Raw genomic sequence first — 72,089 nt, forward strand, 5'->3', positions numbered from 1 at the left:
AGGAGTGTGACCATTACCGAGTCTATCAGTGTAAGTAGTCAATTTTTACAGTAAATATAGCTAACTCAGAAAAACAAATCTGAAACAGATCTCTATAAATTTACTTAGAATTTTACAGTAAATCTTGGCTACAGACTCAAGAATTACAGATAGATTTCATCAAGCAAAAAAAAATAAATAAAAGTGTTACATACACAAATATGAAAGACATATATGTATACATATTATAGATAAATTGGATAGCAATATTATAATACACATTCACAAATACTCAAACCAACACAAAATAAAATAATGATACACATAGCTGTAAACACACTAGAAAAGATTCATTCAGAACATCCTGAATATATTGTAAATTTTCAAAAAGCGTCAAAAAGTGTGCCAAAAATTACTGATGCAATTAACAATTATAAAATGTGAAGGTGAATACATGACTTAAGTTATGTTGAAAAATGGAGTTAGCTCCCTTCTCTGAAAAATTGAATATTTAAGATATGATATGCCTGAATAACACAGTGTGCCTTTATGTCTACATCTAATAAAAGACTAACTAAATGATTTATAGTTACAAGAAAAAAGTTAAAATGTAATTCAAACATCGGCCATTTAATATTTAACAGACATCAAAAGAACTGATCTGTGAAAAAGAATAATAATAACAATAAAAAAATCAAACTACATGCATCTCATTATTCAAACTTTCACCAGATTTAGCATATGACACAATGATAACAACAACAGAGAGCAGTGTTTATAATATTCTGCTATACCTCTGGGGACCTGTTTACTGTCTCAGGTATGTAACTACTGTTTATAATATAATATTCTGCTATACTGAGTTTAGGGCACCTGTTTACTGCCCTAGATATGTAACTACTGTTTATAATACAATATTCTGCTACACTGAGTTTAGGGCACCTGTTTACTGTCCCAGATATGTAACTGCTGTTGATAATGTAATATTCTGCTATACTGAGTTTAGGGCACCTGTTTACTGCCCTAGATATGTAACTACTGTTTATAATACAATATTCTGCTACACTGAGTTTAGGGCACCTGTTTACTGTCCCAGATATGTAACTACTGTTGATAATATAATATTCTGCTACACTGAGTTTAGGGCACCTGTTTACTGTCCCAGATATGTAATTACTATCTTTATCATCCTATATATGTGTTTCTATAGAGATAAAAACATGGAAATATATCACCAAGACATCCCAACATTAGTATATATCATTATGGAATAAATGAAGTAAAATCTAAATTATTGTACATTTATGACAAGAAAATCCTTATTACTACCAGATCATTACTCCAATAATTATCTAGCAACTACAACAAAAACCGTTGTATTTATGACCCTCATTTTTTCACAATTATAAGAAATAAATATTTCACTTTACAAAGTTATAAATTTTTGTGATGTGCAAATAACATCAATCCCTATAACTCAACTTTAATGATAGAGATACCAGTGATCTGTTGATTTATGCGAACACAATATTTATCCCTACTTATAATGTATCGTTTTGGACATCAATTGGGACGGACCTACAGATATTAATTTATCAATTCAGGCATTGGAAAGCTTTGTCGTAGCTCATCAACAATCAAAATCCATCCAAAAGTCACAAATAAACAGTCCAATAAGTCGAATAAACACTTACACAAAAAATGGATTAACAAGTACAGAAAGACAATTAACAATAGACACTATGTAAATAACTTTCCTCAATAAATAAATGTCCTTGTAATAACTGCATTTAACTGTAAACTCACGTCTGTATGCGTGTTTTATTTCGAACAGTAGCAGCAATGGAATACTTGGGTCATTAGAATTAGCAGAAGTTGTTACTGGAAGTTCTATATTCAGCTATTTTTGAGAGTAAAATACGATTGTGAAAATACCTTGATACATTTTTAAAAAATTATTAGTGGAAATTATAGTCTGTTTCATTACTTTCAATGGTGATATATCCTTTTTCCTGAAAGTTTTTGATAAAACTATGAAAATTTGAAATACTATAGAATCACTTTTTTCGGGGGTTTCAATTTTCATGGTTTTACAAAAATGAAAAAAAAATTCCCCCGTATTTTGTGGACTTGACTTGTTACTTATACTGTACTTATTATATCAGTGTGGACAAAAATTTACTGATTGGAAATACCCAAGAAATCAACAAAAATATATCCCCCAGGAAAATGAATGTTTTTACAGTATTCAGCCTTCACAGCCAGAAATACTTGGTAATGAAGGAACTGGTATTTTATTGAATGTCAACTTTATGTTAATTTCTCATACAAAAGCCACCATGTAGCACACTAATTTAATGTTTCTGTAATCAATTCCACTTCAATAAAAAATTTGTTTTACAGAAAACTTTTGATAGTTAACATCACAGAAAAGGGAGGCAACTGTACAACTAACTAAATGTTTTCTGAAAATTGATATTTCACCTTTGTCAGATTGAAATGATTAAAGTTTCTGTGAATTAACATTATATTTAAACAAAGACTAACGTGGATTAATCTGACCATAGATAAGACATGCATGTACAAATTTTGTCACCTTACAATAATCTGTCAGTATAAGTGATAGAAACAAGATACATTTCAATGATATGGGTTACAAAGACATATGATACATTTCTATATGGGCTATAAGTAACATGTATACAGATATTAAAGCTTTGATAATCACATTTAAATACATTAGTCACTGCATCATATTTACATATATCTAAGATAAGTATTTTTACATTAAGAATTAGTGCAGAGTTATATAAAAAAAACCTTCCCATGTTTTACCGTGTCACTCTCATTAATCATCATTTTGATTCCGACAACATGACTGTCATTATAAGACTAATATATTATGATTTTCTGGTATTGATAATGGTTTAACGACAGAAACTTTCCAACCTAATATTAAGACATATAACCAACCTAAAACATGACTTTTTATAAATGAATTTTATCGCAAACTTCACACTAAAATTGCTTCTGAATACAGTTTGAAATTTAAAAGAAAAAGCAGCACAATCTTCATCATATGACAAAGAAAAGATCAACTTTATCATCGACTGTTAGAGAAAAAGTGAAAAATTTTGCTGGAACCCCAATGACAGTAAATGTTTGAGTTTTTTTGTTACATTTTGAGGATGGATTATTTGTTATTTGCTGGGTTAATCGCCCCATGAACAGCCAGAGTATTTTGATGTGGATTTTTCTTGAAGTAGATTGCGATAACTTAACTGAACAACATATGAGAGGCCCATCACATGACAATTACACTACAGAAAAGTGCCTTGTTTAAGCCAACCACACTAATGCATAGCAGTCCATTTCTCAGCTTTCAGCAAAACACAAACAGTCATGAGTAGGTAGCGTCAAACTACACAACTCGGATCTTCACCTGAGCATACGTATGGCTTTAAGTGGCTGAGATACTAAAGCCTCTTTCAGGATGGAATAAAATAGAAAAAACAGATTAATTATCAGAATCATATATTGATTCATGATTTTCATGAAAAAAATTATTTTCATAAAACTTAAAAAATTTGACCATAACAAGTCAATCAACCCCTCCTGATCATGTGTTTGTGGTCTGGGATTATACCTAGTATAACATAATATAATTGTGGATAACAGTGTCCCCACATTATCACAGCAGGCTAACCTAATATTAACCCTATCATTATTTGCTTAAACTGTCAAAATACTAGAATCACTTTAAGTTTTATTAGGACCTGTATTTAAAATTTCAAAATGAAATTTCTGATCTAATTCTAGTCAAAATAACGGTAAAATATAACATAGCACATCTAAATACATACCGACATGGTGACTATACAATAGAATTGACTATAATGTCTTTTCCTTGATAACCCTTTACTACACGTCTTTACCCTTGATTTGAAGGCTTATGACCAGATGTTAAATGACTATAGAAATTGGCGACACTGAGATCAGGTGTAGTCAAAGTACACATGGAATATAAGAATTTTTGTTGAAAATTTTTTAGAACAGAACTTCCAAAATTCCAAAAGTCCCAACACTAAGAAACATAGTGAGTTCTAAAAATTTGGGCCTTTCCCATAGGAAAAGGATTATTTCAACAGGACTTGAATATCTGAATTCCAAAAATTACAGACATTGCATATATAGATATGTTAATACATTGGACATGATTATACAACAATATAAGGTATGATATGTACAAGTTTTTCTAGTATAAGCACTACTATATAAACACATCAAGGCACATTCTATAATATTAGTCTACAGATATTGTCAGTCTACAACTTCTAAATACAGTGCAAAACAAGGTTAGAGTTAAAGTTTAAAATTCTGGTTTTCATATGACAAATTTTGAATGATTTAAATCAATGACAAAGTGAAATAGTTTTTAAGTCTTAATCATCAAATCTAATGAAATATATAAGAAAATCATTATATCTTAGCAACTAGAACAAGAAACAAATATTTTAAGTGCAAAAAGAATATATGTGACAATTTTGTTTTATAAATTTTCAGATAAAGTTCAGTATTTAATGTAAATTAGCACACAGGAGAAAGCATAAGATGCCGAGTGTAAGAATTGTACACTGCCTAAACATGTACATGTCTAGAGTATCATTACCGTTTTAAGTACTGGGGTTTTTCCACAAAAAAGTAAAACCTTACAATACTTTCTGAAAGTTTCAATAATTTCAAGAGAGAATCCCAGTCTGCTTTTGGGTTTTCACAAGGTAATCCTGTGTCTTCCCACAGTCAGACCTCTTGTATATTTCAAACTACACCAACATGTGATTAATATCTTCACATATTTCATATTAATCTTATATCTGGAAATCTTACAAGGGATTTGATAAATATCTTGTTTTAATTACATTTACAAGTGCATTTAACATACTGTACTAGAGTACAACTATCAGCAGTTTCTGAGAAACATTTCATACCCCTACCTTCGTACATTTAGTTGATAAAATCCAAATGGGCTTACTTAATAAAATGAAATTTTATGAATGATTAATTTGTCAAATAGATAGAACAGCATAAACCATCATACTTAAGTGTTAAGTAAATCAGAGACTTAAATCAGATCACTGGGCACATAGCGATCAGTGTAAAGTATGTCAGGCTCAGAATAAGTACAAGTACTTTTATTATATCACTATAGTAACACTGAGGGAAAATTATGACAGACATTAAAGAATTACACTGTTTTCATGAATATTAATTAGGAAATATCACAGAGAGATATGTATGGTTTATGTATCACAAACTTTGCCTAAGCCTTTAATTAACAAAGATACATTCCTTTAGTGAGGACAAAAATACAACAAAAAACCAATTTACAATGTAACTAAGTACGGCAGACAAGTGTCTGTAAATAGACACACAGTTTGTATTCAATTTTTTATAAAAAAACATCTCTTAATGAGGATCTGCTCATCTTCAGCTAGGCAAGATATATCATACTGAATAAATCTTCTTGTAAGGTCTTCATCATGATGTAAATCTTTCTGTTGAAATCAAAAGAATTTTGAATTCAAGGATTTTAATGTCTTTTTAAAATTTCAACTATTTTTTTCTTTTTCAATATTTTCAAATATTTAATCAATTACAATGATATTGCTATTTACCGTGAGACTGACGACACCGCCTGTTTCAAAGTGAACTTTGATATGTCCAACATCAACAAAGACACACAGCCGAAGATCTCTTTTGTATTGTATACTGATGTGTATGTTATTTCTAAAACACTAATAAACAACAAGGTTTGTATCCTCATTTACAAAGGCAAATCATCTGATTTCTAGATTTGTTGTTAATATAATTTGATTTCCTATTTACCCTTAATAGCTATTGGGTTATCTGAGGTCTTGCAGTTCACATTGACAATTTGTCTCATGACAGTTACAAAGTAGATATTGTACATTTGAATGGGACATTAGTTTTACAATAGGGGAGTAATTTATATCTCTACTCTATATGATATCATATGTTTATTGAAAGAAATTTTTTACTGTAGATTAAAAAATTTGTAATCCAATCTCTGACAGGAATACACTGTTGTGCCTTACCTTGTGTTGACTTTCATGAATTTGATGATAAAGAACACTTCTGTTGTTTTTAAAATTTCAGCTATTAAAATCAAAAGAAAATTTCACTGGTATTGATTTTCTCTCTTCACACTTTTATGCAAATCTTTCCTTCCTTCAGACATTGTTGTTACTTCTATATGTATTTGTGTTAAAATTACTGCTAGATGTACATGTTTTAAAAATGCTTCATATTTATGAAAACTCATCATTTGAATTAATCTGGATAAATATTAATTATTTTTTCAATAAATGAAGGTAAAGCACTTTATCTATTATTGTATAAACAGAATATATATACTGTTGATTCAGTATAGAAGTACTTTAAACAGAATAAGGGGACATAACTATATATCAAAGGAATATGTGGCAACATACTGCTATTTAAAAGTTAAATCTGTTCATCGAAAAAATTTTAAATTAATTTTGTTTTTGTTGAATTGAGAGGGAGTTAAGTTTTAATCACCAAAGTGTGCAAGTTTCACATGAATTGTATACAGGAAAATACATTAAGTATAGAGTTGTATATGTCTTGTTACATTGGAAAAGCATGTAGGCTCACAAATGTTTTCTGATCTATTCAAATTAAAGCATTAGTGATATCAAAATCAAATTTGTAAAATATAAATTCAACAATTTATGTCATGATGTGAAGTGATGAAAACAATACTCATTTCTTGAAATGGAAATTTTGTTAATGTAAATTTGTGTCAAATTTTTTGCCAAATAAACCTCACTATTTTCAGTTTCTTTCGCATATAACCAGGCATAAATAGAAGGCAGAATATTGGGAAGATGGCCAAAATTATTGAAAACATTTTATAAATGAATATATGATAACTGAATCGGCAAAATATGAAAATTTGACAATGGGAATGCTGTTAAGTCCAGAACTGGAACAGATAATGGAAAGACATATTGTTCAGGTATGGCAATATAAAATCTCTTTCATATTTATAGAAACAAAATGTTGATGAAATTGAAATTATTTCTGTGGGATATTCTATTCTAAAATTTTGAAGTGATTATCTTAAAAGATAGTGTTTGGTAATAGACAATTTGATTAATACGAAAAAAAATTTAAGGGTACATAAGTGAAAAAGAAAAGTTTGAAAAAAAAAATAGTGTAATATATACAGATTAAAGTAAGTGTTAAAGGCCAGTATGCTGTTCATAAAAAACAATACAAAAAAATCCAAAAAAAAAAGCCCAAAAGTCCTGTACATCAATGTATGATTCTCAACAAACTACTTTTTCGAAAAATTGTCCAGGAAAATTTGTTTTAGCAAAATAGATATATAGAAATCAAGCAAGATGTTAAAAATGTGAAATCTTACAACTAACACTTAAAATCAATTTAAATTTATTTCTAAATAAACCTAACAAGTGTTACAATAATTTCTCGGCTTCAGGTTGTGGAATGTTGCTTTCACTCAAAAGTCTCAATAGGAAAGGTCCAAATCCCTTGGGTATAAGCAGAAAAGATTGATGTGAGGTTTTTATCTTAATTTAATAGAGATGTCTTGCAACTGTAATAAAGCTTTTGAATGAGACTTATCATAGCTGAAACAATTCTATAACTTTCATGGATTCACTGATTGTGAAAAGAAGTACATTATGTTTGTCTGATACTATTTTTTCAATGGCCAAAGCAAACATGAAAAACAAAAACTGTAAAAATCATATCAAATGTGTACTGGGCAAACATTCCATTAAAATTTGTGGAGGAATAAAGGGAATTGAACTAAGATATTTAGATATATTGATGAATATTAAACAAAATAAAGATTAGTTTGAAAAACGTCAAAAATATGAAATTGAGTAGTCAGAAATTTTTACTATAATGTAATAGATAGTCAGAAACACTCTATAACAAACATATCTTACAATACAGGAGTCATTCCTTCACAAAACACTAACACATAGCATTCAAACATTATCACGATTCAGATTTAAACAAGCCTCACAATGAATTGTATATATTCACTGATTAAAATAGAGCTCAAGATTTGTCATGTAAAAGTATTTGAACAAGAAAAAGTGGAAATGTTAACATAAACAAGTTACCTGCCCTTGTCAACCACCCTGCTCATCCTCAAAATAAATTCTGAGAAAACTTTCTCTATACCAGATCAAATCAACAAACCTGTCTAGTGTTAGTGAGATACTATAAATTTTTTGTACTTATCTATGGATTTTACAAAGGTATTCAATCTAAACTAAACATCTGGGTTTTTACACTAGAGATTTGGAATAAAAACTGCAAGGAAACAAGTAAATACCTGATATAACTGAATGAAATAAATTTAAACTTTATTATTTTCCACCTTTAAAAATGTGTTTTATGACAAAATCATCATCTTTACATTTCCACATGTACCAAGATCTAATTTCCTGTCTTTAGATTCAAATAATCTATGTCATTTAAAAATCTTCACACTAAGACTCAATCTCAGTCACTCAAACTCTTTGCACCAACCATAAAATCAGCTTGACAAACATAACAAAAACACAGATCAACAGCCACACTGCTGCACACCATCTTCTTGCTGACTTGGATCCTCAGAGGAATTTGGAACAATTCTTGATGTGTTGTCAGCGGCTTTCGTATCCAAATTCTGATCTTCAACTTGTACTTTGAAAATATCTATAAAAGATAAAAATTCTGGTCAATTGTTAATTATATGGATTTATAAGGATCATTGAGTCTATTTTCTATTTCAATGATTGTGTATGTTTCAAATGACTTTTTAAAAAGTTATCTGAATGAACAATAAACAAGCAAATTTGACATCTTTCTTTGTTTGAAAAGCAGTAGCCATTTTATATCTGATCTGAGTTTTGTTCAATTATTCAGAAGCAAATCAGAATTATTTTCGAACAACTTCTAAATTTTTGACAGCTAAACATTGATATGGTGTACTGCAGTACAGTACTATAATGCCTAAATAATGATTATAAACATGCCACACTTACCCACTAATAGATTGTTAAAAGCTTCACCAACATTTGTTGAGTCCAGAGCAGAAGTTTCAATAAAAGAATATTTGTTTTCCTCTGTTAAAAACAAGACAATAAGGAAATTGAAACAAAAAGTGTAGCCCTAAGTTTTTCTTGTACAAGAAACTGAAACTAAACTGATGTGTTTTTTTGCAAGACAGACAGAATTTGTGACCTGAACCATAAAGTACAGTAGGTATCAATGTTTATTCAAAGAAGAGAATTTTTACAAAATATGGATGTCCCAGCTCCTCAGCAAACTAGATCAAATGTAAAACCTGATGTTAGGATTTTTGAGGAATATGAACCAAATCAATTGAGGTTCTAAAGACAGAATATAGATTCACAACAGGTCAAGATGTGATGTAAAGGGAGATACCACCATGCAGCAAACAGTACAGACATGGAGAAAACTTTACATCTGCCAGCCTCCCCTATAAAATGGCCGAGACAAATCAATTTTATGACTATAATTATATATATAAAATATAAATATGTTCCCTAACTTTATTTACATACCAGCCTTTAGACGTCCCTGTTCCTGTTGAATGGCTCGGGTTGACCTGAGGTCAGTTTTGTTGCCCACGATCATGATACAGACATACGGGTCAGCATGCTCCTTTAGCTCCTCTAGCCATTTGTGGAGATTCTCAAACGTCTGGGGCTTAGTGATATCATACACGACGAGGGCCCCTACAGCTCCTCTGTAATATCTGTGTATGAAATTTAAAAAATTTTATCAATCTTACGCAACAGTGTTATGATAAACTATCTAGACAGATTACTGGATTTCAAAATATAGCCACTTAAATCATCTTTTATTATCAACCTAAACATATGTATTCACCTTCAGGACTCACACAAATTAATCAGTCAGTGAATGACTCGGATCTGTTTCATCTAATTATAATCCATTTCTCAATTTAGATTTAGTAAAATATTGTGCCTTCTTGGGGTTTTAATTTGTAATTGGTGACAAATGAAAGAAATCTGCAGGTATTTGGCTTCATGAAAATGCATAGTTTTAACATATTTTACTATATGTGGGTGGATTAAGACGGGTGTAAAATGTCAGGGTTTTACCTTTTGTGGGTGGTTAGTTTCACTTGTAAACTTAAAGTTGTTGACTTCTGAAGCCAAAAACAGTCCTAGATGTCATTAAACTTACTAAATTATGTCATTTGTAGTCTTTGACAGGTATGTTTCTATAAATCTTGAAAATTGTTACTGTGTTGAACTTCAACACATTCCTGTCCGCCTGTGATGGCCTAGACACTGTATACAATTGTACTTACATATTGGTGATGGCCCTGACCCTGTACACTGACACACTTTTGACAGCCCTGATAGTGTATACTTGCACATTTGTAATGGCACTGTAATGCTCCTGTCCTGCAGTAATGGCCCTGACACTGTATACTGACACACTTGTCATGGCCCTGATACTGTATACTGACACACTTGATGGCCCGGATAATGTATACTTACACACTTGTCATGGCCCTGATACTGTATACTTACACACTTGTCATGGCCCTGATACTGTATACTTACACACTTGTAATGGTTCTGTAACGCTCCTGTCCTGCAGTGATGGCCTTGACACTGTATACTGACACACTTGGTGGCCCTGATACTGTATACTGACACAATTGATGGCCCGGATAATGTATACTTACACACTTGTCATGGCCCTGATACTGTATACTTACACACTTGTAATGGTTCTGTAACGCTCCTGTCCTGCAGTGATGGCCTTGACACTGTATACTGATTCACTTGGTGGCCCTGATACTGTATACTGACACACTTGATGGCCCAGATAATGTATACTTACACACTTGTAATGGCTCTGTAACGCTCCTGTCCTGCGGTATCCCAGATTTGTGCCCTCACTGTTTTTCCCTTTATTGTTAAGTTCCTACAAAACAGTTATTAACTTAAAATGAATCAATGCTTTGTAATATCTTTTAGGAATAACTTATATCTTGTGGTATGAATGAGCTGTAACCAGCATATATGATATAAATAAGCTCTCTTGATTGTTAATGTAGCAAGTTCTTATCAATAGAGGCAAGGTTCAGAACATACTGGCTTGTCATTCTTCTGAAATCATCAGATATAAGGAAATTATGAAATTAAGAAAATATTTAAATTATGAGCTATGGAACCACCTGCCCCTTCCCCTCCCACACACATCTAGTTGGTTGTAAAATTCAGGCTCTTAGCATCACTGACAAGTCCTAGAGGAACAAAACGGTTGTAAGATGCAGTTTACTTTATTATCTGGTCCTGCTGAAGCCAATTTATACTAAAAAGAATAATTCAATTAAGAGTCTTTTGTGCAATATATAAAATAAGAAATTGATCATTAATTATCTCCCTTGCTTAAACAGTGCATGTTTGATCAGTAAGTAGACCTTACTAATGATCAAATGAAAACGTCCGATAAGCTACAACATTTATACAAATAAATTTATTTAAATTTCTTTGCTACAAACAGAAATCTTAAGACAGAAACCAATCATTTCTCAACAGTGTTGTAATAGAAATAACTGTGATACAACATTCTAAAGCAGTAAAAATGGATTTAATTACTGATTCTTGTACATCATTACTAATACTGAGTGACGTTGTTCAACTCCGTACCCAGATATTGTGGAAGTGTTATACATTAATAAACAGAATAGCTCACCTCGTAGCAAACTCCACTCCTATTGTACTTTTACTTTCGGCGTTGAACTCATTCCGGGTAAACCTTGACAACAGGTTTGTTTTACCCACTCCTGAGTCTCCGACTAGTACAACTATGAAACAGATAAAAATACTATTTTAAACAAATTGAATACTAGTACAACTGTAAAACAGGCAAAACAAACAATATCTCTTAAAGGGACTAAACACTAGTACATCTGTGAAACTTCTGCAAGGAAAAACAATCTTAAAGGGACTAAGAAGAGATCCCTGTAGGGATATTGGTGCCCATTGTTTCATCTTTATTTTTTCTTTAAAATTTTGATCTTTTTCCCTGCTTTTATCTTTCTCCTGTTATTTGCTCTTAATTATATGACATTTAAAAATGACTCTAAGAGGCTGTGATAACAATCTTGAACTGCCAAATCAAAGATGATTACTTTTTTGTTTTTCTAATTAGTCACAAAGTCAAGCAGACACAACTAGGGACCAAGAGAAATCTATATATACATGCAAAATTTTGCACAGATCCATACTGTACATCTCAAGAAATAGTGAAATCTGATCAGGGCAAAAACAAATGGGCACAATTAGGGACCAAACAATTGGGGAAACCAACATGTGAAATTTGAAAAAGATCCATCATTTACTTCTTAAGAAACAGCAACAACCAAAAATTGTTTACAAAAGGACAGATAACAGACAGATCACAGACACAGGGTGATTTGAATAGCATATCATCATCAGATGTGTACTAAAAACACTATAGTACAACTGTGAAACGAGAAAAAAATGTGAAATAGGAAAAACTATTTTAAAAGAACTAAAACATGTTAAGATACAATATAGTGGATTTTACACAGGTGACAAGGTGTTTTAATGGGTCACCAGTAAAAGACTTTATAATAAATTCTATTGTATAGTTTTCACAACTCTTGGCATTGAGATGATGTTCTATAGTATGTTTAAGCATTATTTTGAATTAACAGATAAAAAAATGAATTTGAAACTTTTGAAACAGTGATCACGATAAAAAGAAAAAAAAAACATCAGGTGATTCTAATATTTTATTTACAAATTTAAGCAGGTCATGATATAGCCAATATCTGGTTCTGACAAAGTCAGGTGATTTGGTGACAATGTTTCTTATCACATATGCATATTAACATGGAAATACTTGTTCCATTAAACAAATCAATTCTCAGATTTAAAATAAATAGGCAATGCAGTAAATGAAAATAAAATGAAATAGATCAGAAGCTGAAAAAATAAGCCAACAACATTAATATGTAATGAAGAAAATGCCGATAAGGTTGTTTCATTTAATGACTAGCATCAGCAACTTGTAGGGGCGATAATCCAATTATTACAGTAATGTCCGGCAGATGGAGTAGGAGTAAACTTTCGATTCATGAACCAATGAAAACGAAGTACTGATACTCAGGGGCGACAGCAACATGCTGAAGAGCATTGAAAATGCTCTTAGCATAAAAAGTATAGCTCCAGTAATACACAAATATATGATTATAATATCTATGTATCTGATTATATAAAATAAAATACTGGAAAATATCTGAGCAATTAAAATTTGTTCAGTACCTGTACATTAAATCCCAAATCCCGGTTGTTGAATCAAAAGTAACGTTGGAGAGAATTTCAATGTTTAAGATGTAAAAGAAGTAATAAAAAAATGATACTTACTTTTCCAAATGAAATCATACTGTTCCTCTGTCATAGAATTAGCCATCTTCTTTTGTCTTATGATTGCATCAAAAATTCCTTACTGCTTCTGTAATATCAAAAAATAAAGATTTTCAGAAAACATCATAAAACTTTACATACAAGTATCATATTCCCTGTGAAACACTTTTGACATGTACAGTAAAAATTGTCTATATAAACATGATTAAATGACAAAATAATTTTCAAGTTCATACTCGAGGACTGGTGTAGTAAAAACTTAAGAGGAAGTTTGAAATAATCCAAAATTCTTCAATGCACCAGGTACGTTAAAAATAAACATTCCATGAAAATACGTTAAAACTTTACATACAGGAACAGTGTATCATGTTTCCTTTGAAACTTGTTTTACATGTGCAGTAAATGTTCTTTATATACATTGTTATATGACACGATAATTAAAATTTCACACTCTAGAACAGCTGAACAGAACAGAGGAAATAAACAAAAAAATGCAATTAAGTTTTAATCCTTGTCATTTGATAACAATTTTACTGTTGGTGTATTAATATATATAGACCGGGATGACTAATTCTGTCAAAATTCTAAGGTTATCCCCCATTATACACACAGGACTTCACAGAACGAAAATATTAAATAAATCACACAGCTCTTAGAATGGTTTATGATCCAATAAATTTACTAAGTATATATATACACAGTGTATATGTATCAAAATTTAAAAGACTTAAAGGGATGGCAGGACACTGTTATATTAGGTTATTTGATAAGATACCTGAGGATGGACAAAGGTAAACAGCTGGGTGGGTATTTATCTTACAGAGTAACGGGTCAGAGATAGAAAGTTTCCCATGAAAGTGTAAGTTACTGTTGATAAAACACTGAGATTAAGATAAACAGGTTGTATAAACAAGACATCCTTGTAAAGTAGAGGAAAACAAAACACTCCATTCACACAATACTGTAAACAGTTACAGTCCATTCTTGTCACAGTAGCCTTCTAATAACTACACAGAAAATATCTTCATCATATATTAAATGAAATTAAAAGTCATTTTAGTTTTGAAAACCAAAGTCTGATTATGACATGTTTGATCTTAATTATCAAAAGAAATCAACCCTGATTTACTAGACACTTGTTACAACACACAGGACCCTGATACAGAATTACTAGACACTTGTTACAACCACGGACTTATATACATGTATATAAGTCCGTGTTACAACACACAGGAACCTCATACAGAATTACTAGACACTTGTTACAACACACAGGACCCTGATACAGAATTACTAGACACTTGCTACAACACACAGGAACCTCATACAGAATTACTAGATACTTGTAACAACACACAGGACCTCATACAGAATTACTAGACACTTGTAACAACACACAGGACCCTCATACAGAATTACTAGACACTTGTTACAACACACAGGACCTTCATACAGAATTACTCAACACTTGTTACAACACACAGGACCCTGATACAGAATCACTAGACACTTGTAACAACACACAGGACCTTCATACAGAATTACTAGACACTTGTTACAACACACAGGACCCTCATATAACTATTTAACTCAGCAAAACTTAAAAATTCTTGAAGATGCTCACTCATCTGGTGATATCACTAATGAAACTACTAACTATTTTTGTTGTGACTGAATCTTTACTGTGGCATTACTCCTCAATCACCTTTCATACCTGGAGATGTCCAAGTATAACAAATATCTGACCTGACCTAAATACACAATGCTAGCTGTTAATTGTTAGCTGTGAACCTATATAAAGGACCTGTATACTCTGTGTTTATTTACTGACATCTGTGCTGACCTACATTATCAATCAATCAACACATCCATCTTCAGTTGACAACTCCAAAACATATACACACAAGCTCCATGATGAACAGCTGAAGTAATTGCCAGCTGCCTGCACAAGTATATACCTAACATCTCAGAACAGATATGCACAAATAAATCCTGGAGAGGGTCAAGGGGCCAAAAAGAAGTTGAACCTTCTTTCCATCTTACTTAATTCCAATATTGACTACACGCTTGTTGAAAATTAAATGACCAATTGCTCTCACAGATCGAATGATTTTACCATTTTAAGCTGTTTACAGACGAAAATGGTGTTATTGTCAGTACGGTCAAATGTAAACAACAGTTACATGTATATTGTTAGTAGATTAATAGGCCTATTGTGTGGTGATCACCTTGTTTACATCACATCCTGAAATAGATTCTAACTCGTTACTAAACGGATAAAATTAATTATCATGGACATGTTGAGTCATTCCTGATCCTCGGTCATAATACACGATTACACAAACATAAACTGATTTAAATAAGAATAAAATACATAACTTCAGGTAGATGTAGGCCATGTAATTTGTTTGTGATATGTGATAAATAAGTTTTGTTAGAGAACTGTCAATTTCCTTTTAACAACTTGATCAGTTTTTGAAACCGTACAAACCTCATGAATAGACCAGGAATAGGGTATTTTTTCCGAACACAGCTGAAAATGTCGAAGTTCTGTCAATATGTTGTACCTGAATTCCTTCACATTCCTCACTAATACGTTTTACGCAGACGACAACAGGACAACATTAACAGGTAAAGGATATACCTGAGGAGTCGTAAATTAAGAAATTACAGCCGCATTTTCGTATTACCCGTTTTTAACCTTGACCTTCAATTTAAGATGATAGAGTGGTCTCCCTTGCACTATGGAACACGAGTAATATAAGTCGCCGGTGCAGTGGGAAACTTCCAGGTAAACAGTATTATTTTAAACAGTATATACGTTTGTCATACAGAAATCTTATTGTACTGGATTTCAGGACTGACAGTGCTTTCTGAACCTGCACCTCGGGCACATGGACATAAGTCAAATGTTGAGTCAAAAGAGTAGTAGTGTCATATACCCCAATGCATTTTCATCTTTTTTTATTGACTTCATGTGTTTTTATAGTGTCACCCCGAGATGTTTTAATGACTTGTGATTCAGATAATCGTTCTCGTAAGGAAGCGAAAAAAGCCATAATTGGCAGTAATAGAAGTAGACACAGTGAATGAAGTTGAAACTTAATATAAATCACGTTAGGATTGTCCTTTTGTAACCTGATTTTAAAACTTTTATTTTACGTTAAATATGGTTTGTGTTTGCTGTGGGAGCTGTATGTCAGCAGGGATATTGCGTATTGTATGCTTGAAATGTGAAGTAATTTTATATTATTTTTTTGTTTGTTGTACAGGTTACCAGAGCTGGTACGATGTCTATTTCTTTGACAAACATGACCATCGTCAGATCTCTTTATCAATGTTTGAGAGGTCAAGAACTGAAACAAATTTCTCCAATTTTTCTATGCAGAAGACTCAACTGTGTATCTCTGTCTAACCATCCATATCAACCAAATGCTTTAACGAAAGTGCAACATTGCAATTACAACCAAACATTTAAATCATATTCAAATAATTTGCAACAAATTTCTGTCTTACAAAGACATAATTTAACATGGAAAGTGAGCTCCAGACAATCATCAGTGCTGACTTTAAGTAAACAGTGTTGTGGAAGAAGATCACAACTCAAGCGGTCATCGTTTTTATTTTCCTTATCTGCTGTTCGTACCTGTGCCAATGTGAAACTGTCAAGATTATCTCATAAAATGACTTTATTTCCGACCTGTTTAACACTAAGACAATCATTCCAACTCCGACCCCCATGGTGGATACTTCAGACTTCCTCTTTTTCTACATCTGTGTGTTGTGCTAATATAAAAGAATTCAGCAATGTAAGAATGCAGCCACCTTGGCGAGTGCTATTTTTTGGATCAGATCGATTTTCCTTGCCAGCCCTAAAGGCTTTACATGAAAACATGCTACAGACTGAGTCAGAGTTCAAGGTTGTTGAGAACTTAGAAGTTGTTTGTACAGCTTCAATGGTAAGTATTGTGATATTTTTGATACTGTATTTATCAATTGATTGTAAGAATTGTGATATTTTTATACTATATTTATCAACATGGTAATAAGCCTACACACACAGTTTTCCATACAAATGACAAACATTGTTATAAATCAGTGTCCTGTGATAAGCTTTTATCTCCCAGTTTTTAATCTGGGGTCAAGTTTTGACCCAGACTGGGTTTATTGCAATCTTAAACACATGGTACTGTAATTTCAACAAAGCTGTTCTGATGTAAAACAAAATTTTAGGTACTGAGACTGGGTTGGAATTTTATAAAATCATTCTCTAGCAATTTATCAAAATGTAATGATCGAGTAAACTGTTAGTATGGACAAATTTTTCTTCATATGTAGATGTTGTTTTTAGGGGTCAAATTATATGAATTCAATTTCTATTTGTGGAACTCTGTAAATGTTAAGATTCCTAGCCCCTCATATATGTTGTCATGGAGACCAATCCATCATATTTGTCATTTGTCTTCAATGAGACTAGCCCATCATATATGTTGTCAATGAGACTAGCCCATCATTTCTGTTGTCAATGAGACTAGCCCATCATTTCTGTTGTCAATGAGACTAGCCCATCATTTCTGTTGTCATTGAGACTAGCCCATCATTTCTGTTGTCAATGAGACTAGCTCATCATATATGTTGTCAAGGAGACTAGCCCATCATTTCTGTTGTCAATGAGACTTGGACACATTATACTTCTTTTTTTTTTTTTTTTTACAAATTTCACTTGAAAAAATGTTTAAATTTGAATCCATAATGATCAAATTTTAGGATTTTCACTTGGTTAAGTGTGAAATTTTGCCTTTCTGGTTTACATACAATATGGAACTTTCATGTCAATTTTCATCCCTTGACATCTGCAAAAACAATCTTCCTATTCAATGGTTTTTTTTTAAATTCCACACCCTGGAAATATTTTTTCCTTCTGTTCGTTATTGTGTTATATTTGATTGCTGTTGTTACTTGATTATTTCTACAATTTCAGACGCCTGTGAAGAAATATAGCAAGGAAATGGGACTTTGTATTCACGAGTGGCCAATCAAAGTTGAAAAGGGGATGTTTGATGTTAGTGTACTCTCATCCTTTGGAAAAATGATTCCAGGAAGAGTAATAAATGCCTTCCCATAGTGAGTATCTTGTTTTCTCATAGTGAGTATCTTGTTTCCCATAGTGAGTATCTTGTTTTCCCATAGTGAGTATCTTGTTTTCCCATAGTGAGTATCTTGTTTTCTCATAGTGAGTATCTTGTTTTCTCATAGTGAGTATCTTGTTTTCCCATAGTGAGTATCTTTTTTTTCTCATAGTATTTGTTTTCCCATAGTGAGTATCTTTAGCAGTGCGATTTCTTCAGTGTTCATTAGTGATGGGACAGTGATCAGGTACAGTCGATTATCTAATTGTTTAACCTCATCCAATGCGATGATCAATTGTAATTTTTTATAATCAATTATCGGTACCTTATTATTTTATTGTGTTTATGCATAACAGAGATGAGAATTGCCAAAAATATTCAGCTTCTAGGTAAATGAGTTATGTTAGATTAAAGTTACAAAACCTGGAAAACATTTCTCAATGAAAAATGCATGAACTTTTAATGAATATTGAACACACAGTCCACTGATTATGTAATCAATGGACTACACCAGAAAGCCTCTCCAATTATAAGGGATCATCTATTTTGGATTTGAGCTGATTTCCCATCGCTAATGTTGTTATGTAGATATTGAAGTAGGAATGTGGGTTGTCTACCTTCCGTAATCTATCATAAACTGGTTTTGTCTAGAGATCGTATCTCTTTGTTTTCTTTGTTAATAGACTTCAACTGCTTTTGTGTGACCTAACTGACATGGTATAAGTGGTGTGGAATTTATTTGACTGACCTGACAAATGAAAAACTAAAAATGCAGAGTTTCAGAATTTCCTGTCAAGCATAAATCAATTAACTAAAATTAGGAATAAAATAAAATAAAATTCACTCATATTTTATAGCATAATGCTCCTGGAGATATGTGCTGAACTTCTGAAAAATAATGATATTCAGCAAGTTAGTTTCAGACAGGTACGGCTGGACCTCTAAATCTGTATTGGCCAAATATTCTGCAGTCCAGCCTTAGTCCTGACCTGTACCTGACATTTTTCTTGCAGGTCCAACTCGTCCAACCAGTTCAAATGTTTCAACTGCTTATGCGAAAGCGATCTTTGTTAATCATGACGTGTTTCTTTGCCTTCTAGATTTATTTCACTTTTCCTGCATTTTAATTCTGCCAGAGATTCTGCTCACACAGATGTGTTGTAAAATTGTATGGCTATTGATTCATAATATGCTGTACCAACTTGGTATTGTGAATCAACCATTTTTGTAGAAGTTATTCATTTAACATTTTTAACATTTTTAACCAGGGTTTTCCATAATTTTGTTATTAGTAGGCTGTGTAGTGAAAGTAGGAGGCTGGCAAAGCCAGCTGTCCCGACCCGACCCGACCCGCAACGTGGCGAGGTGGGGGTGGCCTGCCGTGTACGTGTAGTCGTGTACGGAACATTATTACGGAACTGGATTGGTGTAGGCGGCCAAATGATCAAAGTAGCCAGTCAAATTGGTCGACGACTGGCTTTTATGGAAAACCCTGTTTAACTAATTCACAGTTGAAGTTGAGAAAGTCAAAATCAGTGCATATGAAACACTGTATACTATCACTCTACTTGAGAAAGATCTTCTGTTTAGTTAGATTAAATTTGAATATAATAGTGGTAACACAGAGGTCCAGGGTTCGAATCCTAGCAAAGGCATGAAAATGAATATTGAATAATGATGTTTGTTACACATATGATATATAAGTAACAGTATTTATATGTTTTGGTAGTTAAAGTCCATTTTTATTGAATTCAGTGGGATTATTAACATTCACCCAAGTTTATTACCTCGCTGGAGAGGAGCAACTCCGATCCCTCACACAATTCTCAGTGGCGACACTCTGACAGGAATTACGTTGATGAAGCTACGTGCAAAACAGTGAGTATTTCAATGTAATGATATTTATATACAGCTGTTTGTACTTAAGATGTCGGGGATCACTAAAAAAAGGTATCATACAATAGTCTTAGGCTTATCACCATGGAGACTGTGGCTTTATTTATAGCTGTTACGATAGAGACTTGGATTTGATTGTCTGAATAGACCTGACAAAGCATCAGGACCTTGTCCAAGCATGTGAGGTTTCTATGGGTACACAAGTTATTGGCTGTGGAATCAAGGTATCAATTGTACACAAACTACCTGAGTGTAGTTTTCATCAAGGAGATCACAGAAAGTTTTTTATATCACCTGATTGGTTGACTATTTACACAGCTTTCTATCATTCCTCTGCATTATCTCCTTGGCAGTTTTGACACTGGCCCTGTACTGCTACAGAAGTCACTTCCTGTCCCAGAGGGCAGCACTACCCTTCAACTTTGTGATTTGCTAGCTGTCCACGGAGTCAAATTGGTAAGCATCTGAGCTGGTTGGTTGTCCATCTATCGGGTGATCTTTTATGAATATAAGATATTAATGAAGAAATACAACTGTAGAATTTTTTTCTTACAATATTCATTAAAATATCAAGATACTGAATCTCCATAACTTTAATGATGCTATTTTTGATTCATGATTATTGTCTTCTGAAGATGTTAGCAGCACTTTGTGATTTACCTTCACTTGAAAGACAGGAAATAGAACAGCCTTCTGATGGTATAACATACGGTAAGTACCATACATTTATGCTACATATATGTACATCCTGTATCTTGATTTAATTGCTTCTCTTACGGTAAGTATCATTAGTTTATGCTATCTTGATCTAATTGACTCACTTACAGTACGTATCCTTAGTTATGATTAGTTTAAATGCCATCTGTTCATATCATATCTATCAACAATATTCAGGGTCTTTTGAATTTCCATCATATCAAAACAATTGAAGATATACAATCTTATTAGAATTTTTTTATGTAATTTCAGCTCCAAAGATAAGTAAAGGGATGGAAGTAGTGGACTGGGAAAATTCTACTATGTGTGAGATAGATCGTCAATACCGAGCCATCCATGAATTAGTGAGTTTAAACACATTATTAATCAGTCATATTCTGTACTGCTAACTGTACATGAGTGAGAAATAGTCTTCTACATTGGATCTTCCAGCAGATGTCCCTCCAGTAATTTTACCTCGACAGGTCTTAAGGAAAAAAAAATTGTACTTTGCAATATTTTATGAGTTAAAATCCCAGGTAGACTTATTTTGTTGAATAACATTTCAGTTTTAAGAAATTTTCACCATGAAAATGTTGCATACGGATTAAAAAGGGAGGTAACATTTCTAGAATATCAACAGGAGTTCACTATATTTACATTTTATATTTAAAATTTAATATTAAGATTTTGTGAGTTATGAGCTTAAAAAATCTTATCCCAAAGGTTGAGATTTTTATGTCTTCATAACACTGGAGTTATTAAAAAAATCTGTCACTTCACACCTGTTGATGATTGCTGCAACAGCGAACTCAAAACATCATATCATTGTCAATGTGGCATGAAACATGAGGCGAAGTATATATCAGATTTTGTCAGGGTTTTCATTTCTAATCTGATGTCACAACCTAATTGTGAGTGGCAAGGATTTTGGTTCAACTGGTCCTAATCCTCCTGTAGAAAGGAATGAATAATATTTGGTCTGAAGTGTTCTAGAGTGAAGAGGAATCAATCTTGTATAGACCTTATAGGTCTGTCCTGTTTGGGGGGGGCCCAATAGGGGAAATGTAATAAATTCTTTAAAATCTTACTAATGCTGTAGGAATGAATGGATATTGTCATAATTTGGCATTCTTGGGTGAAGAGGAATCAACATCTGTAGACATTAGGTCTTGGCCCCCGTGGGGCAGGAGGAGTGGTTCCTAACAGAGGAAATCAAGTAAAAATGAAAGAAAATTTTCTCTTCCTGTCACACTGATTGGATTTTGCCAAAATTTAATCAAAACTTTTCAATGTAGGGCCCAAGTTGGGATGTGTAAGTTCTTGAAAATCAAGATTGATCTGAAGCAATTTTTTATGAATAGTGACTCTGACTTCTGTTTGACCACAAGGCTGGGATCAAATAAGGAAATTATATCAGAAATTATTTTTTCAAATTTGAAATTCCTTATTAAATAGCTAAAATAGCCAGGTGAGCAATGCAGGCCCTTTAGACCTTGATCTTGTTCTCTAGATGATTTTAAAATATGTGGCATTCCAGTATTGCCAGGAGCAGGACATTCAGCCATTATCATTTCATGGTAAATTTTCATTGACATTAATATTTTTTTATTGGTGTTTTATGTCCTTGCTGTTTAATGGTCGGAGGTTTGGTTGGTTGTGTTCATATAGTGCTGCCCATATCAGTCTTATTCTGGTGTACTGTTTTGTTTGAAATTGATGTCACAGCCCTAGACCTTCAAAACAAAAGTCAGTGGGCTGGGTCATCAGAGAACTGTTATCAGCTTACCTGTCCTTGCCACCTGGGGCTGGGCTGCTGGAGACCTGTAATTTAGCTAAGATGTTCACAGAATCTCATTCTAACATAATTCAATGTGTGTTTCACGTGCCAGTTTTCAGGTACATTATTACATTGTATTAGTTTGTTACCTTCAATTTAAGTGCCTACTTACTTCATAAAATGAAACCATGCAGACTTGTGTTATAATCAAGATGATGTATTTTAAACATAAATGCCTCCCGAATCTGTCCTTGTAAAGTCTTCACACAGATCACATTCTTTATTTTAGATGCCCCTGACGAGCAGCTACAGTGGTTACAGAGTGAAGCTCTATGATATGGTTCCAGTTAATACTATACCAGGTAATTCATGTCATTCAAATCCATTGTATATACTGGCCCTGTACATGTGATGTAGTGTTAATCTGTTTACAGGACTCAAGTCCCTGTATATGTGATGTTGTGTTTATCTGTTTACAGGACTCAACTCCCTGTATATGTGATGTTGTGTTTATCTATTTACAGGACTCCACTCCCTGTCTATGTGATGTTGTGTTTATCTGTTTACAGGACTCAACTCCCTGTATATGTGATGTTGTGTTTATCTATTTACAGGACTCAAGTCCCTGTATATGTGATGTTGTGTTTCTCTATTTACAGGACTCCAGTCCCTGTATATATGATGTTGTGTTGATCTATTTACAGGACTCAAGTCCCTGTATATGTGATGTTGTGTTTATCTGTTTACAGGACTCAAGTCCCTGTATATGTGATGTTGTGTTTATCTATTTACAGGACTCAAGTCCCGGTCTATGTGATATTGTGTTTATCTGTTTACAGGACTCCAGTCCCTGTATATATGATGTTGTGTTGATCTATTTACAGGACTCAACTCCCTGTATATGTGATGTTGTGTTTATCTATTTACGGGACTCAAGTCCCTCTACATGTGATGTTGTGTTTATCTGTTTACAGGACTCCAGTCCCTGTATATATGATGTTGTGTTGATCTATTTACAGGACTCAAGTCCCTGTATATGTGATGTTGTGTTGATCTATTTACAGGACTCAACTCCCTGTATATGTGATGTTGTGTTTATCTATTTACGGGACTCAAGTCCCTCTACATGTGATGTTGTGTTTATCTGTTTACAGGACTCCAGTCCCTGTATATATGATGTTGTGTTGATCTATTTACAGGACTCAAGTCCCTGTATATGTGATGTTGTGTTTATCTATTTACAGGACTCAACTCCCTGTATATGTGATGTTGTGTTTATCTGTTTACAGAACTCAACTCCCTGTATATGTGATGTTGTGTTTATCTGTTTACAGGACTCAAGTCCCTGTCTATGTGATGTTGTGTTTATCTGTTTACAGAACTCAAGTCCCTGTCTATGTGATGTTGTGTTTAGCTGTTTACAGAACTCAAGTCCCTGTCTATGTGATGTTGTGTTGATCTATTTACAGGACTCAAGTCCCTGTATATGTGATGTTGTGTTTATCTATTTACAGGGTTTAGGTCCTTGTACATTTATTGATCAATGTGATGTTGACAGTGAACTTGAACCGATATCCGATCTTTTGATTTGATTTATGATAAAAAGTTACATCAATGATTCCATTATCCTCTGCTGCACACTTCACACTATATTTACAGATGAAGTGATCGAACCCCTGGTCCGGAGGCTGTACAATGTCTCCAGCTCTGCAGCAATACCCCCAGGGCGGACGTATCACCTGAAACAACAGCATTGTATACTTATCAAATGCAAGGTATTCCACAGAGTGATTCATTATTCAACAGTTAGATGAAGTCTATGATAAAATATTGATGGTTTCTTTTCAAACTTATAGACCAGGCCCCACTTGTATAAAACATCTCAACTTGAGATTTCCTCAAGTCGAGATTTTCCTCAGCTGATATCTCCTCGATAACGGCTTGTATAAAATTTCTCAAGGAACAGGAGGAAGTCATCGGCTAGGATGTCCTGAAATTCCTTGAGGAATTTTCATACAAGATATTTTCAAGGATATATCAGCTGAAGAAAATCTCGACTTGAGGAAATCTCAAGTTGAGATGTTTTATACAAGTGGGGCCTGGTAAAGTAGGTAGGACACAAAAAGTTCATTTTTATTTTGGGAATAATTTGCTCATATCTACATAATATTTACATAACCATTGATTAAAGTTTACAGTATGATGATTATCAACACAAAATTTTGTGGAATTGTTAAACCAAAACTAAAAAGAGATGATGCTTACTTTACAGAATGATGTATTTAAAATGTTAGAAGAATTTGTTATGATACAATCATTGAGAAATTGAGAAGATTTGAATTTGTGGCAATATGATGACTGGGAAAGTGAGAAGATTAGAATTTGTGGCAATATGATGACTGGGAGAGTGAGAAGGTTTGAATTTGTGGTGATATGATGACTGGGAGAGTGAGAAGGTTTGAATTTGTGGTGATATGATGACTGGGAGAGAGAGGTTTGAATTTGTGGCGATACGATGACTGGGAGAGAGAGAAGATTTGAGTTTGTGGTGATATGATGACTGGGAGAGAGAGAAGATTTGAATTTGTGGTGATATGATGACTGGGAGAGTGAGAAGGTTTGAATTTGTGGTGATATGATGACTGGGAGAGTGAGAAGGTTTGAATTTGTGGTGATATGATGACTGGGAGAGTGAGAAGGTTTGAATTTGTGGTGATATGATGACTGGGAGAGAGAGAAGATTTGAATTTGTGGTGATATGATGACTGGGAGAGTGAGAAGGTTTGAATTTGTGGTGATATGATGACTGGGAGAGTGAGAAGGTTTGAATTTGTGGTGATATGATGACTGGGAGAGTGAGAAGGTTTGAATTTGTGGTGATATGATGACTGGGAGAGTGAGAAGGTTTGAATTTGTGGTGATATGATGACTGGGAGAGTGAGAAGGTTTGAATTTGTGGTGATATGATGACTGGGAGAGTGAGAAGGTTTGAATTTGTGGTGATATGATGACTGGGAGAGTGAGAAGGTTTGAATTTGTGGCGATACGATGACTGGGAGAGTGAGAAGGTTTGAATTTGTGGTGATACGATGACTGGGAGAGTGAGAAGGTTTGAATTTGTGGCGATACGATGACTGGGAGAGAGAGAAGATTTGAGTTTGTGGTGATATGATGACTGGGAGAGTGAGAAGGTTTGAATTTGTGGCGATACGATGACTGGGAGAGAGAGAAGATTTGAGTTTGTGGTGATATGATGACTGGGAGAGTGAGAAGGTTTGAATTTGTGGTGGTTTGAATTTGTGGTGATACGATGACTGGGAGAGAGAGAAGGTTTGAATTTGTGGTGATACGATGACTGGGAGAGAGAGAAGATTTGAATTTGTGGTGATACGATGACTGGGAGAGTGAGAAGGTTTGAATTTGTGGTGATATTGATAACTGGGAAAGTTAGAAGGTTTGCGTTTGTGGTGATACAATAATTTGGGAAATTAGTAGCCTTGAAAGGAAGATGTTTAGGAAGTTGGTTTAGGGTAACCTTCTCATATCTGCATCTTATGTATAATTTGTTGCTGATGAATGTTCTCTTTGTCTTTAGGATGGATGGGTTGGATTCCACAGACTGTTTGTGAACACAATGTTAACAGCTGCAGCATTCTACAATGGATACTTGTCCAGACCAGGAAGTGTAAACAACTATTTTGAAAGTCACTCAAGTACATTGAAAATAGATACAGATAACAGTGTTCCAACAGCTGTCCATAATTAGTGTCAAAATCTTCTCCTAGAATTTAGAAAGCTATGAGATTTCGAATAAAAGTCGAATTATATCATGGGAGATCAGTAATTCAATTCTAACTTCAAGTTATAAAATGACATTTGATTGGTAAATGTGTGTAACTTGTGACAGTGTAACCATGATATGGAGCTGAAAATTTCTCATGCATATCTTGTCCAGATGTCATTTTTGTAAATGATGTCACTGACAGTAATTTTATCTGAAACGTCATAAGATGATATCAGAAACAGTAGTGTTACCCTGAAAATTCGCCTGATCTTTAATTTTACTGTTGTCATGAATCTTGAGCAAATAAACTTTTTTGAAAAAATGTGCACAAGAATGGCACTGAATTGTCATGTTTTTGCTTGTTTAAATCTGTATGAATTAGTAAAGGAGTATACTGCGGTGTTTTGGAATTTGGTGAGTGTATTATGATGAAACGGTCACAACTAAGTGTTTTATAGTCACTGATATCGGTCACTAGGTTAACTCAATTAGCAACAGTATTTATAATCATAATATACTGCCCCAGATGTTAAAAAATAATCCCCTTAACAGTCATTAGTTACATAGAGGAATATTAAAGCATTTTCCTCTCTTTTCAGATGGAATGAAATTGCAAAAAAATTACAAAATGTACATTAAAAATTAAATTGATAAAGTCTGCAATATGCTTTTAATGAAAAAAAGCTTTTTTGCTTCAAGGTTTTGATATGACGGTGAAAAATCAAACTATTAAAAAAAATAACCTTAATTGGAGAATGTTTCATATATGTATATATGTACATCGTCAACTTTCCTGAAAACGGTTTTGGTGTTATAAGATGATTTTATAAAACTGTTGTTGTTTGGTAATTTTCTTTGTTGTTGTAATCAGTGTTTGGCTATAGAGACCATCATTATGGCAGAGACATTTTGGTTACTAAGTCGGATATTAATGTAGTTGCAAAAATTTTGATTTTGTGAAAAAATAAAAGAAGTGTTAATATCATCTGTAATATAATGAAATGTAACCTAAGACTGTCATCATATTCACGATGAGACTGTCATCATATTCACGATGAGACTGCCATCATATTCACGATGAGACTGTCATATTCACGATGAGGCTGTCATATTCACGATGAGACTGTCATCATATTCACGATGAGACTGTCATATTCACGATGAGACTGTCATCATATTCACGATAAGACTGTCATCATATTCACGATGAGACTGTCATATTCACGATGAGACTGCCATCGTATTCACGATGAGACTGCCATCGTATTCACGATGAGACTGTCATCATATTTGTTAGATTGTTACTTTAACTAGCTGATTCTCTAATCATCCAAGGATATTTCAACAATAACAATTGTTGGAAGGTATTAGATAGTATGTGATGCAGATTACTTGTTAGATAATGATAATTGTTGGATGGTTGGAAGGCACAGTAATGCACTCGTCTTTCACCTAGCCATCCAGGGTTCGATTCGCGGAATGGATGAGAAAAGGTATACAGATACCTGCCTGACCATATTGATTTTCCCCAGGTACTCTGGTTTCCTCCCTTTGTAAGACCCCATGTGTGCCTCCATTCAGGCCAATAAAGGTTTATTTATATTTATCAAATGGTACAGAACACTTGCGTATAGAAGTGTAAATTATCATCATGATACATAGAGGTGTTGGACTGTTAAGTCATTGGGAGTAAATATAAGCAATGGTATGGACCATCACCAGGTCACGAAATTCTGATTCTATGAACTTTGATTCTTTGTTAAAATTAAAAACATGGGAAATTAAGATCTGCGCAAATAACAGGCAATGCATTGTTATGTTAACTTCATACTCATGATAATCCATTATAGTAAAAAAAGTAATGTTCATAGACATGAATATACTATATGTACATGATACATGTAAGGGAATTTCATTCACATAAAATGTGTTAAAGTTTAGATGTTTTTAAAAAAAAGATATTTATACATTAAATTAAAAAAAAGAATACGGTAAATGTTTTATGACATTTCTTTATGACTACAAATGCTATTTGATATGGAAACAAACTGAGAATATTGTTGGTTGTTTAGTGTGCTGGATTTATCTTTCTGTGAACAATTAAGTTCATATTAAGGTGGGGTTTCCTTGTAGTAACTGGTGAATACTGCACTGATAGCATACAGAGGGTTTATAGCATACTTACTACTCAGAGTAATTATAGTGTCTGGCTTATAGACACAACCATGCCAGCACAGACTGGTCGGTCAAACCATGCTTCTTGAGTCTTCGCCTAAGGTTATCTAGGGCACGGTTGTAGAAGACTGAGCTATCATGGCCTTCTGAAATAAGACTGGCATTGACACTTACTTTAGTTATGGAGGTGAGATCTAAACAAAATTTGGTATTTGGATATTCAGATTTCAGATGAGTTTGGTCAGCATCTGTCAATATTGTGGACTCTTAAACCCTTCAAAACATAATTTCTTTGTTTCTGTCAAATACCGAAACTTTAACATATATCATCAGGAAAATGCTTACAGATTTTGACTAACATCAAACTCATCTGAGATCTTAATGATGTAAAGCAATATACCAAATTTGGTTAAATTCTCACCTGCATAACTAATGTAAGTAATTAAGTAATGAATTTCTGTAGTTTTGTCGCATATACTACAAAATACCAATAATTTCCATACAATTTAAGATTATTGCTCAACAATTCCAACCTTATTAAAGTTATATATACTTCTGGATGTGAAGTATTGACTTTATATTAACTGACTGAAAAGATCTTGACAGTTTTCATAATTTTCCATTGTCTTGTGACTTTGAGGATTGTGTAGATGTTAATTACAGGTGTGATAAACTTTAATTGAATGATAAACTCTATAAAAATACAGTTTATTGTTCTCTTTGTGATGCCTTTTAGAAGGTTTAACGATTATTAGTGTAGAGGTGGGAGAAAATGAGTAATTTATTTTGTTAATATATAGTTTATTAAGATGTAAACCTGGTACTGACCCAAACTCTATATCATAGATATAAAAATTGACACCATATTATTAACTACCTGTGGTAAAGCTTTATACATTTTGCTCTGTATGTTTCATGTAATATACCGGTACACAATTTTAGAATGAAGATACCCAGTAAAAATAATCAAATGCATTCTTGGTCTCCATCGGCTGTCACATCTATACCATCCATTGACAAGAGTGAAATGAAGGGAAGTAACTCTGGGAGATAAGCATAAATAAACGTGAATGTTGAAATTGAATTATCTTTTGTATCTAATTAAAAATCTTATTAGAAAGGTGCCAGCCAGTTGTGATTGTTTATTGTTCAATCTTTTAATTGATATATATGTACATCAGGACATCCACTCATTGGGAAAATAATGCCACCCTAAGTTTGTTAATGACTTCAATGACTTCTTCAATATAACCCAACCCCCCCTGTGTCTGTTAGAAACATCTTCTTTTACTTGATCAGTCATAGAAGGACAAACTGTGACAACAGTTTAAAAAACAGTTTTCTTTCAGTTTCAAGGATTCAAAATAGTCATGGCTTTTTATGCTCCCCGAAGGGAAGGGAGAGCATATAATTGCCGCTTTGTCTGTCTGTCCGTCTGTCGTAGTTTTGTTCGCAGCATAACACAAAAACTGTAAGAGGTATCAACATAAAACTTCATCGGTACAATTGTAGATAAACCTCAACAAGGAGAAATGTAGTGCACTAGTACCGTCACTCTCTTTTGCATAATTTAGGAGTTATTGCCCTTTGTTATTTTTTTCATTTTTAGATCTTGTCCGGAGTATTACGCTGAAACTATAAGAGTTATCAACATCAAACTTCATAGGTAGATAGATATCAAACAGAAGGAGGGCAGTGCACAGGAATTATAACTCTCTTATTGCCCTTTGTTATTTTTCGCACTTAAATTGTGTTCTTTTTATGGAGCATAATCCGTCTTTGATGGCACTTGTTCTGTCTTTTGCGCAATCCATTCTAAAACTTGTCCAAAGGGAAAGAGAGCTGATGTTGTACTTGTGGTGTCAGTCCTACATCATATCCAACATCTGAATAACTGACAGGTCCATGGATATCATATGTGTACAACATACTGGAATTATGGTTCATATGAAGAAGATGTCCATGTATGATTTGACTTTTATATAGAATGTTATACTCTCCATAAACTAGCACGGCACCCCGCCTGGTGATGTGGTTCTGATGTCCTTGTGTATCCAGATAAATGCTGATGTCGTGCTGGGCGTATCATATAGTGACTTTGGTATTATGACCTGAGGAGCTACTCAACATCAAAATTAAAAAATAACTTTCAGATCTCGTAGTGATATTGCGGTTTCATCCGGCAAATGTTTTCCTAATATCTATAAAGCAAATGTCTGTCGAGCGAAGCTGATATACTTAAATGAAGAAACGCCCAAGTTATCCTTTTTATATTTTTTCTGAATTGAATATGAAACTTGTGTTTGCAGAAATTGATTGTGCTATAAGAAGCCTTAAGTTAAAGCATCCGCGATTGACGGCATTCAAAGTGAACATCTGTAATACAGGGGCCGGCCTTTTAATATTATGTACACAGAAACTCACCAAATGCCTTCCAGCTTAGACATGTAACTGCTGTATGGAAAAGATGCATTATCCTTATCAAAGGTGGTAATTAACCCGTTTGTGTCCCTGCTAGTTACATACCGATGTTCCTTTATGTTGTACATACAAACGTTTTGTAAAAGTCATGAGTATTGAATACGTGATAAGCTTTAAACTTCTGTAATACCGTTTTTAAATGTCCAGCAGAACGGTTTCTTTAAAATGTTGCATGGCCACACTCCCTCCCCAGGAGACTGTTTATCACTATCTCGAGTTAATCACTTGTTTGAGTTAATCTGTAAAGTATACATAGACTTTCTGGACATTTTGACACTCGGCGTTTGACACTGTCATACAGGGTTCATGAGTAAACTGTGATTTTGGCGTCAAAGATCACGTTTAACACCACCTATGACACACACACAGATATAACGTGTGTCGTGACGTGGCACGGAATAACGTCACCGTGCTTTCCGGTGTGTTATCTATATTTCTTTACCAGGTGTTTATCGACAATCTTCTTCACCTCTTAAAAATAGCAATTACGGCGCGTAAATCGGGACAGAAATCCTACTCTAGCGGACGATATCACCGTTGTAGTGAAAAATGCAAACGTGAATTCAATAACTCTTAATAGAACATAGTCATGGTCAGGAATTATATTCCGACCCAGCCTGTGTATTGTCAAGGCTAGTCTCTACAAGAAGATGATTTTACCATCAATATTTTACGGGTTTTAATATTAATCAGTTTCCATCATTACGCCGCCAAATTGATGTGATAGGTTAGATATTGCTGAGGCCATTTTTCTCCTTATCTCCACGCAAATCGACAAGACAAAATTACTTTATCTGCAAAAGTTTTATTGGATCAAACCATTTTAGTAAAACAGATTTACAATTTCTGAAAGTTCAAACTGGATTTTCCCCGAGGGTAACTTTCCCGATATTGTTAAAGTGCTCCAGAAATAGAACTGGATGTCTTACTTGAATTCGTATACATGGAATTGCCATCCAAGTGTCAATGGGAATTCATCGTGAAATCTGCTATAAGGTCCTTCGGAAAGTCAGCTTAAAAAGGCCGAATGGCTGATGGTCACGTTTTTGACATTTTCGGTAAGTATCAATCCTCTTACAAACCATATACATAACGTGACTCGTGGTAGAATCGGTCGCGGACGTTAAGTTAATTTTATTGTGTACACTACTGACAATACCAGCATCTCCTGTCCACACCACGTGTCTTCTTTGCTCTCAGCCTTCGTTGACGCTGTTCGTTATTATTGCTCCACTTTCGAGTATACAGACGACCACGTACAAATGTTTTGTGGGATCTCCTTTCCGAGTTTCCGAGTTTGCCCGGATGTGTTCACTGCGATTGGATTTGTAGACAATACCTTATTTGTTCACACCTTATTAAGTGCGAAGATAGACATTCATGTATGCTTCGCTTCGTGGTGCGCGCTTCGCGTTTCATTTTTTATTGACATCTCAATATGAGGCAAGTGATAGTTTACACGTGTACGTACATTATCTATATTCACGCTTCATTAACTATCTCTTAATCTCATTCATTTTGTCAGTTCTCTGTGGATGATAATGATGATGATGATGATAATGATGATGATGATGGTTGTGATGCTGCTGCTGCTGCTGATGATGATAATGATGGTGATGATGATGATGATGATGATGACGATGATAATAATAATATACAACATCTTTATAGCGCACTATCTATTTTGAAAAAAATATTCTAATGCGCTTCACAATTACATAATAATCTTACTACAAAATTTATAGAACATGTATAACACAGTAATCAACATATGTAACACAGTAACCAAATCAAGTAAGTAGTGGTGAAAGTATGTATATACAGGACGTCTGCGTGAGAGTCTAAAATGCAGACGTAAACAGGTGGGTTTTAATATCCCTCTTGAATTTGGCCAGGGATTTTGACTTTCTAGTAGCAGATGGTAAGCTGTTCCACAAAGTGACCGCTACCTTTCCAAAGCACCGGTTACCATAAGTCACAGTCCGAGAGTTCGGAACGCACAGTAAGGATTCTGTCTCCGATCGTAGTGATCGTGACGGCCGATAAACGGTGACAAGTTCCTGCAAATATTCAGGAGGTGTTCCATTTATTGCCTTGTATGTATACATCAAAATCTTGTACTGTGACCGGAATCGCACGGGCAGCTAATGCAATAAGTAAAGGACTGGTGTAATGTGGTCCCTCTTTCGAGTACGGGTAACCAGGCGTGCTGCGGTGTTCTGTACCCTCTGCAGGCGGCTCATTAGTGTATCAGATACACCAACGAGCAACGCGTTACAGAATGTACCAGTGTCTTGCATGCATCTGTGGTGATGAACTGACGGATACCCCCAATGTTTCTGATTTGGTGATAACAGGAACTGGCAATTGAGTTTATATGTTTCTCCATGTTCAGAGAGCTATCAAAGTGTACACCAAGGTTTCTCACAGCTTGGACGGCCTCAATAGTTTGGGCACCGACCTTTAACTGGAGATCTTTAGTGTGTTGACACTTGTGGGAAAAGACGATCAGTTCTGTCTTTTCCTGATTGAGCTTGAGCATATTTGAGTTCATCCAAGCACTGATGTCATTTAGACAGGCTTCAAGACTTGCTACTATTATGTCCCAGTTGTCTTGAGGTCTGATAACCATGTAGATTTGTGTGTCGTCGGCATAACAATGGTACTGAACGTTATGACCACGACAAATCTCTCCGATTGGTTTCGAATAAAGACAGTAGTTATGATAAGTAGTTAAATTAATACTTTAGCTAGTTGAGAGTATTTGTTGCCATGCAGAACGTCGAATTTCCTTTCCAAACGTATGCTATATATGGTAAGTCATACTATAGTTGTGAGTGAAAGTAATAAGCTGGCCCTGGTTACTCAAAGGTTAGTTAGAATTAAATAGTGCTTAGTGAAAAAAAATCAATTGTTGCAACAGAAAATACTAGGAATTCTAAGAAAATCATCGGAAAACACACTCAAAATATATGAAACTGACCTGTTTCAGCTAATCGACAGCTGTGAAATGATAAAGAATGTTTCCAAACTCGTTAAATTTGTGAAAGAAAAAATTGCAAACCGTTCATAATATGTAACCAGTCTTTGAAACAACCGGGCGTGACAGCTATTGGTAAAGTGGCTCTTGTTTAATGTTGAAGGTGATGTATATTAACCAAGCTATATAAACGGACATGTACACTACACCAGCCGTTCACATTTTATAAAGTCGCTCTATATATAGAATATTCTCTTTGTGAATTATCACAATAGTCTATAAGACTTACAGGAATTACATAATATGATAATGCAGGTATGTTGTTAAAACTCCACTCAACCATATAGACTTCCATTGAATGGTGGGCGGAGAGGGACAGATACCAAGCTTCGTATTCTAACTGCTTCGATATATTGACTGCATCGCGAGAAAATAATTAAGAAAGCGAAAACGATGAAGTGAGACTGATTCTCGCCGCCATGTTGTTGCTTTGTCACGTGGTCGACTTCAGGTCGAGGGAGCGAGAAGGCGAGATTTTACTATTTGGTCCTAACCGGCTGCCATACTTGAACTAAAACACTTACATGTAGTTGTGGGCAGCAATATTATATATTGCTTTAGTCTTTCAATAGACGTGTATACACGGGTAGTACTGCTCCTTCCGTCCTAGATCTGATCTAGTATATCACAGATATAGCATGATACGGAAACCATTTTAACAAATATTCTTCTGTTTCTGTTCCTGCTCCTACGAAGTGGTTGTCATGGTAAAAGTAAATGTTTACGTACCAAACAGAAAGGATCTGTGCCTATGATTACAAACGCCTCTGTATGATCATAACATTGGGACACCGATATGTCTTCATTAGATATGCAAACCAATCTAAAGGAACATCGACAAGTGATTATATTATTCTTTTAATACTGAACATAAACTTACCTGAAAGTATCAGATGTCGTTAGGTTGCCAAACCAGCAGATAGGAGCAAGACGTAGGCCTAGTAAAAGTCACTAAGACCTTAAAGATTGAAATACCAGCAGGATTTGAAGTTCAATTCGACAAAACATTTTAAGAGGCAGAAAAACATGAATCCCATTTCTCTACCAAATTACTACCAGGAAGCTGTACGGGTTAGAGGTAGTCGTCAGTGCCCTAGCCATAAACAGAAGGAAGTTGTCTATGCGTGTCTTGATTGTGAAACACTTTTGTGTACAACATGTGCCATCAAGTCTCCCCACAGGCCTCATAATCTCGAAGAACTCACTGAGATTGCAGCAGAGAAGACAGTCGCTATGCACGACTTTATCAACAATATTGAGAATAATACACTTCCTCAACTCAAACGGGATCTATTGTCAACAGAAAACCAACTGGAAGAAAATTCTTCTAAGTTTATAGAAATGAGACTTAAAATGAAAAGTCAAGGAGAAAAATGTAAACAAGAAATCGACGATTTGATTGGTCAATGGATGTCTATCTGCGAAAATATGGAACGGGTCAACATGGAACTACTCCAACAACGAAAAAGGACGAAACAAAACAGACATGATGTTCTCACTCGAGAAGTTGAAGAATGCAAAACAACACTACAAGGAGGTTCGCCAGTTGATGTGTATGACATGGAATTCAATACGCTTGGAAATGATACACTTTCCGAGGCACCAGTTTTACAAACAGCAGAGTTCTCTCCCCGTTTGTCCGTCATTCATCACTTGACACGAGCTCTGGGTGTATTTACTTGCTGCAACTACGATCTGCTGGACAGGCCAACAGTAGTGGCAAAATTTCCTTTTACGAACCTGTTAGGTTCAATCTGCCCTACATCAGAAGGACATGCTTTAGCAGTTCTGGAATATAATAACTGCTCTGTTCTCCACCTCAACAAAAACGGCGGTATAGAAAAGGAGATAACACACGACAACGAAATAAGAGACGTCAGTCGAGGTCCAATCACAGACGAGGTTTGGTTTTGCAGTCAACAAACTGTATATGAGATGAAGTCAACATCACCTGTCGCAAAATTCAAAGTAGGTCGCGAGATTTGGAGCATGCATGTAACAAACCAGCGTGAAATCATTGTCGGAACAAGAGAAATGTTGGCGATCTACACGTCAGCTGGAACCCTGATGCACGAGGCAACAAGACACGAGACGGGAATTCGCGGTCCAATGAAGTTAGCACAATGTCCTGTTACCGGTAACATAGCTGCTGTGAGCTGGGAAGAAAATGAAGGGAAAGAGGAAAATTTAAACAGGTATACAATGTACATCATCGTGTATGATCGAAACCTCGCGGTGATTTTCAAATACAACGGATACGGAATCCAGGGCGATGAAATCGTAACATCAGACACATTCGGTCCCGGAACTGTTGCTTACGATTCGTATGGAAATCTGATTGTAGGGGACTGGAAACGCAACACTATAGAACTGATCAGCGGATGTGGTCAATACATCAAAACTCTACACAGAACCGCTGGGCAACAGGGAATTATTGGTATTGAACCAGGGAATATCTTATGGTCACAGACTGATGATGAGGAAATACAAATCCTCAAGTACTACAAAGACAGCGATTAAAAGGCGCACATGATCACAGAAACGTTTGGTTTTCACGGTCACGGAAACGAACGACTCTCATTTGAATTTTTTCTGCTTTTATTTTACTGGCAACTTTCCTGCTGAAATGTGAAGACAAAGGGTACTCTTGTTGTGTGTCAACCACAACGTGTGTCACGTTGTGGTTGTGGACAACAATCAGCACGAGTGTTTTAATTGGTTGAATTACATGAAACAGTTATTTCGTTTGAAAATCTATGCAATATGTTGACTTTACTGAAATGTATGTGGTGGATATGTATTAATAGTAGGGAGATAGAGTCGTATGGTGCCTAAGAGGTTTTTTTTTTATTTTGTGCGTGCTTGTGATGTAATGGCAAATATTTTCAGGTTGAGTATTCAATAATTGTTAACAATGAGATTCCTTCGGTGTCTGACATTGATGTTGCAGAATCAATGATTTCACGTTATTTAAGACTGTTTGGGACATCGATTCTTCTTGACACTTTGTTTATACAGGTTCGTAATGGATCAAGCGTGTATGCTATGTACTCATGGTGTGATAATGAGTTAAATTTCCCCAAAATTTTGGGCACCATCTGAACTAATTATTACAGAGTAGTGTTTAACGGGGTACGTTAGGACACATAATTTGGCTTCAGCAATACTCAGTACGTTTGGCATCGTTGTGTTCCTTCAAATGTCTCAATCTTTCTTGTTTCTTTGAGAAAACCTTTCCATTATTTATGTTTGTCCTTCCTTTCATTTGAATTTGAATTAAGACTTGGCAACACTTTCTCAATAGAAACAGTCTCTACAAGTGAAACACGCTAGATTTTATAGATTTTTCTGATTGTAAGAATGCCATGGCCGGAGAGAAACTAACAGATGTACGTGATTATAGTATAGACCATCAAATGGATTTAACATGAATGAATAAGAGGACGTAACATGTTTGTTAATATAAAACGTAATAACGGGACAATCTAATGACCTATCACCCCTGACCTCACAATGACCTGTGTACTGCAGCTACCTATACAGTACAGGTATAAACAATGAGTATACGGTAGTACAAAAAGAACAATGGTTATCAATATGCTTTGTTATCGTGGTGCATTAAAGAATCCTTTACAAACATATAACACTGTGTATTGTGTATGATATAATTTGACACGGAAGTAGCGATTGTAAAGGAACTGAAGCACAATACATAGATTAGTTGCGAAACACTGCTCTTAGTGATATAGATCAGTTCTGTCATCTAAATCAATGAGTTCTATTTTAGGTAAAATCAAGCGCGTACCTCTGTCTACTCGACCATATTAAATTTCATTTCTATTATAAAGAGAAAATTTCATCTCTATAATCCATTATTATCAGTACGAGTTCAATACCCATCTGCTAGTTAATGAAATACACGACGATAACAAGACAAACTATTTATAACGCTATCAGCGATAAGATAGGGCCTACGTTCCTTGACGTTAAAGCTTGACCACGTGACTTTTTACAATTAATATGGTCACCGGAAGTGATATTTCAATGCGCAGCTTGTCACAGGAGCGTCTGTGGAAATTATTTCCATGACGTTGACAGAACTTTTCAACACAAATGAATTGGACAAGGCTAAGTTAGATACTAAATCAAACTTGTTATTTAACGGTTACGTCTTGCCAAGATTCATTGTGTCGCTAGGCTTCAGTACTTGACAAACTCTATGTTGGTACTATTTGGGAGAATAATTAACTTTCTAGACTGAACTACAACTTTTTACCGTATAATAACACTGGGGAAACCTCTTCATTTAAAATTATTCACGCCCCTTCTTATAGCTTGAAATGTATATACCTTTATTTCCATGTATGTTTCATGGCGTTGGAGAGTCATTTGTTATATTCAGAACTTGGTAATATGCCAAGGACAAATGATTCCAATAAAGAACATGTTTTATAGACGTGAGTATATGTGATATAGACATGATAGTTGCGATATATAAAAAAGTACGGTACGACTAACAACTCCTTTATATTACACTTGAGTAAACACAATAGAAAAGGCCAACAGATATATCATCTTTTTATCCTGGTATAAGTGCACGGTATCGACATTTCTATATTTCTATCTACATATACAAACATATAGATGTATAATGAAGCAAAAAACGAAAATGGGATGGTTGGATGAATGGGATATTCATAATAATACCCTGAAGTCACTTTTGTGTAAAACTTCAACAGAAATAGAGTGTGTATCTTGTTGTAAGATCTACAGATGGATTAATTATGTATATTTACGGTTTGACAAAATGGAAAATAGTCATAATATCAGTGAACTACTAACTAAATAAGTCAATAAAAAGAAACAACGCAGACGAGCCATGGTCACACTTATTAGTGTGATTATTTCCAGAACAGAAAGTGGTGTCATAAAGGGTTATATGCTGAATAATTCATTAAAATGTTTCGTCTGTTAATATACACCTCTGTTCTCCTTCATGCTTGATAGCGTCAGACAGTCATTAATGGTATTCGGAATCAATAACAAATGTATCTTAGTACCAAAATTGCTGCATTTCGTTAAAATCATACTGGTACATATACTATCAGCACCGACTGATTGTTACATTGAGCTAAACTGTGTATTCATGTTTATTCATTATTTACTGCAATAGACAAGTTATGTGACTTTTACAATCATCCAAAGTGCAACGGATCGTATTGACAATCAATAACAATGATACAGATGTTACACAATAGTTAAACAACAGTAAATAACAGCGGTTAAACACTAAATTACATTGGTTAAACAACACTAAATTACAGTGGTTAAACAACACTAAATTACATTGGTTAAACAACAGTAAATTACATTGGTTAAACAACACTAAATTACATTGGTTAAACAACACTAAATTACAGTGGTTAAACAACACAGTAAATTACATTGGTTAAACAACAGTAAATTACATTGGTTAAACAACACTAAATTACATTGGTTAAACAACACTAAATTACATTGTGTTAAACAACAGTAAATTACATTGGTTAAACAACACTAAATTACAGAGGTTAAACAACACTAAATTACATTGTGTTAAACAACAGTAAATTACATTGGTTAAACAACAGTAAATTACATTGGTTAAACAACACTAAATTACATTGGTTAAACAACAGTAAATTACATTGGTTAAACAACACTAAATTACAGTGGTTAAACAACAGTGGTTTTTCACTTAACAACTGGTATAATATATAATCATCATTAGCTGATTAGTAGATGTCAGGGCGATAAATAGTTACGATATATTTGTTTATTTAAAGCATTTAACAGCGTCATTTTAAACAAAAACCTGTATATGATTATTGGATCTTACGCTATGTAAACTTCTATATCCCATTCATTCTCTGGTAATTAATTTTTTTTCAAAGAATGGTGAACAGTGAACTATACTGAAGTCAAAAATACGTCCAATGTAACAAAATAGAAGAAGAAGAAGAAGAAGAAGAAGAAGAAGAAGAAGAAGAAGAAGGAGAAAAAAAAGGTTGACGACATCATTAAAAATGATCGAATTTCTCCCTTATATTATCCTATCCAATAAATTAATGACATACCTATAAGAACAAACTGTGCCCTCCTCTCGGCTGACCTTTTTGTTTTTTATTCGATGGGATTTCAGATATGACGTCCAGCTTTTAACTAGAAATTTAATATCCATGTAGTTCCTACATACCCACCACAATAGGAAATCAACTAACTCTGCCACACCTGACACTTACCTTGATATTTTTCTTCAACGAAACCACCATAGACAGCTTTTCTGTATGTTGTATGACAAACGTGATGATTTCAATTTTCCTATTATGAACTTCTCATTTCTGGATAGCAACATCCCTGCAATCCCAACGTATGGTATTTATAATCCACAGATGATAAGATATTCAAAGACATGTTCCCAATATCACAATTTTCGTGTAAATGTCGACAACTGACAGGTAAACTGAAAACACAGGGTGTCGTGTGATATGAAGCTGGACCAATCTGTTCCAGAGTGCATTGTGATACCCGAATAACACTTCTGTTAACGGCTCGCGCTATTTCACAAATCTTGTGTAGCGTATTTTTGTCAAATAGTAAAGTAATTGATTACTTTTCTGTTTTAATATATGTATTATTGTCTTAAAAATAGATGTTTGTTCATCTGGAAAATGACTACATTAGTATATATGGTTATAAATTATGGATTATATCGCTAAAAAGATTAAATTTGAGTTAATAATAATCACCAATTATTTTATATTTTGTAATTTCACTTTTCAACTACCGACGTGTCCTCAAGATATGAAATTCTTCTTTCATGACATCAATGATAAATTATGGTAATTTGGCCATGAAATTGACACAAAACCCCTTTACGTGCACGAATGCTGTTTTTTGGCGCCTATCGCTGATATACAATTACGTCTACAGTCTTCGTTGGTGACTTCATAGATGATGCAGTAGTTGTGCACGCTTTGATAGAAATTGGAACTGATTGTGTGTTTATTGTGGTTAGTTGTCTGTTTCTTCCATTGTTTTATACGACTTTTTCATTTAGTTACATAAATGTACATGGCGGATGTTCTCGGTAAACCAGAACACGATCACTCTTCCGGAACATCTGGGTATTCTCTTTCTTTTTTCAGGACTCTCGGTGTAAATATTTATTTTCATATATTTTGTCTTATTTTTTTTAAATATAGAATATGACTTTGTAGACATGTTGACACTTGTTGTTTTTGTTTATATATTGCGCTCATTTCACCATGTGTTAGGTTAGTTTGTATCAGTATTTTCATGTCGTCAATAACTATTGGATAATGACGAGGACCTTTCTTCTTCTTGTTATTAAGACGTTGCTATCGGAAAAAGACCAAACAGAAAATTTTGTTGTATGAATCAATTGCTATCGGATAAGGACCCGGACCTATTTCCTTGTTTCCAAACAAATTCATACAAGACGTAGTTATGTCAAAACGTGATGTTGTAAATGTAAATACAAACTTGTAAGATTTCACTGCTATAACAGCAGGTTAGTTTATTGCTTGTTAATTTATTGCCACGTGAACAGCTGAAATACATTTTGGATGGGGTAACTTTCTTGTACAGCAGATGACTTACTCACTGAACAGAAAACAGGTACTCAACATGACATCCTGGGTAAAGTGGATAGTTCACTGTTGTCAGTATGATGTGATCGGGTTGGGGATCCTGCCAGCAACAGCATACCTCAGTGGAGTAGCATACAAAAGTTGGTTTTAGACTTCTATCACATGGCAGTCACAAACATAACCACCCAACAATTCATCGCAGACATGCAGTTCACAAGAAAGGTGCCCTTCCTTTAATGACAAAAGCTGTTGATAGGATGTTTATTATTATCCATTAAACCAAACATAACCGCCATAAGTAGGGAGAGCAGTATGACGAACCTTGAATCTTCGTCTGAGTTTATGTAGGATGACGTCTCCCTTTCCCTGACCCATGGGTATGTATATATTAAATTATATGAAATATTATATTCTGTGATGGTATTTCTTTCCAGATGAATGATTCATATTTGTAGTGCGAATGTTTATATATCTGTATTAATTATTAAATAGCATTGCTTGTTATGTTAGTTCATTGCAGTGTCATGGAATGGTCGGATACGTATGGCATATCACAGTATGATAGGAAAAGCAGACGGGGGCAGATGTCTGTTTACCTAGGATTACGAATGGAGTTATCAATATTGGTCCTGGTTATTACGACACAACTCAGAGGTAAGAGAGTACAAATACATGTCATTTAAATGAATTTTGTCTTTAATTCCATATTTTGAACAAGAGCTCATCTGTCTTAAATGAAAACAATGTTGTCCGAAGCAATTTCATTCTATTGTAGACAAATACTGCGTACTTCGTATCCATAATCGAATTTGTTTTAGAACGTATTATAATTTATCATTTCGCAATGTATTTATATTTATAAGTGGGTAACATGTTGTAAGTACAGACAACAGGTTAAATTTACATTTTGTACAACATATCGAATCAGCATTAATCTGAATGCATTTAGATTATTCATCCCTTCCAGTAAAAAGTACACGAAGATTTCCTTTCTAACTTGATGAAATAGACTCATAATTTTAAAGCAAGCTGAAATATTGGTTCTGTAACGAATTAAATATCATTTCATATACGTTTCATAGAATTGAACAATCATTTTTGTAATACTTTGTCCTAATCCTTGAGACAATTATCATAATGCTATGCAATAATCTTACGATGTATAATATTTTGAAGAAAGCGGAACCTTAAAATAACGATAGAATATTTAACTGATATTTAAAGTCACCCTTATGATTGTCGCTTTACTCTTCGTCAGTTATTCACTTTTACCGAGTTTAATTACAGTTCACCGCTCGTCATTAGATTTTCAAAGTTAAACGTCGTAGGTTTGGGAGGCGATATCCAAGGAATGGTCATTTATTAATTCTGTATTAAATTCACTCTTAAAGAAAAATTATCTTCGTCTGCCAAAATGTGTTCTCGCAAAGATGCCTCGTGGACAGAATGTTTTTATGTGGTTTTCAGATCAATACAACTGAGAACAGTGAGCTTCTTCATCAAATATGACTTTTAACGATATCCCATGATAGCTTAATCCGGAGGAATTTACATTTTATTTTCAAACATACTACACTAATTTGAATGAAAGTGACTTTAATAATTTCATAAAAATTGTCTAGTTCTATTTCTATGTATGACAAATATGTACATTATCATGAAAGGGTAAAAATCCAATATTGGGTCATACTAATCCTCCAGAACAGACTTGTATAAAATTGCAGGCAATTGGTGTCCAGCGTTCAATGCCTGTAAAAACTGGTCTTTTTTCTTCTTACAATCGAATTCCGTAATCGTGAGGTCGGTGAGACCGTGGGGGAAATTTCGAGGTATCCGAGTGGTCAATATATGCAAGTTTGAATGTTTAATGCGTAGTTTGGTGGGGACCGACGAAATTCCTCGACTTACATAAGGTACTCGCGATAACTACATATATGTAGGTTCAACTGCATGTTGTTAAAGGGCTGCTAAGTAATTAGCTTAATTTATGTTCGTAATATCATAACAAGCTATTATTTGTTTTAATCCTGGGCTTCTTTTTCTCTTTGGGTGTATATATATACGATGTATATATGTGTATGTAAGATCCGGGCTTGCCTCAATGCTGGCTAACTATTGGCTGCTGATGAGCTCATGTGTGTTACATAAGGTGCTGGTCGCTGATTGGTCAGCTAAGGTTTGGGCCCGCATCCCCTTTCTCATTCAGCAGCCATCTTGAAATTGATTCACATCAGAAGCCCTGGATCTCAAGAGTTTAAAACCCACCCACAACCTCCCCCTTTTGGTGATACTTGAGGTGCCTTATGACTTTAGTTTAATAAGTCATGAATGGAGTACGATTTACAAGAATTTGAACCATTTATTTTGTCAATGTTGGCGGTTTCTGATTAGTATCAGAAGTGTCTTAGTGGCGGTATTTGATTAGTATCAGAAGTGTCGTAGTGGCGGGTTTTTGTCAACCCCACTTACGCTAGCTGTCATTATTTTTTAAGTAGTATTTGCTTCTATGGTTGATATAATGCAATTACAGTATCTCGGAAATTTTTGTTGAGTATTATTGTCATTTGTGTTTTTGAGTCATGGTGTTGACTCTTTGATATATATAATAAATTTGATGTCACCATTTGGGTGGCCATTTTCATTCAATCTGCGTTTTCTTGTTATACCATAGTAAAGCTTGTTTATTCTTCTACTTAGCTGTATGCGGGCATAAGGTAAAAAAATATCAGTTAGTTTAATAATTTAACTTTTGTGCACCACCTTCGCGCTTCTCATACAGTATCTTATATAGTACCGTCACTCGGTTAACAGCGGACATAGCACACAGTGTTATCGAGTCGCGGGTATAAGGTGAGGAGAAAAGTTGCCCATGGAGTGTAGAACATAAAAATATTTTATTCAGGAAACACCGGGATGGACCGAATACATATATTTATCAGTCACATACTAGCATCATGACGTTGGAGATGATAAGCCGGCCGCAAAGGGAGAAAACGTTTGATTAATTAAAACAGAAAAACGCTACCAATATCATAGCAGGAAATAGGCCAAGGAACTACTGTAATACCACGATTATTTTATCTCTTCTGGACTCTTCGTGTGCCATTATTTGTTAGTCTCTCTGTTAGGTAGATGCTTAAAAAATGTTATATCTGTCATTTTGTTGCTTTATAAACGTTCTATTACCACGTATGTTAAAATAGAAGGCGTAAGTTGTTTCCGGTCTAAGACTAAACAAACAGGTGTGAACTAAGAGAGAATGACTTCTTCAATAGACACGGGACAGAACAGACCGCTTGAAATTGATAAATAGATCAATATATAGACGTGGCTGAATTAGGCTTTTATATTGTACAGTAACGTATTTATTGAGGACTTTGATGTAACTGTGTTAGGTTTTCCTTCTCCAAACTCTGTGATCGGCACATTATAATTTTTGTAAGTTGAAATAGTTTCTTCCATCTGCTCGTTATTGGCGATTCACGACGTGCTATCCGAGAGTTTTTTAACTGATATATGCAAGTACTCTGGAGCAAGTGAATACTCGGTAGTAGTGAACGCTCAGTCTTAGGGAACACTCGGTAAACAGTGAGTACTCGGAACAGTGAGCACTCCGTCTTAGAGAACACTCGGTAAACAGTGAATACTCGGTAGTAGTGAGCACTCCGTCTTCGGGAACACTCGGTAAACAGTGAATACTCGGTAGTAGTGAGCACTCCGTCTTCGGGGGCACTCGGTAAACAGTGAGTACTCGGAACAGTGAGCACTCCATCAACATGAGTACTCGGAACAGTGAGCACTCCGTCTTAGGGAACACTCGGTAAACAGTGAGTAATCGGTAGTAGTGAGCACTCCGTCTTAGGGAACACTCGGTAAACAGTGAGTATTCGGTAGTAGTGAACGCTCAGTCTTAGGGAACACTCGGTAAACAGTGAGTACTCGGAACAGTGAGCACTCCGTCTTAGAGAACACTCGGTAAACAGTGAGTATTCGGTAGTAGTGAACGCTCATTCTTAGGGAACACTCGGTAAACAGTGAGTACTCGGAACAGTGAGCACTCCGTCTTAGGGAACACTCGGTAAACAGTGAGTACTCGGTAGTAGTGAGCACTCCGTCTTAGGGAACACTCGGTAAACAGTGAATACTCGGTAGTAGTGAACGCTCAGTCTTAGGGAACACTCGGTAAACAGTGAGTACTCGGAACAGTGAGCACTCCGTCTTAGAGAACACTCGATAAACAGTGAGTATTCGGTAGTAGTGAACGCTCAGTCTTCGAGAACACTCGGTAAACAGTGAGTATTCGGTAGTAGTGAACGCTCAGTCTTAGGGAACACTCGGTAAACAGTGAGTACTCGGAACAGTGAGCACTCCGTCTTAGAGAACACTCGGTAAACAGTGAATACTCGGTAGTAGTGAGCACTCCGTCTTCGGGAACACTCGGTAAACAGTGAATACTCGGTAGTAGTGAGCACTCCGTCTTCGGGGGCACTCGGTAAACAGTGAGTACTCGGAACAGTGAGCACTCCATCAGCAGTGAGTACTCGGAACAGTGAGCACTCCGTCTTAGGGAACACTCGGTAAACAGTGAGTACTCGGTAGTAGTGAGCACTCCGTCTTAGGGAACACTCGGTAAACAGTGAGTATTCGGTAGTAGTGAACGCTCAGTCTTAGGGAACACTCGGTAAACAGTGAGTACTCGGAACAGTGAGCACTCCGTCTTAGAGAACACTCGGTAAACAGTGAGTATTCGGTAGTAGTGAACGCTCATTCTTAGGGAACACTCGGTAAACAGTGAGTACTCGGAACAGTGAGCACTCCGTCTTAGGGAACACTCGGTAAACAGTGAGTACTCGGTAGTAGTGAGCACTCCGTCTTAGGGAACACTCGGTAAACAGTGAATACTCGGTAGTAGTGAACGCCAGTCTTAGGGAACACTCGGTAAACAGTGAGTACTCGGAACAGTGAGCACTCCGTCTTAGAGAACACTCGATAAACAGTGAGTATTCGGTAGTAGTGAACGCTCAGTCTTAGAGAACACTCGGTAAACAGTGAGTATTCGGTAGTAGTGAACGCTCAGTCTTAGGGAACACTCGGTAAACAGTGAGTACTCGGAACAGTGAGCACTCCGTCTTAGGGAACACTCGGTAAACAGTGAGTACTCGGTAGTAGTGAGCACTCCGTCTTAGGGAACACTCGGTAAACAGTGAATACTCGGTAGTAGTGAGCACTCCGTCTTAGGGAACACTCGGTAAACAGTGAGTACTCGGAACAGTGAGCACTCCGTCTTAGGGAACACTCGGTAAACAGTGAGTACTCGGAACAGTGAGCACTCCGTCTTAGGGAACACTCGGTAAACAGTGAGTACTCGGAACAGTGATAACTCGGTAGCGGTGAATACTCTTGTAACAGTAAGCGTTCGTTAATAATACAATTATATCCCAGATAGGGAATAGGAAACGCTGTATTGACATATCAGTAAATAGTTCTGTTATATGTGGATATACTCTAATGAAGAATACTCAGAGGTGACGAGTAATTATTATATCTCTTACAATATTAGTCATTGCTGAATAGTCGGTCGTGAATAAAATGAAGATATTTGGCAAGCTGTAGATTCATAATATCTGTATATATCTGTGTTAGGTGGTTGTAGTATTGACTATCTCTATACTAGACAAGATACAAGATCATCAGTAGGAACCGATACGAACCCGGTATACGTCACACTACAATAGCTCGTCAGGAAGGTGTGAATTTGTATGTCTTTAATATACCAAGCTATACAATACAGTTGTACCACAGAAAATTGTATCAAAGAGTACAAATGCATGATATGAATATCCTATTAATTTGGTACCATATAAGATGTGACATGGTACACAAGATTGTTGGATTGAAAAATGTGCCATGGTACAAACAGAAAAACGAAAAATCCTATTATTTCGTCAGGCTCTTGTCAACCGTAGTAGTCTTGGGATTTCAAAAATAGAAAAAAACGATAGCCGGATTTACCAATGTCGGTTCTTGTACATTCCGGGTGTCGTCGATGGAGGCTTATCCTTTCAGTTCACCTGTCGTTTACATCAATACAGTGACATCAGCTCAGTATGACCAATAGAGTTAGGTTAGATTATATAACTGTTTTTGTTCCAATTATTTTCAGTTGGAGAGACTCTTTACACAGATCTGGTTCTTAGCCCGAATGCAATGTCTTGGAGTAAGTCCGAAACATATTGCCAGGGGCAAAATGGGCGACTTCTCGTGTTGGACAGTAAGGAGAAATGGGACCAATTCACTTCTCACGAGGAGTATAGGAAAAACGACATGTAAGACTGATTACACATATAATTGTCTAGTTTAATACAAATCAAGCTGTTTTGTATAATTGATCGACTTTAATATCCCCGGGCTGGACATGTTATTGAATAGAAGTGAAGATATCTCCCAACTAGGTTGATACAATCCAATCCTTGTTCGCAGAAAATCACTTTTTACATCAATCACTAGTAGTGACTAGTACATCAAGTTTATTATTCATATTCAGAACACAACTTTATCGAGAAGGTAAGATTCAATAAGACCCTACATTGTTAAAGTGAACCTTATGATAAAGACAAAGTTTTTTTTATTTTAGAAATTTCTTGTACGCTAGTAGTGTCATCAACAAGACAATGTCTTATAAATGAATCAGATAATTGTTCACTTAAACGCTTGTAATATTTATCATATATCTGATTAAATTCAAGCGTCAACAAGGCCTGTTGGATTGGTATGAAGTTTAATGACACTGTTCAGTGCAACTATACCAATGATTGGAATCAATGGCAGTACAGTGGATGGAGTAGATGGGCTGATGGCACCTGGGAGCCCAACTATTGCCCCAAACAGAAGTGTGTCAAACTGAAAAATAACGAAATGTACACAGCGTATTGTTATAAGCAATTACAAGCTATATGTGAGATAGGTAAGTTGTGGTTTAAAACATTGAACTTCTTTAAGTTTGTATTCTTTACCAATATGAACGATAACCGGATATTTGAGATGCCAAATAAGCGCAGTTCATAAATATTAATTGTAATCAGTTTCAGTTGTAAAAGTAGTGATAAACGACTGATGTTTGTGTGATTGTCTCATAAATCAATACTTAATATTGACCAAACCACTAACAACAACTACTGGATTCTTTTCGGAGCCATTCGTAACCCCATCGGCTTATCTATTGTTTTATATGCGTACGTTATCAGTCCTCGCCTACACTGAAGTCATTTCAAACTATATTCCATAGAAATACTGTTAACACAATCCATACTGTTTCAGGGGAGAAAACTCTTGTTGAAAATCAATTAATGTTTCTCAACATCAGACTGTGTTATTCCTCAGTGTTTCATAGAGTGTTACGTACGGTGGCTTATACCTGCCATTTTGTCTTTTCGCTTTGTTGTCCGAGAAAAGACGGTGGGCGAAAAATGAAATAATGAAAAGACAAAACCCACGCGAAAAGTAAGAGAAAAAACACACAACAAACATCAAACTATGACAATCAAACAAGTTATTGTTTCCTCTGTTTGGCGTCTTTTCTTTGGTGTCCGTTTTTGTTGCATGCAGGTACTAAGGGTGCCACTCTTTCCATAATGACAAACATAAATATATCATTTGAATGTAGAATGCGGATATCTGTTCTAGGGTAATTCTGATTGAGCTATATCACTAAATACTGATTTCGAGAAATATATTTAATATCCTTATAAATTTACTTTCGACATTTAAACCTTGTTATCTTCTCCGGGTGATGATAAGAAACATGAATAATTCAGGCGTTTATTAAAAGAAATAATCCACCGTCCAGTCGTTTGTTTGGCAACTTTTCTCAAATGAAATTACAATCCCCAATTTAAATATGTAAATGAGGTGACTCTAATCAAGTTAGTTTTCAACTTTTTCTTCATACACATTTTTATGTAATTCATATATGTAAACTGTTATAGGGCACAACGTTTTCTAACTTATATTTCTTATTTTAATATTAACAAAGTTGGATAAAAACATTCTGATAGGTGAAAAAGTAATTGTTAAAAAAAACCTATATCCTTATATACTACTTCCAATCTTAAAAGACATGGCAATATCAATACAATCAGGCAAAAGATTGATGTTGTGAATTCAACTTCCGACACTGGCATCTCTGCCATTGAACCTTTGACGCAGTTCACTCCAACAACCGAAGAAGAATTGCGCAAGATCATTACAAACTCTCAATCGAAATCCTGTGAGCTGGACCCGCTTCCCACAGTTTTACTGAAGCAATGTCTTGATGCACTGCTTCCCTTGATCACCTTTAATCATGAACAAATCATTAGCAGAGTCTAGGGTTCCATTGTGTTTCAAGACGGCTAATGTAAGACTACTGCTGAAGAAGCCTGGACTGAACAAGGAAGAATTAAAGAACTACCTTCCGGTGTCAAATCTCCCTTTCTTATTTAAGATCTTGGAGAAGATCGTGTCCCAGTGACTTGAGGCTCATCTCCATGCTAACAGTCTTCATGACAACTTGCAATCAGCCTATCGCACAGGACATTCCACTGAGACGGACCTACTTCGTGTCTACAGTGATATTGCTGCCGCTCTGGATAACAAGTGTAGAGCGGTTCTTATCATGCTTGATCTGTCTGCTGCATTTGATGTCATTGACCATGGCACACTGTTCAAGCGTCTGGAGTACTCTTATGGGGTGACTGGTGATGCATTACGCTGGACCCAGTCTTACTTGAATGAACGACGACAGTGCGTTGCCATTGGATCAACTGCTTCAGACAGCAAAACCTTAGACATCGGAGTTCCTCAGGGGTCCGTTCTGGGACCTAGAAAATACTGTCTTTATTCGAAACCAATCGGGGAGATTTGTCGTCGTCATAACATTCAGTACCATTGTTATGCCGACGACACACAAATCTACATGGTTATCAGACCTCAAGACATCTGGGACATAATAGTAGCAAGTCTTGAAGCCTGTCTAAATGACATCAGTGCTTGGATGAACTCAAATATGCTCAAGCTCAATCAGGAAAAGACAGAACTGATCGTCTTTTCCCACAAGTGTCAACACACTAAAGGTCTCCAGTTAAAGGTCGGTGCCCAAACTATTGAGCCGTCCAAGCTGTGAGAAACCTTGGTGTACACTTTGATAGCTTTCTGAACATGGAGAGACAGATAAACTCAATTGCCAATTCCTGTTATCACCAAATCAGAAACATTGGGTGTATCCGTCAGTTCATCATCACAGATGCATGCAAGACATTGGTACATTCTCTTGTTAATTCTAGGTTAGACTTTGGTAACGCGTTACTCTTTGGTGTATCTGATACACTAATGAGCCGCCTGCAGAGGGTACAGAACACCGCAGCACGCCTAGTTACGCGTACTCGAAAGAGGGACCACATTACACCAGTCCTTTACTTATTGCATTAGCTGCCCGTGCGATTCCGGTCACAGTACAAGATTTTGATGTATACATACAAGGCAATAAATGGAACAGCTCCTGAATATTTGCAGGAACTTGTCACCGTTTATCGGCCGTCACGATCACTACGATCGGAGACAGAATCCTTATTGTGCGTTCCGAACTCTCGGACTGTGACTTATGGTAACCGGTGCTTTGGAAAGGTAGCGGTCACTTTGTGGAACAGCTTACCATCTGCTACTAGAAAGTCAAAATCCCTGGCCAAATTCAAGAGGGATATTAAAACCCACCTGTTTACGTCTGCATTTTAGACTCTCACGCAGACGTCCTGTACATACATACTATCACCACTACTTACTTGATTTGGTTACTGTGTTATATATGTTGATTACTGTGTTATACATGTTCTATAAATTTTGTAGTAAGATTATTACGTAATTGTGAAGCGCATTAGAGTATTTTTTTCAAAATAGATAGTGCGCTATAAAGATGTTGTATATTATTATTATTATTATTAATATATCTGGCGAAATTCATACGCAAATAATGTTCCGCCTGATTTAACATTTCAATGTAGTAAATTAACTTTTTCAATGTGTTTGCCAGCGAGACAATTTCCCTTCACGGATCTTGTACTTAGTCCACAAGAAATGTCTAGGGATGACTCAGAAAACTTCTGTCAGAATCAAAATGGCCGACTTATTGTACTGGACAGTCAGGAAAAATGGGACTACTTCACCGCTCACGAGGATTACATCAAAAACGATATGTAAGAATCATACACATATTTATACGTAAAAATCCTACACATATTTATATGTAAAAATCCTATACATATTGATACGTAAAAATCCTACACACATTTATACGTAAAAATCCTACACATATTTATATGTAAAAATCCTACATATCTTTATTTGTAGGAGTCCTACACATATTTGTATGTAAAAATCCTACACATTTATTTGTAAGAGTCCTACACATAGTGATATGTGATGATAATCATTTAACAAGTAAACTTGTTATTGGCCTGTCATACTCTTAACGTATATTGCAATATGATTTATGTTATGCTATATCATTATAATTTGTGTTAACACTTTTAACGTGCAACGTATGATTGAATTTTAGGAACTATGAACACTTAGCATACGAGTGTGTATATTGAACTGATACAATAATGGTATGATAACCGGAGTGAAATATCTTGTCATTTCTAGACATCTGGGGGCGTACTGGATTGGTATGAAGTTTGCTGACACTGTTCAGTGTAACACAACCGAAACGCATACGCCATGGATCTACGATGGGTGGGGAAAATGGCGTGACAAGTACTCGGAGCCTAACAAATGTCCATTTGATCGATGTGTTTTATTGAAGACCAATTCGATGCAGACAAGGCCGTGTAATCATTTGCATATAGCCCTATGTGGTAATTATTCTGCACTCCTAACCCACACACTCCTCGAGGTCATGTTCATGTACTATTCTTATAAGCAGTGTCAAGGTTTAGATGATACACATATACTTACCATACCTTAACCTTTGTTCTGACCAATATGGATATTTTGTTATCGTCTCCTAGATTTTAAATACGCCTTTAGCATGACTTACGCGTCCTGGGAAGCTGTTTAATCTATACGGTACTGTTAAATTCGTTATTTGTATTTAATTCATAATTCTTATTAAATGTTGCTGATCACTTGTGTGTGTTTTGCACAATCCTTGTTACAGATCGACTACGCTTTAACATTTATCCGTACTCTGATTACATTTCCTATTTTAATATCTACTGTTTTAAGATTACTAGATTAACTACATTTTCTGTTAACGGATTGATTTTAATTTCGATTCACTTTTTTTCGAAATGTTGTTGGTGTTGTTTATATGTTGAAGAAGTACTATTTACTCTAGTATGACCTCACTAAAATCCGTTTAAAACGACTCGTAAATTTTCATGTAAACAGGAGACAGAAAGACGCTGTTGATTACAAAAATAAAGTTTCCTTGGTGTCCTGTTTAAGGCCCTGTGATAACATTGATTTAATTGAGTCATACAGATATACCATATGCAATAGCAAAATTTGACAGATATGAAATAAAATTTCCACTTTACTTGTGCTGTAAATGTTAGTTACTTTTACTTATAATGTAAATGTCATTTATCAATGCTGTAAATGTCATTTATTAATGCTGTAAATGTCATTTATTTATGCTATAAATGTCATTTATTTATGCTATAAATGTCATTTATTTCTGCTGTAAATGTCATTTATTTCTGCTGTAAATGTCATTTATTTATGCTGTAAGTGTCATTTATTTATGCTGTAAATGTCATTTATTAATGCTGTAAATGTCATTTATTAATGCTGTAAATGTCATTTATTAATGCTGTAAATGTCATTTACTTATGCTGTAAATGTCATTTATTAATGCTGTAAATGTCATTTATTAATGCTGTAAATGTCATTTACTTATGCTGTAAATGTCATTTACTTATGCTGTAAATGTCATTTATCAATGCTGTAAATGTCATTTACTTATGCTGTAAATGTCATTTATTAATGCTGTAAATGTCATTTATTTATGCTGTAAATGTCATTTATTAATGCTGTAAATGTCATTTATTTATGCTATAAATGTCATTTATTTATGCTATAAATGTCATTTACTTATGCTGTAAATGTCATTTATTAATGCTGTAAATGTCATTTATTAATGCTGTAAATGTCATTTATTTATGCTATAAATGTCATTTACTTATGCTGTAAATGTCATTTACTTATGCTGTAAATGTCATTTACTTATGCTGTAAATGTCATTTACTTATGCTGTAAATGTCATTTATTAATGCTGTAAATGTCATTTACTTATGCTGTAAATGTCATTTATTTATGCTGTAAATGTCATTTATCAATGCTGTAAATGTCATTTACTTATGCTGTAAATGTCATTTACTTATGCTGTAAATGTCATTTATTAATGCTGTAAATGTCATTTATTAATGCTGTAAATGTCATTTATTAATGCTGTAAATGTCATTTATCAATGCTGTAAATGTCATTTATTAATGCTGTAAATGTCATTTATTTATGCTGTAAATGTCATTTATTAATGCTGTAAATGTCATTTATTAATGCTGTAAATGTCATTTATTAATGCTGTAAATGTCATTTACTTATGCTGTAAATGTCATTTATTTATGCTGTAAATGTCATTTATTAATGCTGTAAATGTCATTTATCAATGCTGTAAATGTCATTTATTTATGCTGTAAATGTCATTTATTTATGCTGTAAATGTCATTTATTAATGCTGTAAATGTCATTTATTAATGCTGTAAATGTATTATTTATGCTGTAAATGTCATTTATCAATGCTGTAAATGTCATTTATGCTGTAAATGTCATTTATTTATGCTGTAAATGTCATTTATTAATGCTGTAAATGTCATTTATTAATGCTGTAAATGTCATTTATCAATGCTGTAAATGTCATTTACTTATGCTGTAAATGTCATTTACTTATGCTGTAAATGTCATTTATTAATGCTCTAAGTGTCATTTATTTATGCTGTAAATGTCGTAAATGTCATTTATTAATGCTGTAAATGCTGTAAATGTCATTTATTTATGCTGTAAATGTCATTTATTTATGCTGTAAATGTCATTTATTAATGCTGTAAATGTCATTTATTAATGCTGTAAATGTCATTTATTTATGCTGTAAATGTCATTTATCAATGCTGTAAATGTCATTTATCAATGCTGTAAATGTCATTTATTTATGCTGTAAATGTCATTTATTTATGCTGTAAATGTCATTTATTTATGCTGTAAATGTCATTTACTTATGCAAAAAAATATAATTTTCTTTTTTTATTCTGTAAATGTCATTTACTTATAGTAAATGTATATGATTTTGTGGTAATCTTATTTAGCGCTAATTTTCACTTCTGAATATTGTTTAAATACAATAATTATGAATGGTGCGTGAATTAATCGTTTTCCTATTTTGATACTCGGTAAATTCTGATTGCACGAAATTATGTACATTAACAGTATCAAATATTTCCATAGATACTGAACACATTCTGTGTTCAACCTGTCACCTAGTAGGCACTCTATATAATGATAAAACACCACGGTCTCCTTTACAGAATTGGCTGAATATATCACCTAGTCCACATCAATTTAAAAAAGTAGTTCTTCGAGAAAGATCGGAAAATAACAGCATGTTCATGTTTTTTTTCTCTCTAATTTTTCGTTTTTTTAGCGTTAATGGAAGTCAAATTCAAAGCTCTGGGTTTTACTGTCTGAAAAGGTACACGCACTAGAACATTTGCATGGCATTTGACTGTACGTAATGTTAATCATGTTCAAGTGATCTGCTCTTTTCTAAGAACATACTTAATTAATTCAAAAGTATATGAGCCAGTACAAAATGGATGTTTACTGGCACCATGAGCACGAGGCAAACCTTGTGACTAAGTCATGTTAGGATAGCATATGTATAATCGTTTTTAAACAATGATATGGTTTTATAAATCATTATCAAAGGAAAAGACAAGATAAGAGGAAGACAAAGATAGTTATCGACCACAAACACATAGTTTATACATTTTTACGATTTCCTCGTAGCTTCTCCTGATTACAGTGCTTAGGTGCAATAGCCCCTAGTATTGTGGTTTTGTATTCCCATGCTGTATACAGATAATTAATTTTAGTTATTACGAATATTTTAAATTTGAAAAAAAATGTGAAAATGTACACATTATCAGCATATACAGAAAATTATAAACATGATTAATCCGTAGCATATATACCAAGAACAGATGGATACCGAAAGACAAAATGCACTATTACGTTCCACATCAGAACGTGTTCCGAAGAAAGTATTCCTGTTTTGAAGGTGGAGTCTATCGTAACGGGTTTTTCTTAGTTCGGGAAAAAAAGCAGTAAACATGAACATTTTGGAGTGCATATTTTTTAGCATGCCATGAGAAGTGAACTCTTTTATAACTTAAACAATAAGTAAATTGACAGCTTTGGGGAACAAGTCACAACAACACTGTTTTTTACTTACATCCTTTCTTGAGAATTTTACATAACAACGTCTAAGAGAGATTCTTTTAAATCTAAAACGCTAGAAAATACGTCAAAACGATCCTTATATTTAGAAACTTTATTGCTTATTTCGATTTTTGTATAACACAAAACTAAGAAAAGAATGAATATCTCTAAAATACTTTGATTTGCGATAAAATCAAAATGACTTTAAAACGATCCCGTGGAAGCCACATGAAGACAAATAAATGTTCAGTATTATATTGCAAATGCCTTCGCGATGATTTGTAATTCGCCGTCGGATGAATATCAGAGGCGTTTTTTTCTGAAATGTGAATTTTTTCAGTTTAATTTCAAGGCTTTTTCTTCTTGTTAATACCAATATAATAATTATTGGTACAAAAATTAATGGTCCAGATCGACAATGATCACGGAAGAAATAAGTTATCATTAGAAAATGGTTACATGTATTCCCTTTCCTGGCAAATCAAGCGTCTATGAGACTAACATAAGCGATCTATAAAATTATAATCCTACCTCAATATATATGATATATATTTATTTGATGAGCGGTAATTTCTTTTGTTTTATTTTTTTCTCGACTCCAGATTTTAAGAGCGGTATTTCCCGAAGAATAACTATTCAAATTGGTGTGGGCCTAGTATTAGAAATTCATATGATAAAACAATACACTCTCCTTTACAGAGTTGGTTCAATCGACGACGGAATTATCTACAACTCATAGTCAATCAACAACTGAAGTGTCTTTTACTGTACCAAGTACTCCAACATCCACACCGCATGGAACTGGTGACAACTCTGTGGTGTCGTCTACAACTCTCAAGTCACAAGAAACTAATACGACGGCACCTGCTTCGACAACTTCATCAACATCTAGCGCAGAAAACATGACGTCATCTATTCCAGTAACCACGACTGACGCAGAAACTATGACGTCATCTATTCTAGTAACTCCATCCACGACTGGCACAGAAAAGACGACGAAACCTATTTCAACAACACCTGCAACAACAGTGTTGCCGGTTTCCACTGAAGCCGTAAATGACTCGTGTAGACAATGTTGTTTCGTGGTAAACAAGACAAGGGCACTGAATAACCAGGAAAAAGAGGTGATACGACACGAGTTACGGGTTCAGTTAGCTGTAAATAAAACCATCCTTTCTTCTTATATTCGTAAACTCACCAGTGTGTATGACTCCCGGCCCAGCAGTGTAGCTATTGGAGGCGTGGCTTGTGTATTCCTCGCGGCGGTTGTCGGGGTGATCATTATTCCGGACTGCGTCACTCTTTTCAGATTTCTCTACAGATATGTAGGATCAGATCAAGTTATTTCTGGTATCAATCAGTAATCAACGTGATTGATTTCCTTTTGAAATGACTTCGGGTTCTTATTAATTAATATAGATTTAGTTCTATGGAATGCGATTGAAAATTTTCTTAACAGGAATACCACTAATAAACCTGGAAGGGTTTATCAATATTACAGCAAATAAGAATAAACTTATTTCGTAACAAAGAGATAAAATATCATAATATCAACATAAAAAATAGAAAAGGAATAATAGATAAATTAAAGTAGATAATGTATATGTTTTCCGGATATTTAATAAGGTATACCTTATATTATACTTGTTGATATGCTAAAGTTACAAAAAAAGTATGTTTTTCTTTACTTCAGTTGTATTCCAGTGCAAAAAACTTTCTGTGCTAACTTTACTTGATATAGATAATCTTATAAAGACCTAAATCTCCGTAAAATCTTACTTCGTCTTAAACATCGACTTACTATGCAATAGGTCGTATAGGCAATAAACCAGCATTTTTTCGCACGAAGTTTTCAAAGTTCTAAATATAATATTGTATCGCAATTTTTCTGTTAGGATAGCAAAATATTGGAGACATGAGCACGAAAGATGGATAAACACAAATCACTCTGTCTCTGATAACATATTTTGAGAAAGATAAAACTCACGAGCTTTATCGTAAAAAATAGTTTGATGAACCCCGATATCTCATGGTCCTTTTTATTGTATTTAAAGTATAAGATGCACATTTCACACTGTGAAAACATGACACCTTCAAAAACATCATGTCTGACAATACACCTCCAACATCTGGTCCCCTCAAGGAGGTTGTCCGATTTAAGGGTCATGACAAATGTTTCAGCCACAAGCTGAAGGATGTAGGTTTTGCATCTAACATTAAATATGACGTCCATGTGACGGAAAACATCTGATGATAACAAGACTTCTATCCATCCTCAGCCTCCTTATAAACTACTTGACCAGAAACTGTGTCAGTATGTCCAACAATACAAGGTTATATGTGGAGAATGAAAAAAATCCTATAGAATGCGATTCTGTGGCACCGCAAAGGTAAAATCATATAAATGGTAGTATTTAAGAGGCGTGTCCAAGATATGTGAATGTCCCCAGCCAGTGATATCTAGTTATGAAATGAAGACATCAACATCAGTGCAACGAAATACGAAACACCTGACTGTCGCACATTTAAAGCAAACTACACCGCGGCCTGGCTGTGTATGAGTTCACTGGGCAGACTGACGGTTACACAGACACCGGGTCTGTAGTGTGCAACACCACTAATGAGGAGGAACATAGTGATGCCACTGAAAGTGTCGCTGTTTTCAGATACTGAGAAACATAGCACTGGCATATGATAAAGGCTTAAGAGACGAATGAGTATCTACGTGTATAAGAAAACATTCAACAGACCTGATCCTTCATCGTCATATTGTATTGTTATCAATGGAAGTTCACGTCACTTTAGTCTACGATTTTATTGAATATTCGATGATAAATGACACAATAGAGTTGATAAGCGGATTATGCCAGTTTATAATAAACTCTTAACAATGCTGCGGACTTTGCAACAGCTCAAATACATACGAGTAAAATATCACATTTTCATAATTACAAAAGAGCGTGTACTTTGGTGTAGTGACTATCAAATCAGTGGTTGAGGTTAACATTACATAAGATAATATTCGAAATTCAACTAGATATACCAACAGTTCAACATATTCATAATCTGAAACTTGATAAACCTAGGGCAAAATATAAACAAAGGAAAGATTTTGAGAAAAAATTCAGGTAAAATACGTTATTGGTCTAAGTAATTAATGTAGCAACTCACTTTCCCAACTCTGTTCATAAGAGCATCTGATCAAAAGGGAAAAGGAAACTTGGATTCCGTTTCTTTCATAACAAAAATAACGAAAAGTGAATACGAAGACACAGAAAACATTAAAGATTGAATCTTGCTGATGTCGATTTCATGGGATGATGAATTGAGTCGGCCTCGAGACAAATTTAATGAACTGCGAAGTTGGGGAGTTTTCTCCCCTTACGTAATATTTGTATTCATACGCACTAGCAATGTTAATCTGGTCAAATTCATCGGTAAATGAAACAGATCACATTTAGTAGTTTCATTGAGTCTGATTTGGGAAGTGAAATATTACATATTGAATCTTCAAGGGTTTTCACATCAGTTGTTGTTTTGTTATTTTTTATATCGAAATATTATAGTCGTTGAACTCTCAATGAACAAATGAGACACCAACCAGAAGACGAACGTTGGACAGTTACAATTAGATGACGGAGGCTGATAAAATTGCTGTAAGATTTGAACGGAAGCACAATTATATAAAGCGTTGCTGATTTTTTAGCTGAAATATTTTCAGAATGAACCATTTTAAAAGGTGCCATTGACTTGTATGTCTTTTGAGCAATCTTTGATATTTCAATGGACCAAATAGGACATCAGTCTGTTTGTGGTCAAAGTTAAAAGTTATGCCACTTAATAACGTCACTTAATTTCGTAAATAGTGTTTTCCTTTACTTATCAGTATAAGAGAACTATGTGATAAAGACAAGAAGAACATATGAATATTGTAATCCCAAACTCCAAAGCGGGGAGTCAAGGACTCGTTTAGAATAGAAAAGAATATTAGTGTCAAAGTCTAGCTCTGCAATCAACAAACTATATATGGGAAAAACAGCAACCTGTCGCAGAATTCTAAGTAGGTCGCAAGATTTGGTGAATGCATAGCAGAATCCAAAGGTGAAATCATTTTCGGTAATAGAGAAATGTTGACGTCAGTTGAGACCATGCTACACAAGACAAAAAAAGGCCCAGAAAAGAAATTGGTGACCCAATGAAGATAACTAAAAACCCTGTTACCATTAACAGCCGGTAAATCTAATTCATCCAGCATCGCAGTTCCGGCACGAGTAGTGACCGATATAATATATGAAAAATATATTTTTAAAAAAATAGGCGAACAATGAGTGAAATTGTGTCATATTGGTATCTAAGATTTGCTTGTGGTGCTAGGCTCAGATACCTATTGAATACTGAAGAAGATTGATATTGGCCGAACTAAATGTTGATAGAAAATTCAGACTGTTAGCATCACTGACGAGTCTTGCAGGGAAGAAAAAAAACATTCAGGTAAATCCCATGTATGACTTTACTGTATTTAAAACCAAATTTGAATTAAAGGGTATATGCACTAAAGATATATGTCTTTAGTACAATCTTCGAGGCTGCAGGTGGTAGATATCGCTGGTGGGCTTTCCCCCTCCGCTTTGCTGTTGCGTGACCTGCATGCCAGGTTTAATTCATTTAGATAGCGGCACAGGTCAGAATATACACATCAAATTGACTTTGTTCTAAACTTATCAGATATGATAACTTCTCGTTGTTAATATTCTTATCTACACATCCACACTTATGGATGTTAAATATAACTGGAGGTTGGCGAAGCAAAAATAAAATTTGAACAGTTTCATTTAACCAATAACAACACCCTTAAATTAGAGCAAAGCATAAGGTTAACGTCGACCAGAATTAAAACTTTTTTATCTTTTAAAATATACTCAAGGGATAACGAAATGCAGGGCGACATTGTTTGCAATATCTTATCAATATACGCGTTGTTAAAAAACAACGAATATTGGTCAAACAGCTCTCTAGGTTACAGTTTCACGTGGTCCTGTATCGAATGTTGCATTATAGTATTGGGTGATGATGTCTTTCGGGGAAAACACGCAATGCGAAAAACGTCGTGCACAGCAGTGTTGTGACATTGAGTCACACTGCTCGTCATACCATTATGAGACAAATCATTTTCCGATGTCCTGATTAATTTCTGATAGCATTTCACAAAATGGCACGCTTAACGGGAGTTCGAGGAGTCAGGCCATTGCGATAGTTATGCAAGGTCAAAGGAAAATGCAGGTTGTCAGACATTACGGTGTCCATATCTGCACTATAGGACGTCTTCTTAGACGTCTAAGGGAAACATGGCAAACTGCTAACAGACCTATGTCTGGGTGTCCGCGCATGACGTCACAACGTCACAACAAGACAGGTTTATTCGTCGTTTTTACACCTTTCTCCCACTGAATTTGCCCTTCATACAATAGGTACTCATAACCGTCCTGTCCATGCAAAAACTGTAAGGAAACGATTGCGGGAAGTTGGTCTGCGAAGTTGATGATGATGATGATGATGATGATGATTATGATGAAAGTTTTTCGTCTTCTTTACTCTGTCCGTCGCCGGGTCAGCGGGTACGTCACCCATTTATAGGTCTGCCCCTTACCGCGCCTCGTCGCCAGCGTCGTATGGCTTGAGTAGCGGCACATGCCCTTAGAATATTCCGATTGAGGCAGCGGAGGCAGGTCTTATGTAGTGTAGGGAGGAATATCACAAGGATTTAATCACCACTGGTTGTGAAAGCTGGTGATTTAACTACCGCGAAGTATAAAGATTAGATCCTACGACCCTATTTTGTCCCATTATTGCAGCAAAACAAACTCACATTCTAGCAGGATAATGCTCGGCCCCATGTAGCGAGGATCTGTCGCGACTTTCTCACTAACAACAATAACCACCCACGGCCCTATTCAATCCTACTGAGCACTTGTGGGACCAGCTTGATAGACAGGTACGATGATGCCAGCCCCCCCCCCCCCCCCCTACTCTTGCCCAACTGTGAGCAGCCCTCTTGAAAGAAGGGACAAACATTCCAATGAGTAGGATAAACTCATCTATGATTTCCATAGGGGACATACCCGGTATTGACCAGGCAGCACCTACTATCAGTCCATTGCTATTCAGATTCTTTCCATCAATTACTCCTATATCACTTACCAAATGAAAGTCGTTGATTTTTGATTTTGCAGTTTGTTCTGTATGGAATAAACTTCATTCTTACTTAAAAATATTGAACATTATACTCGACGTATTGCCTAAAATCATCTTCAAAGTTTACCCTGCCTTCATTTATCACTTGCGTATATATAGATGGATGACTATTTGCTGTTGACAAAGATGAAAATAGTCACATTATCACTATACGGATCATAGAACTACTAAATAAATAAGTCTCGGTTGTCCACATGACAAGGTCACACCGGGTATGATACTTAATGATTCATTAGAAAAGAGATGTTTTACGACGTCTTTTTTAGTATTCGGAATCAATAACACCAAATGTGACTCCAAAGCACTAACGGACCAAATGGTACAGCGGATGTTACAAAATGTCTGTTTAACTAGGAATGGAGATATCAGTGTTGATCCTGATCATCACGTCTTTACTGAGAGGTAAGACTGTACAAATACACGTTCAATTATCTTCAATTACGTTTAATTGATTTTCGCATTTGTAGATGTGTGAGCAGCTATTTTGAATGATAGCAAAGCTATGCGAATCGATTGCATATTCTATTTCACAAAGGCTGTGTATCCATAACCAAATTTGTTTGAGAAATATTATCATTCGGGTTGAATTGATATTTAACAGTCTGAACAGCTGGTAACAAAACCACCAGAACTGCAATAAGTGAGCTAATATATGGAAGTATATTTAACACAGACAGCATGTAATATTTACATTCTGTGTGTTGACAGATGGTATCGGTATTAGAATAAATCCTTTATAACTTGATAAATTGACTTAGTCACAGTTTTTGAAATCAAATTTGAATTATAACAGTTGCTAAAGATCGGTAGCTAAGATTGTTGATGTCAATATATTCCTGGTGACAAATAACTAGTCAGGAAGTCTATAGGGACACCACTCTATCTTTCTGTCACACATTTATACAGACAATGCAATCCGACAAGACCTTTTTTGAAATGTTATCTTGGGTCGGAAGATATGTCTGATTTTTATTTGAAAGTAATGTGAAACATGGGGTCTTAAATCAATTAAACATCTTTTAAAATATGATACCATAGAAAGGAATCATTACGGATGTATTCAGTATATGAAGCACCATATAAATATAACTTTAGCCTTATCTGCTTATCTTACCTCTTATATGTATGTACATCATCAATTAATCAGTCGTGCTTGAAACTTGTTTGGTCAAAACAGTTTTTAATATCATCAAATTTCTCTACCAGTATTTTGGTAAGACTTTTTTTCATGTTATTTGTAAGGTATATTTTTGCGTGCTCTACTTAAATTATGTAAATATAGATTTATATTGTACATGTACGTTTACGCGAACATATTAATGAAATATACATATTAGTCATTTCTGAAGATCATCATTATTACAAATGGTCCTTGATTGTTTCTTGTCGTCTGTCTTTCTTACCTATGTTGTGAAACGTGAAACTCAGGTGAGTGCATTCAACCGATTTTGTTGTGTTAGGCATGCCTACAATTGTGCTCAATAATCGATTTTTCAATATCTTTTTTTAACTTGTTGAATTGAAGTAAATGTGTCTTAACAAGCATGAACGTTTCATATTTAGTAAACTTTTAATTTATGAATCATGCTTTGTTTCTATTTTCTCCATTCCTATAAATTTGATATGACTGACAGAGTTGGTAAAACGTTTAACTCCTTACTTCTACACCTGTACATGTTTATAGTTGCTGCTGAATTTGTTGTATTGATAAACTGTTTTAAATCGATTGATCTGGTCATTATTAATGTATATCTTGTCCTCAGATCGCTATGTATGAAACCCTTACGACTACAACGTGCTGAAAATAACATACATATGATATTTTATACATGGATATTGAGGTAGAGTCGAATCTATGGGATGACTGATTTTCATCATTGGAATTGGTTCTTTCTCCATTTATTTGGGTCACCATGACGGCAAATATATCTCTTGACTGTGACACGTGTATCTTACGTATGGAGCTGGTTACAATTTGTTTTGTTTTTAGTTTGCCATTTAATAGCATCGATTACTGCAAACTACAGTTTGGATCGAGATGAATGATTTTTTACTTAAATTTGAATATAAAATTTAAACAATTTTGTATCGACACGAAATGTTATGTTACATGTCTGATTTAACATATTTTTTGTAGTTTTCTTTTACTTGTAATGGTGAAATGGCATAATAACATTCCAATGTATATCAGAAATTGGAATCTGCATATTTCACTGCAATTAGGGGATACATAGGTATCTCATCAATATACAAATAAATATATATATAAATATACAAGTTTGTAAATGATTCCATTTCAAAATTTAAAAGAAAAATACATCAAAAGATTCAAAATGAACTGCAAATCAAGTTATTTATAATCTCAATCCAGAAAATATTAGTAGGTATGTTTGTTTACCTGGTATTTGATAGTGCATTATTTCACAGAAGTTAATAACATCTGATAAATGTTTCATTTTAATATCTCATAGCTCATCAGGGCTTATGAATAATGTTCTTTATAGACAACAAAACATAAAACTCTTTTAAATAGCTTCATATCTACTGCAAATAAAATTCGCTATGCTTATTCAGACCAGAGTGTGTATATATTTGAAAGATTGGTTTTCTGTTTAAAGTGTTTTATAAATTAACAAACGAGACAAAATCCATTTTACATCATATTCACAGTAGAATTCACAGTAGACTGCAGTAGAAGAAATAATACTTACTATACAACATACATTAGAAGCTACTGTACATAAATTTTAGGATCATTGTCAGTACGAATAGAAAGAAAAAGAAAATTTCAGAATTCATTATTAGACAATCAATGACTTTTTAACTTAGCGAAAGCAGCTCTCATGTCACGAGAAGCATATCCGGCGTTTCTTTAAGACATCTTGTGTTTAAGTGGCACCATGCGCAAAGCAGTGTAAACAAGATGCCGGAGACGACAACAATCTTGTAACACTAAAAATATACTAAAATATTTTCTACTCGAAAGTGATTGATTTGGATTTTTGAGTTCATCATGCAATAACAGATCATTTGGTTATGTTTAAATGCCCAAAAGGACTACAAAAATACCCGTCGCAGTTAGATGTTGTTGATATATTTCATTCGCAAGGGTTGACTGACACTTTTCCCGTAAAATATATCAATTTTTGTACGAACGGCAATGATTTGGTTAGCTCCACGTTACATTCCGGGTGTCGTCTATGGAGCAGAGGAGGCTTATCCTTCCAGTTCACCTGTCGTTTACATCAATACAGTGACATCAGCTCAGTATGACCAATAGAGTTAGGTTAGATTATATAACTGTTTTTGTTCCAATTATTTTCAGTTGGAGGCTCTTTACACAGATCTGGTTCTCAGCCCGAATGCATTGACTTGGAGTAAGTCCGAAACATATTGTCAGAAGCAAAATGGCCGACTTCTCGTGTTGGATAGTAAGGAGAAATGGGACCAATTCACCTCTCATGAGAACTATAGGAAAAACAACATGTAAGACTGATTACAGACAAAAATTATCGACTTTAATATTCCCTTATTGAACATATTATTTAAGGGGTGAAAATGTGTGAAGGTTAATACAATTCAATCCGTTTCGCGGAAGATCATTTTTACTTTTACAAACTAGTACAAATTCAGACCTTTTAGAAATGAAAATTAATACAAACAGTAAGACTTGACATTGTAAAACATGAACCTTATGTAGATAAATCTATGATGTTATATTATTAAAGTCAACGAGACGATGTCTTACTAATGAATCAGGGCATGATTCATTTAAACGCTTGTAATGTTTATATTATCTACCATTAATTTCAAGCGTCATTGGTTCGTATTGGACTGGTATGAAGTTTGCTGACACTGTTAAGTGTGATAAGGCCAAGGAACATAAGATATGGCTGTTTAATGGTTGGGGTAGATGGGCCAGCGAAAGCTCGGAGCCCAACTATTGCCCACAGCAGCGCTGTGTTAAACTGCATAACAACGAAATGTACTCAGCCTTGTGTGATCAGCTATTTCTAGCTATATGTGAGATAGGTAAGCATTGGTTGAAACATTTAACTTCTTTAAGGTTGTATTCTTTGGTAACATGCAAAATTTCTATGTGATGGTCAGTCCTTGAGATGGATATAACACTTAATGGTGGCATGATAACATCGTAATACAATACTTTATATCTACATCAGTGTTAGTCATATTCTTATTATTACCAATCGTCATCATTCTGGGCAAAGAAAGTTTGCATTCTTGGTCGACCTTGGCAAAGTTACAAGTTTGCATACCTGGTCGACCTTGTCAAAGTTACAAGTTTGCATTCTTGGTTGACCTTGTCCAGGTTAAAAGTTTGCATACCTGGTCGACCGTACCATAGTTTTATCGATGCGGTGCGCCAGATTGTATAGAGACCTGTGTGGTAATTATTCTGCAAACCCTCTCCTACCCCTTCAAGGACGCAGATCTTCTTTTATATCCTGATAGACTTCAAAGAACCTTTAGCATCGCTGATGAGTCATAGAAATTTTAAAACGCAATATTGTGAATTTAACTTCATTGTTTAGCTCTACTTTTCCTAATTCGTTATGTATGTTGAAAGGTGCTGATTACTTGTGTGTTTTCTTAAAATCTTCGTTAGAGATCGACTATGCCTTAACGTATGTGTGTACAATGGCCACATTCCCCAACTTCAATATATACATTGTTTAGTTATACTGATTGTTAACAGATTTATTTTATTTCAATATTCATTCAAACTTTGACTAAATGCATTTACTGTAATAATACGTCACTGAGCATCCGTTTAAAGCGACTGGTAACATTTAAACAGGAGACAGGAACTATACAATAGGGTCTCCTTAGTGACGTGTTTAAGGCTCTCGGTAAACATTGGCTTTAAATTGAATTAAAAGATATAGTTTGATTTAATTGGATAAGAAAATCTTATCAAGTAAATCGTTTACATTACAATCATGCTATGACCTAAATGCTAGTGTTATTTTGTTTGTGTATGTAAACAGCCTTAAGATACCAATAATTTGAATAATTAATTGTTTCTGATGGAAACGTCAAGGTTTTAAGTGAAATATTTGAAGTTATTTACTTACACTTTAAATGTATATGATTTCGTGATAATCATTTCTAGCGCTAAGTGACGCTTTTGTACTTTGTTTTTTCACAGATATCACTAATGATGCGTGAATTCATCATTTCCCTATTTTGTCAAAACGTGGTAATCCGGTAAAATCTTATTTCGCTTGATAAAGAATACTAGACACTTTTAAAGTTCAATATATAACCCAGCATTACAATTTTATACAATGATAAAACAACGCACTCTCCTTTTCAGTGTTGGTTCGATCGACGGCGGAATTATCTACAACTCATAGTCAATCAACAACTAAAGTGTCTTCTACTGTACCAAGTACTCCAACATCCACACCGCATGGAACTGGTGACAACTCTGTGGTGTCGTCTACAACTCTCAAGTCACAAGAAACTAATACGACGGCACCTGCTTCGGCAACTTCATCCACATCTGGCGCAGAAAACATGACGTCATCTATTCCAGTAACCACGACTGACGCAGAAACTATGACGTCATCTATTCTAGTAACTACATCCACGACTGGCACAGAAAAGACGACGAAACCTATTTCAACAACACCTGCAACAACAGTGTTGCCGGTTTCCTCTGAAGCCGTAAATGACTCGTGTAGACAATGTTGTTTCGTGGTAAACAAGACAAGGGCACTGAATGAACAGGAAAAAGAGGTGATACGACACGAGTTACGGGTTCAGTTAGCTGTAAATAAAACCATCCTTTCTTCTTATATTCGTAAACTCACCAGTGTGTATGACCCCCGGTCCAGCAGTGTAGCTATTGGAGGCGTGGCTTGTGTATTCCTCGCGGCGGTTGTCGGGGTGATCATTATTCCGGACTGCGTCACTCTTTTCAGATTTCTCTACAGATATGTAGGATCAGATCAAGTTATTTCTGGTATCAATCAGTAATCAACGTGATTGATTTCCTTTTGAAATGACTTCGGGTTCTTATTAATTAATATAGATTCAGTTCTATGGAATGCGATTGAAAATTTTCTTAACAGGAATACCACTAATAAACCTGGAAGGGTTTATCAATATTACAGCAAATAAGAATAAACTTATTTCGTAACAAAGAGATAAAATATCATAATATCAACATAAAAAATAGAAAAGGAATAATAGATAAATTAAAGTAGATAATGTATATGTTTTCCGGATATTTAATAAGGTATACCTTATATTATACTTGTTGATATGCTAAAGTTACAAAAAAGTATGTTTTTTTTTACTTCAGATGTATTCCAGTGCAAAACTTTCTGTGCTAACTTTACTTGATATAAATAATCTTATAAAGACCTAAATCTCCGTAAAATCTTACTTCGTCTTAAACATCGACTTACTATGCAATAGGTCGTATAGGCAATAAACCAGCATTTTTTCGCACGAAGTTTTCAAAGTTCTAAATATAATATTGTATCGCAATTTTTCTGTTAGGATAGCAAAATATTGGAGACATGAGCACGAAAGATGGATAAACACAAATCACTCTGTCTCTGATAACATATTTTGAGAAAGATAAAACTCACGAGCTTTATCGTAAAAAATAGTTTGATGAACCCCGATATCTCATGGTCCTTTTTATTGTATTTAAAGTATAAGATGCACATTTCACACTGTGAAAACATGACACCTTCAAAAACATCATGTCTGACAATACACCTCCAACATCTGGTCCCCTCAAGGAGGTTGTCCGATTTAAGGGTCATGACAAATGTTTCAGCCACAAGCTGAAGGATGTAGGTTTTGCATCTAACATTAAATATGACGTCCATGTGACGGAAAACATCTGATGATAACAAGACTTCTATCCATCCTCAGCCTCCTTATAAACTACTTGACCAGAAACTGTGTCAGTATGTCCAACAATACAAGGTTATATGTGGAGAATGAAAAAAAATCTTATAGAATGCGATTCTGTGACACTGCAAAAGTAAAATTATATAAATGGTAGTATTTAAGAGTCGTGTCCAAGATATGTGAATGTCCCCAGCCAGTGATATCTAGTTATGAAATGAAGACATCAACATCAGTGCAACGAAATACGAAACACCTGACTGTCGCACATTTAAAGCAAACTACACCGCGGCCTGGCTGTGTATGAGTTCACTGGGCAGACTGACGGTTACACAGACACCGGGTCTGTAGTGTGCAACACCACTAATGAGGAGGAACATGGTGATGCCACTGAAAGTGTCGCTGTTTTCAGATACTGAGAAACATAGCACTGGCATATGATAAAGGCTTAAGAGACGAATGAGTATCTACGTGTATAAGAAAACATTCAACAGACCTGATCCTTCATCGTCATATTGTATTGTTATCAATGGAAGTTCACGTCACTTTAGTCTACGATTTTATTGAATATTCGATGATAAATGACACAATAGAGTTGATAAGCGGATTATGCCAGTTTATAATAAACTCTTAACAATGCTGCGGACTTTGCAACAGCTCAAATACATACGAGTAAAATATAACATTTTCATAATTACAAAAGAGCGTGTAGTTTGGTGTAGTGACTATCAAATCAGTGGTTGAGGTTAACATTACATAAGATAATATTCGAAATTCAACTAGATATACCAACAGTTCAACATATTCATAATCTGAAACTTGATAAACCTAGGGCAAAATATAAACAAAGGAAAGATTTTGAGAAAAAATTCAGGTAAAATACGTTATTGGTCTAAATAATTAATGTAGCAACTCACTTTCCCAACTCTGTTCATAAGAGCATCTGATCAAAAGGGAAAAGGAAACTTGGATTCCGTTTCTCTCATAACAAAAATAACGAAAAGTGAATACGAAGACACAGAAAACATTAAAGATTGAATCTTGCTGATGTCGATTTCATGGGATGATGAATTGAGTCGGCCTCGAGACAAATTTAATGAACTGCGAAGTTGGGGAGTTTTCTCCCCTTACGTAATATTTGTATTCATACGCACTAGCAATGTTAATCTGGTCAAATTCATCGGTAAATGAAACAGATCACATTTAGTAGTTTCATTGAGTCTGATTTGGGAAGTGAAATATTACATATTGAATCTTCAAGGGTTTTCACATCAGTTGTTGTTTTGTTATTTTTTATATCGAAATATTATAGTCGTTGAACTCTCAATGAACAAATGAGACACCAACCAGAACACGAACGTTGGACAGTTACAATTAGATGACGGAGGCTGATAAAATTGCTGTAAGATTTGAACGGAAGCACAATTATATAAAGCGTTGCTGATTTTTTAGCTGAAATATTTTCAGAATGAACCATTTTAAAAGGTGCCATTGACTTGTATGTCTTTTGAGCAATCTTTGATATTTCAATGGACCAAATAGGACATCAGTCTGTTTGTGGTCAAAGTTAAAAGTTATGCCACTTAATAACGTCACTTAATTTCGTAAATAGTGTTTTCCTTTACTTATCAGTATAAGAGAACTATGTGATAAAGACAAGAAGAACATATGAATATTGTAATCCCAAACTCCAAAGCGGGGAGTCAAGGACTCGTTTAGAATAGAAAAGAATATTAGTGTCAAAGTCTAGCTCTGCAATCAACAAACTATATATGGGAAAAACAGCAACCTGTCGCAGAATTCTAAGTAGGTCGCAAGATTTGGTGAATGCATAGCAGAATCCAAAGGTGAAATCATTTTCGGTAATAGAGAAATGTTGACGTCAGTTGAGACCATGCTACACAAGACAAAAAAAGGCCCAGAAAAGAAATTGGTGACCCAATGAAGATAACTAAAAACCCTGTTACCATTAACAGCCGGTAAATCTAATTCATCCAGCATCGCAGTTCCGGCACGAGTAGTGACCGATATAATATATGAAAAATATATTTTTAAAAAAATAGGCGAACAATGAGTGAAATTGTGTCATATTGGTATCTAAGATTTGCTTGTGGTGCTAGGCTCAGATACCTATTGAATACTGAAGAAGATTGATATTGGCCGAACTAAATGTTGATAGAAAATTCAGACTGTTAGCATCACTGACGAGTCTTGCAGGGAAGAAAAAAACATTATTCAGGTAAATCCCATGTATGACTTTACTGTATTTAAAACCA

At 34.8% G+C, this 72,089-nt stretch overlaps 3 protein-coding genes across 3 annotated transcripts; 2 read left to right on the forward strand and 1 right to left on the reverse strand.

Moving 5' to 3' along the window:
* Nucleotides 1–8,629: 8,629 nt before the first annotated feature.
* LOC132551056 (ras-related protein rab-11.1-like) lies at nucleotides 8,630–13,554 on the reverse strand. Its single transcript, XM_060215195.1, has 6 exons — nucleotides 13,509–13,554; nucleotides 11,809–11,920; nucleotides 10,951–11,034; nucleotides 9,633–9,826; nucleotides 9,090–9,170; nucleotides 8,630–8,760 (listed from the first exon to the last, which is right to left on the reverse strand). Exons 1-6 carry the CDS (start codon nucleotides 13,552–13,554, stop codon nucleotides 8,630–8,632), a joined length of 648 nt encoding a protein of 215 aa, XP_060071178.1.
* Nucleotides 13,555–16,288: 2,734 nt separating this feature from the next.
* Nucleotides 16,289–27,137, forward strand: LOC132551217 (methionyl-tRNA formyltransferase, mitochondrial-like). Its single transcript, XM_060215368.1, has 10 exons — nucleotides 16,289–16,299; nucleotides 16,781–17,467; nucleotides 18,490–18,632; nucleotides 20,393–20,515; nucleotides 20,887–20,989; nucleotides 21,169–21,244; nucleotides 21,503–21,594; nucleotides 23,299–23,371; nucleotides 24,669–24,784; nucleotides 26,605–27,137. Exons 2-10 carry the CDS (start codon nucleotides 16,799–16,801, stop codon nucleotides 26,773–26,775), a joined length of 1,566 nt encoding a protein of 521 aa, XP_060071351.1. The 5' UTR covers nucleotides 16,289–16,299; nucleotides 16,781–16,798; the 3' UTR covers nucleotides 26,776–27,137.
* Nucleotides 27,138–35,515: 8,378 nt separating this feature from the next.
* Nucleotides 35,516–37,009, forward strand: LOC132552526 (uncharacterized). Its single transcript, XM_060216741.1, has one exon. It carries the CDS (start codon nucleotides 35,516–35,518, stop codon nucleotides 37,007–37,009), a length of 1,494 nt encoding a protein of 497 aa, XP_060072724.1.
* The last annotated feature ends 35,080 nt before the right edge of the window (nucleotides 37,010–72,089 follow it).

This window comes from Ylistrum balloti, unplaced genomic scaffold (assembly GCF_031769215.1).
Source record: "Ylistrum balloti isolate Yb309-2 unplaced genomic scaffold, AGI_CSIRO_Ybal_v1 Utg369564, whole genome shotgun sequence".
Lineage (NCBI taxonomy): Eukaryota > Metazoa > Mollusca > Bivalvia > Pectinida > Pectinidae > Ylistrum > Ylistrum balloti.

What these genes read in the sequence shown, in the direction of transcription:
- LOC132551056 (XM_060215195.1), bottom strand. Translation starts at nt 13,554, where the DNA reads ATGGCTAATTCTATGACAGAGGAACAGTATGATTTCATTTGGAAAA. An exon ending in TACAGAGCCATTACAAGTGT is followed by an intron (nt 9,827 to 10,950) that starts GTAAGTATACAT and finishes TTTCATACACAG; the next exon opens with ATATTACAGAGGAGCTGTAG. An exon ending in TTTTAACAATCTATTAGTGG is followed by an intron (nt 8,761 to 9,089) that starts GTAAGTGTGGCA and finishes TATCTTTTATAG; the next exon opens with ATATTTTCAAAGTACAAGTT.
- LOC132551217 (XM_060215368.1), top strand. Translation starts at nt 16,799, where the DNA reads ATGTCTATTTCTTTGACAAACATGACCATCGTCAGATCTCTTTATCAA. An exon ending in GTAATAAATGCCTTCCCATA is followed by an intron (nt 18,633 to 20,392) that starts GTGAGTATCTTG and finishes TATTGAATTCAG; the next exon opens with TGGGATTATTAACATTCACC. An exon ending in ATGAAGCTACGTGCAAAACA is followed by an intron (nt 20,516 to 20,886) that starts GTGAGTATTTCA and finishes TCTCCTTGGCAG; the next exon opens with TTTTGACACTGGCCCTGTAC.
- LOC132552526 (XM_060216741.1), top strand. Translation starts at nt 35,516, where the DNA reads ATGAATCCCATTTCTCTACCAAATTACTACCAGGAAGCTGTACGGGTT.